This window comes from Amborella trichopoda, chromosome 3 (assembly GCF_054954075.1).
Source record: "Amborella trichopoda isolate Santa Cruz 75 chromosome 3, AtrichopodaSantaCruz75HAP2 v2.0, whole genome shotgun sequence".
Taxonomy (NCBI): Eukaryota; Viridiplantae; Streptophyta; class Magnoliopsida; order Amborellales; family Amborellaceae; genus Amborella; species Amborella trichopoda.
This window is the reverse complement of record NC_142338.1, coordinates 39,896,689-39,968,777: the sequence shown is the minus strand read 5'-3', so window position 1 is coordinate 39,968,777 and position 72,089 is coordinate 39,896,689. Positions and strand designations below refer to the sequence as shown.

The 72,089-nt window shown below is 35.9% G+C and overlaps 2 protein-coding genes and 1 long non-coding RNA gene across 6 annotated transcripts; 1 reads left to right on the top strand and 2 right to left on the bottom strand.

Moving 5' to 3' along the window:
* Positions 1 to 30,310: 30,310 nt before the first annotated feature.
* LOC148782878 (uncharacterized) lies at positions 30,311 to 32,017 on the bottom strand. The gene is made up of 2 exons (XR_016051075.1): positions 31,689 to 32,017; positions 30,311 to 30,670 (listed from the first exon to the last, which is right to left on the bottom strand). It is a non-coding gene; the product is annotated as an uncharacterized LOC148782878 (long non-coding RNA).
* Positions 32,018 to 39,741: 7,724 nt separating this feature from the next.
* LOC18422538 (replication factor C subunit 3) lies at positions 39,742 to 50,723 on the top strand. 4 transcript variants are annotated; one of them, XM_020667302.2, is made up of 12 exons: positions 39,742 to 41,549; positions 44,677 to 45,102; positions 45,894 to 46,004; positions 46,147 to 46,179; positions 46,563 to 46,743; positions 47,244 to 47,425; positions 48,781 to 48,896; positions 49,046 to 49,141; positions 49,468 to 49,537; positions 49,646 to 49,720; positions 50,249 to 50,294; positions 50,411 to 50,723. In XM_020667302.2, the coding sequence occupies exons 1-12, from the start codon at positions 40,737 to 40,739 to the stop codon at positions 50,470 to 50,472; spliced, it is 2,211 nt and encodes a 736-aa protein (XP_020522961.1). In that variant the 5' UTR covers positions 39,742 to 40,736; the 3' UTR covers positions 50,473 to 50,723. The 4 variants fall into 4 exon arrangements, with proteins under 4 accessions (XP_020522961.1, XP_011624269.1, XP_088716678.1 ...); XM_011625967.3 differs by having other exon boundaries at positions 48,760 to 48,896; XM_088860552.1 differs by lacking the exon at positions 39,742 to 41,549 and adding an exon at positions 44,328 to 44,571.
* A 2,039-nt stretch (positions 50,724 to 52,762) lies between these two features.
* LOC18422626 (protein RER1B) lies at positions 52,763 to 62,754 on the bottom strand. Its single transcript, XM_006878474.4, has 3 exons — positions 61,921 to 62,754; positions 53,265 to 53,445; positions 52,763 to 53,096 (listed from the first exon to the last, which is right to left on the bottom strand). Exons 1-3 carry the CDS (start codon positions 62,265 to 62,267, stop codon positions 53,043 to 53,045), a joined length of 582 nt encoding a protein of 193 aa, XP_006878536.1. The 5' UTR covers positions 62,268 to 62,754; the 3' UTR covers positions 52,763 to 53,042.
* Between the last annotated feature and the right edge of the window lie 9,335 nt (positions 62,755 to 72,089).

Here is a 72,089-nt window from a genome sequence, read left to right as displayed (position 1 = left end):
TTTTTTTCCTTTATTTTCATACAACAAGAGGTGGAGATGATCAATAGGGAAGTTTTCCAACTTAAGAACACTCTTTTCTAGTGGATTTTTGAGGTGCAACTTACTTCTATAGTAAAAGGCTGCAAGGTTATATAGACTTTTTCCTATTTTATATGAACTTAAGGGTATGCTTCTTCAAAGTTTGATCGGGTTTATATATGGCTTGTGTAATTAAATAAGTCAAGACACGCTTTATATGAGTTTGCTAATTCATATGTAGATCTATTTTTCAGATGGGCTTTGAACCCAATCTTTTACAAATATATAATTCCTAACATGGGAATCATTAATATGTAAAAAGCAATATTTTTTAAAGTGCAATTTTTTACCGTCAATGTTATTCTTTGGTGGGATTTGTACTTTTAACATGCATCTTTAAGATGGATGCTTGGTGCAATAGGGGGCGTTGATATTAAATTGCATCCCCCTATACACAATAAAACTTTTCCAATAAGCCAAGCCTACCCAAGCCCAATTGGCTTTGGCTCCGGCCTTCCCTAGCCATCCACTTGCCATCCCTACCTCCGAGCAAGCAGTTTTTGGCACAAGGGAGTGGGGTCATGCTCCTTTAAGTAAAATGGAGAGATACCTTTATTGTTCTCGATAAACAACTGTGTGGCATAGGAGGTAGCAATGTTTTAAAACCAGACGATTTCTGAATCGAATTATCGATCTGGATGGGAACCGGACGGGACTGAACTAGTTTAAGGATGATATTGCCCCAACCCAGTTCCCATAAAAAGCCCCACCTCTTTTTTTCGTTTTTTTCTCTTTTTTTAAGCTTGTCTAATTTTTTCTTATGTCCACTTAAATCCCTAACCCATAACCCCTATTGTTTTTTATTTTATTTTATCTATTTTTAATTTTTTTAATCACCTGTTTGAACCGATTTAAACTAATTCGGAGCGTTGATCTAGTGATCCAACATGGATTTTGTGAGTGAATGATCTGCCCTACTAATCTGGGTTTTAGGGCACTAGGAGGTAGGGTAGTAAATGCTTCATAAAAATCAAATAGACCGTTGAAATTCACTTAAACTGAATATGTTGGGGTCACCAACATAATCCTACTTTATTGAGCAAAATTGTAGACATGAGGGTGAATCCTTAGTGTGAGGGTACACCCAAGTAGACTACACCCATGCATGTTTGACTTTTGTTACTACATGAATAGAGGTGGGGAGAGGCTTCTCCTCTTCATGAGGGGATTGCCCTCCCATAAATAGCATGCACCATACACCTTAAGGGAACACATTTATGAGGAGGTTACTCCCACATGAATGAGATGATAATTTTTCTCATTATAAAAAGGGGAGAGGTAGAGGTCTCTACAAACTACAACACACATGAGAAAGTGTGAGAGTTAAACTCTTGAGAGAGAGAAAAAGAGTAAGAGAGAGAGAAAGAGTGCAATCCCTCTCCCACTTGAGATCTAAAGAGAGATTCAGTCCTGAGAGATAAAGAGTTGTCGAAAAAGTCGAGTTTGTACTGCTCTGAAACAGATTTTGGTAGCTCTAGTAGTTGTCGAACATGCTACGTGAGTTCGTCGTTTATCTCCACATTCGTTCATAAAATTGTTGTGCAAGCACTCAGGCATGAGACCTAGTTTTTTATTGTTTTATTTTACTTCCGCTTCGGCCGTTGGACCGTATTTTTTCAGCATTGGTATCAGAGCCATCGTGGAATCGGGTTCCAATTGTACACACATTATCATTCCCACCTTACTTGTGAAGGCTTGTTACAAAATGCACATGATGGTTATATTGAGACCATAGGCATATGCACTATATAATCTTATGTACTGACCACATAGTTGTATTGGCTTTATGCATGGGCTATGCCAGTTGAGGCATCCTAAACCATGAGTACCATGGCTAATTAATCTTGATAGGCCTCATATATTAAGCCGTACATGGTAGGCCCTACTCTCTTTTTTTAGCATTTTAAGGCTGCACAAAAGGGTATTTTTTTGTGGGAGTGCGTTTAGGAAGGTGCACCGCTTGCAAATTGTGAGCTATTTGAGATGTTAGATCTAAGAAAGAAACTTGGTATTGATTACAAGCAAGAGTTCAATGTGGCCACGCGAAGTTTTCATATCAAGATTTTTAAGGGTCAAGTTTTTTTTTCAAGTAGCTAGACAATTAACTTGCGTAAAAGTGATAATCTAAGTGCAATCATGAATGAAACAAACCATGAGACATCCATATTAATTAGTGCAATTTTGTTGTTTTGACTTAGAATGGCTTCTAAAAATGTGATTGCGGATCTCACTAAAGGTGAAATTGAGTGGGAGCAATTTTCCTAAATGGAATAGGAAAATACAATACCTTCTTAATGAGTAAAGTACACTTGAACAACGAACTACCATTAAGCAAAAACCTGAACAAGGCACTACTGAAGAACTTTTCCGTGAGTATGAGACATGGGACAATGCTGACCGTAGCACTCGATTTACTTTATAAAGTACTATGATTTATGACCTCATTCGTGAATTCGAGGGATTCACCACGGCGAAGACCATGTGGGATACGCTTTAGCAAAAGTATGCTTATCATGACCCCACTCCCTAACCCCCGCTGTCCCATAACAGAGCGTGAAAGAGCGCCCCATAACAGAGGGTGAAAGAGCACACGATCGCGAATACAGAGGTCGCATACATCACTCAGGTGGGAATGGCATCAACATGTAATAACAGTACGGAATCAAAACAAACCACGAAATAAAATAAAACTCATACTTCAAGCAACAAAAAACTGAATAAATTTAAACCATTAACTTCATTCATCATCAAAAAGTCTTTACATTGAAGTTCGAGGCTTACAAGCCTTACATTCATCTCAAAATATTACATTAAAAGAATAACACGTGGCAACACCACCAAGCACCTACAAAGTCAAGAAGAGAGTCCTGAACCGGCTTGAACTCCAAACATCTACTCTCACTGGTCCGCCACTTGCCACACGCGATCAGGTACTAGTTCTCTACACGGATGAAGTAAACGGAGTGAGCAATAAGCTCAATAAGTAGATCACTGCCCTTACATTCTGGACTATCAGTAAGTACATAATTACATGTCCATGATTTGTCAGAATTCACATTTGTTTCACAGAATGTGGTCACACGTCAGAGTATATATAAGTGTTGTACAGATACATTCAGATGTTCATATAGAATACAGAATTTGAATAAGCAGAACAGAAACAAGCTACTCCTAAAGTAGAAGCCCTATTCATTAGGCCAAGTAAATCTCATTACTTATGACTTCTACCATCACACAAAAGGGAAGACAATGACAAGCGAACATCACTTTATAATGTCTTCACACACACACAAACACACACACATACACACACACGGTCCCCAGGGCGTTTTGGGGTTTTTGATAGGCTGAGGCCTTGCAAGATACTGCCCGCTTAGTCTCTCACCACTAGAGGACGTTACACTACCAAAAGAGTCCCAATGGATAGTGCCTAGAAATCTTGAGGGGTGCGACCCTCCCAAGTACAATCAGAGCCTGACTCCCTTCCTATCATCGGGAGTCAGGGAAGGATGATGTGCTAAGTCCATGCTCACACATACAGAGTCTGACATAATATCACATATATATCATTATGCAACAAGTCCAAGCTCACATGTACATAATCAGAGTTCAGCTAATAAAATCAGAGTTCTTATAACAAAATCAAAGTTCTTATAACAGAATCAGAGTTCATATAATAGAATTAGAGTTCTTATAACAGAATCAAAGTTGTTATAATAGAATCAGAGTTCATATAACAGAATCAAAGTTCATATAACAGTAGTCAGAGTATCAATGTCACGCTTTCTAAAAATTCAGGCAGTGACATCCAAGTCAAAACAAGGCTATAACTTTCGTTCCATTTGGAATTTAATGATAGTTCCATAATCAATTTTATGTTAGACACAACTATCTTTCAATTAGATATGGTTTGAGCAAAATCGGACCTTATTTGTCCCCTCAAAAGAACCCAAGAACAAAGACACTTAGTCTGAAATCTGTTGTGCAGTGAAACAGTGATATATCTCTGAAATTCCGCCCATGTTTCGAAATCAAGAAGGTACCTTAAAAAGTGCTCAACATGTGAATTAAATATGACTCATAACCGGTTCCAATGGCAGGGTTTTGGGCTAAAATGGATACCTTTTAGTCAGTCAAATTCAGTGACATCAGAGGCATTAAATCTGTGCTTTTGCTACAACTGTTCACAGCGATATACCTTCATAAAATGAAGTGTAACTTTCAATATAAAGAGAATTTTGAAATACTTTCTACATGAAAGTTTTAACCTACTCAGATATCTTTCAAAAATATGTGGTTTGACAGAAAATGGATTTCGTTTGGTTAGTGAAAACTAGTAATCACAGCAGGATTGATGCAAAATCCAGAAAAACAGTCAAACAGTGACCTACCCATACATTTCGAAGCATATCTTCTTTTTTGCAAGGAATTTCGACAGGAGCCAAACACAAAAATTTTAATAGAATTGTATATATTTCCAATGGTGGTAATTTGATGCGAATCAGAGATCATTTGATTGATTAACCAGGAGTTACAAAAATATGAACAGTCTCTGGATTTTCACAGTCCAGCGATGGCATGCATCAACGGTCACTCTGGAACTTATAAATTATGCAAGATAACAATATGATACCAAAACCAGTATAAATTAGACTCACGAGAGCAATAACCCACCAATTTTCAGACTCAACTGATGTCACAGTAGTGCATAGCATGATACACAAAGAAGGACTTAATTCCTGGAAAAACAGAGCACAACAACACACATACAACTCTATTCCTCTAACACAATTCCTATGCAATCTTATGCTTGAAATCATGCTTCAATTCATTCACCATTTAACTTTATTCATGCCTCATACAACTTGATGCAAGGGGATAGAGATCTATTTACTTCACAAGAACTTCAAGTTAACCCTTCACCAAGCTCCTCCTCAAAGATCAAGCTCCCAAAGCTTGAGGCTCTAAGTCTTTTAGAGAGGGAGAGAGAGAAAAACGTGGGAGAGAGAGAGGGCCAAAGCTCTTGAGATGGATGGGAGGGTTCTATTAATGAAAGAGGAAAAAGGGCAGCATGGGACAAGTGCATTCATGCAAAACTAAAGGACATGCATGAGGAGAGAGAGAGAGAGAGAGAGAGAGAGAGCAAACATGGGGGACATCATCATGAGACGGGCTGGAGCATGCTTGTGCCACATTGAAAACACTCACAGCAGAAACACACCCGGCAGTAATACCTTGTACACGCACGATGAAACACAGCCGGCTCTAACCTTCCCAACCGGCGCTGAGCAACAGGCGCTGTGCTTTTCCTATTCACAGCCGACGCTGCACACTATCCAACCGACGCTGGGCAACTCAATCGGCACTGGTGCTCATTCTCCTTCACAGTCGGCGTTGGACAACCTAACCGGCGCTGGCGCTTCTTCTCCTTCACAGCCGGTGCTAGACAACCCAACCAGCTCTGGGCAACTCATCCGGCACTAGCACTACTTCTCCTTCACAGTCGGCGCTAGGCAACTCAACCAGCGCTGGCTTCTTCTCCTTCACAGCCAGCGCTGGACAACCCAACCAGCACTGGGCAACTCAACCGACGCTGGCACTACATCTCCTTCACGGCCGGTGCTGGAAAACCCAACCGGTATAGGGCAACTCAACCCACGCTGGTGCTTCTTCTCCTTCACAGCTAGCACTGGACAACCCAACCGGCGCTGACGCTTCTTCTCCTTTACAGCTGACGCTGAAGAACCCAACCGGCTCTGGCATACTTCCCTATCCCACCATGCCTTCTAACTGGCCGGGAAAAGTATGGGTCGTCACATCATCCCCCCTTAAAAAGATTTTGTCCTCAAAATCGTCAATCGCATAAATGGGGGATACTTCTCCCAGATTTCATCCTCTCATTCCCACGTTGATTCTTCCTTCGAATGATACTGTCATAAAACCCGGGCTAGGGGAATCTCTTTGTTGCATAAAACTTGTACCCTTCTATCTAGAACCTCAATTGGTTGTTCAACATAAGTTAAGTCTTCCCTTATCAGCATCGACTCATATTTTAAGACGTTGGACAGATCGGGCTGATATTTTCTTAATAATGAGACATGGAAAACATCATGAATATTGGCCAACTCGGGCGGTAAGGCAAATCCATATGCCGCGACTCCAATTTTCTCTAATATTTCAAAGGGTCCGATGAAGCGCGGACTTAGCTTCTCTTTCTTGCCGAACCTCATAATTCCCTTTATTGGAGACACTTTCAAAAAGACTCGATCACTTACTTAAATTCAAGGTCCCTTCGACGATTATCCACATAATTCTTCTGCCGATTCTGAGCTGTTCTAAGCCTTTCTCGAATTAGGGCGATCTTTTCTGATGTTACTTGAATAATTCCGGACCCTAACAGTCTCCTTTCACCGACTTCTTTCCAACACACTGGCTATCTATATTTCCTCCCAAAAGGTGCCATTTGACTATTGGCCTAGAAACTGGTGTTATATGTAAATTCTATCAGAGGTAAGTGATCATCCCAGTTTCTCTTAAAGTCTCTAATACAGGCTCTCAGCATATCTTCTAAGGTCTGAATGGTTCTTTCTGACTGTCCATCGGTCTTTGGGTGAAAAGCAATACTAAAAGTAAGTCTCGCCCCGAAGGCGGTTTGCAGACTATTCCAAAATCTTAAAGTAAATCTACAGTCCCTATCGGACACAATACTAACAGGTACCCCATGCTGCCTCACAATTTTCTTAACATATAGGTGAGTCAATTTATCCAAGGTATAGGTAGTGCGAACCTGTAAGAAATGTGCAGCCCTAGTTAATCGGTCCACAATAACCCAAACACTGTCATGACCCAATCCTAATCTTGGCAAACCGGACACAAAGTCCATAGTGATTGCTCCCACTTCCATTCCAGTATAGGCAGAGGTTGTAACAGCATGGCAGGTTTATGGTGCTCAGCCTTTACTTGCTGACAGGTCAGACATTTAGAAATAAATTGTGCCACATCCCTTTTTATGTTATTCCACCAGAAAGTCTTCATTGAATCCTGATACATTTTTATGCTTCCTGGGTGTATAGTACAACGAGAGTAGTGTGCCTTTTCTAAAATGACACCCTCTTGATATTCTCATCATTTGGGACACATACGCGTTCCTCGAGTCTTATTAGATCATCAATACCGACAGAAAAATCCTCCTTTTTATTCTGCTTTAATTCTTCCATGATTTTCACAAGCTGGAGGTCTGCCTTTTGGGCTACCCGAATTTATTAGAAGAGTTGAGGTTCCACTTTTATACCCGTAATTATTCTTGCCCCAGAACTGGAGGGTAAAGTCGGGTACCTCTCTACTGCATCTTCTATCAGTTTCATCTCTCGAGCCATCAGATGGGCTACTGATATCAAGGGTTTCCAACTTAAAGTATCGACCACCACATTTACTTTGCCAGGTTGGTAATTGATAGTGCAGTCATAGTCATTTAGTAGGTCCATCCACCTTCTTTGTCTCATATTCAGCTCCTTTTGAGAAAATAAATACTTGAGGCTCTTATGATCTGTGAATATCTTGAACTGTGTTCCATAGAGATAATGTCTCCAGACCTTTAAGGCAAAATACAACGGCCGCGAGCACTAAGTCATGAGTTGGGTAATTCTGCTCATGCGGCCTTAATTGTCTAGAGGCATAGACCATAACTTCCCCATGCTGCACTAACACACACCACAGTCCCTCATGGGAAGAATCAGTGTAGACCACAGAGCCTTTGTTTCCTTCGGACAAGGTCAGTATTGGGGGCAGTAGTCAATATTTTATTTAATTCTTGAAAACCCTTCTCACAGTCATCTGACCAAACAAATTTTACCTCCTTCTGGGTTAGGCGAGTCAAGGAAAGTGCTATACTAGAGAAACCTGCTACAAGGCACCTATAGTATCCTGCCAAACCCAGAAAACTACAAACTTTCGTCACATTTGTTGGCCTTCCCCACTTAATCACAGCTTCAATCTTACAAGGGTCAACTGTGACCCCTTCCTTAGAAAGAACACGTCTGAGAAAGGCCACGTTTGGAAGCCAAAATTTGTTTTTCCCCAACTTGACATATAACCTTTCTGTCTTCAGGGTCTGGAGAACCATCCTTAAATGTCGTTCATGCTCTTCTTGATATCTTGAGTATACAAAGATGTCACCTATAAAGACTATTACAACGTCATCCAGGAAGGGTCTAAAAAAAAACCATATTCATCAAATCCATAAAAACAGCCGGGGCATTAGTTAGTCCAAACGGCATTGCTAAAAATTCATAATGACCATAGCAAGTTCTGAATGCGGTCTTAGGAACATCTTCCTCCTTAAGTCATAGCTAATGATAACTTGACCGAAGGTCAATCTTGAAAAATACTTGGGCCCCTTGGAGTTGGTCGAAAAGATTATCAATTCTTGGCAAGGGGTACTTATTCTTCAAAGTAACCTGGTTCAGTTGCCGATAGTCTATACATACCCTCAAAGACCCATCTTTTTTTTTAACAAATAGAGCAGGTGCACCCCAAGGTGACACACTAAGTTGGATAAATCCCTTTTCCAACAACTCTTGTAAATGTTCTTTTAACTCCTTCAGTTCAGCTAGGGCCATCATATAAGGGGCTTTGGAGATGGGGGCAGTGTCAGGGACCACATCTATCTCAATTTCGATTTCTCTGACTAGGGGTAGAGAGGTTAACTATTCAAGAAAGACCTCTGGATATCCTCTCACAACCGGTATTTCTTCTAATTTAGACTGGTCAGCCCAATTCTCCACTATGTAAGCTAAATACCCAACACACTTTCTAGCTAATAAATGGGAACCCCGAATAGCTGAAATAAAATGCAGAGGGGAAACATCCTTGAAGCCAATAAAGTTTAACTTAGGCAGGTTTGGATGTCTAGGGGTTACAGTCTTATCATGATAATCTACAGTTGCATGGTTCGTGGATAGCCAATCCATGCCCAAAATACCATCAAAGTCTTGGATATCTAATCATATCAAATCTATATGCATAATACATCCTTCAATTAAGACTCCACAAGATTTTTACATAATAACAGTTTCTATAGATTTCCCCCATGGTGTGCATACTATCAGTGTCTAATCAAGAAGTGAGGGTCTAACATTTATATGGCATGCCAAGTGTGGTGCAACAAAAGAGTGAGAAGATCCGTGACCACTTAAAATTCTAGCTCCTGTACCACAAACAGAGAGCTTACCTTGGAGCTCTGAGGTAGACGCCTTAGTTCCTGGTTCCATGAGTGGAGTTTCCAGTCCTTGAGTCTCTGATTGATTTTTTAGCTCTATCATGGGGCATTTCTTGACCAGGTGGCCAGGCCTACCACATCGATAACATGCTTTCAACTTCTTACGGCACTCTGCCATAGAGTGGTTCGTCTTCCCACAGTATGTGCATGTCGGGCGTTGATTTTCCTTCACCTTGCCCTAGGGAGTCTTTTGGGTTTTTACGGCACCCTGTTGAGCCCTATGCTTAAAACCTCTCTGAGGGGGGGTCCAAACCTTCCTCCAAAAACGTCTAGATGCTGAGGGCCTTAGCCTACTTTCTATTCTCAGTCGAAATTCTTCGCAATCTTCCATAACTTGGTTCATAGTCCTGAGAATCCTAATGGTCTCTTCAAAGGCCTCAAGGTTCCCATTTCCTACGCTTGAATCACTGGCATGAGTTCTCGGCATCTTGTCCTAAGACAGAGACACCCATATAGTAGTTACTAATCTATCCAAACCATTCTAAAGATACTTCTAAGACTCTCTAAGCCAAGAATCCTATCATGGTTGCTCTGATACCATAACTGTTACGACCCCGCTCGTTGACCCCGCAGTCCCATATCATAGGGTGACAGAGCCAGGATCGTGAAAACAGAGGTCGTGTACATCACTCAGGTGGGAGTGGCATCAACAAGTATTAAAAGTACGGAATCAAAGCAAACCACAAAATAAGATAAAACTTATACATCAAGAACCAGAAAACTGAATAAATTTAAACCATTAACTTCATTCATCCCCAAAACGTCTTTACAATAAAGTTCATGGCTTACAAGCCTTACATTCATCTCAAAATATTACATTAAAAGAACAACACACGGCAACACCACCATGCACCTACAAAGTCAACAAGAGAGTCCTGAACCGGCTTGAGCTCCAAACACCTGCTAACACCGGTCTGCCACTCGCCACACGTGATCAGTTACTAGTTCTCTACATGGATGAAGTAAGCAGAGTGAGTAATAAGCTCCGTAAGTAGATCACTGCCCTTACATTTCGGACTATCAGTATTACATGTCCATGATTTGTCAGAATTCACATTTGTTTCATAGAATGTGGTCACACGTTAGAGTATATATAAGTGTTGTACAGATATATTCAGATGTTCGTATAGAATACAGAATTCGAATAAGCAGAACAGAAACAAGCTACTCCTGAAGTAGAAGCCCTATTCATTAGGCCAAGCAAATGCCAATTCTTAGGACTTCTACCATCACTCAAAAGGGAAGACAATGACAAGCGAACATCACTTTGTAATGTCTTCACACACAGTCCCCAGCGCTTTGGGGTTTCTGATAGGTTGAGGCCTTGCAAGACACCACCCTCTTAGTCTCTCACCACTAGAGGACGTTACACTACCAAAAGAGTCCCAATGGATAGGGCCTAAAAATCTTGAGGGGTGCGGTGCGACCCTCCCAAGTACAATCAGAGCCTAACTCCCTTGCTTTCATCGGGAGTCAGGGAAGGATCATGTGGCAAGTCCATGCTCACATGTCAAGGTGTGGCAAGTCCATGCTCACACATACAGAGTCTGATAGAATATCACATATATATCATTGTGCGGCAAGTCCATGCTCACATGTACAGAATCAAAGTTCAGAAAATAGAATCAGAGTTCTTATAGCAGAATCATACTTCATATAACATAATCAGAGTTCATATAACAGAATCAGAGTTCATATAACATAACCAAAGTTCACACAAAATCAGAGTTTATATAACAGAATCAGAGTTTTTATAACAAAATCAGAGTTCATATAATAGAATCAGAGTTCAAATAACAGAATCGGAGTCCATATAATAGAATCAGAGTTCATATAACTGACTCAGAGTTTATATAATAGTAGTCAGAATATCAATGTCACGCTTTCTAAAAATTCAGGCAGTGACATCCAAGTCAAAACAAGGCTATAACTTTCGTTCCATTTGGAATTTAATGATAGTTCCATAATCAATTTTTTGTTAGACACAACTATCTTTCAATTAGAGATGGTTTGAGCAAAATCGGACCTTATTTGGCCCCTCAAAAGAACCCAATAACAGAGACACTTAGTGTGAAATCTGTTGTGCTGTGAAAACAGTGACATATCTTTGAAATTCCGCCCATGTTTCGAAATCAAGGAGGAATCTCGAAAAGTGCTCAACATGTGAATTAAAGATGACTCATAACTGGTTCCAATGGCCTTGGGCTAAAATGGATACTTTTAGTCAGTCAAATTCAATAACATTAGAGGCTTTAAATATGTACTTTGCTAAAACTGTCCACAGTAACATACCTTCATAAAACGAAGCATAACTTTCAATCTAAAGAGACTTTTGAAATACTGTCGACATGAAAGTTTTAATCTATTCATATATCTTTCAAAAGGTTGTGGTTTGACAAAAAATGGATTTCGTTTGGTTGGTGAAAACAAGTAATCACAACAGAATTGATGCAAAATCCAGAAAAACAGTCAAACAGTGACCTACCCATACATTTCGAAACAAATCTTCTTTTTTGCAAGGAATTTTGATAAGGGCCAAACAAAAATATTTTACTAGACTTGTATATTTTTCCAATGGTGGTGATTTGAGGGGATTATGAGATCATTTGGTGGGTCAACAAGTGTTACAAAAATATGAACAGTCTCTGGATTTTCACTGTCCAGCCATGGCATGCATCAAGGATCACTCTGCAACTTATAAATAATGCAAGATAACAACATGAAAGTAAAACCAGTCTAAATTAGACTCACAAGAGTAACAACCCACCAGTTTTCGGACTCAACTGATAGCACAACAGTGAATAGCATGATACACAAAGAAGGACTAAATTCCAGGAAAACAAAGCACAACAACACACATACAACTCTATTCCTCTAACACATTCGTATGCAATCTTATGCCAAAAATCATGGTTGAAATCATGCTTCAATTCATTCACCATTTAACTTTATTCATGCCTCATACAACTTGGTGCAAGGGGATAGAGATCTACTTACTTCACAAGAACTCCAAGTTTACCCTCCACCAAGCTCCTCCTCAAAGGTCAAGCTCCCAAAGCTTGAGGCTCTAAGTCTTTTAGAGAGGGAGAGAGAGAAAAAAGTGGGATAGAGAGAGGGCCAAAGCTCTTGAGATGGATGTGAAGGGTTCTATTAATAAAAGAGGAAAAAGGGTAGCATGGGACAAGTGCATTCATGCAAAACTGAAGGTCATGCATCAGGAGAGAGAGAGAGAGAGAGAGAGGGAGAGCAAATATTGGGGACATCACCATGAGATGGGCTGGAGCGTCCTTGTACCACATGGAAAACACTCACAGCAGAAACACACCCGACGATAACACCTTGTACGATCACAGTGAAACACAACTGGGGTTACGTTGCTGACGCTACACGGCTAGTGCTAACCTTCCCAACCGGCGTTGGACAACCAACGCTGAACAACAGGCGCTGGGCTTTTCCTCTTCACAGTCAGCGCTGCACACTATCCAACTGGTGCTGGGCAACTCAACCGGCATTGGCACTCCTTCAAAGTCGGTGCTAGACAACCCAACCGGCGCTGGGCAACTCAACCGGCGTTAACGCTTCTTCTCCTTCACAACCGGCGTTGGACAACCAACCAGCGCTGGGCACCTCAACCTACGCTGACGCTACTTCTCCTTCATAGTCGGTGCTGGACAACCCAACCAGCGCTAGGCAACTAAACAGCGTTGGCGCTTCTTCTCCTTCACAACCGGCGCTGGATAACCCAACCGGCAGTGGACAAGTCAACTGACACTGGGCAACTCAATTGGCATTGGTGCTTCTCATTCACAACAGGCGCTGGACAACCCAACTGGTGTTGGGAAACTCAACCGGCGATGACGCTTCTTGTCCTTCACAGCCGACGCTAGACAACCCAACCGGCGCTGACACATTCCCCTATCCCACCATGCATTCTAACTGCCCGGGAAAAGTTTGGGTTGTCACAATGCTGACACTTCCACTGCTCGGTTACGAGCCTTATCTATGGCTTTTGAGATATACAAAATGCCTCCAAATGTGTCGATGGCCGGTCATGTCCAAAAAATGTCTCAAATGATACGTGACTTAAAGGTAGCTGAATAAAAACTCAGTTACGAGCATCAAATGCTCGGATTGCTTAGGTCTCTTCCAGAATCTTGAGAAAACATAAAGTCATTGATGTTGGATAATGAAGTTGTAACAACTTTTTCCCAACTTTCTCATCACCTTGAGAGAGAGGCTGAGTTCTGCCCATCTTCTGAAGCTGGAACTGCTATAGTTGCCCAATCAAGTATGCATCAAGGCCGTAAACCTCGAGGTAAGTTTAAGAATTAGGCACCTCAAAGGAAGGAGCAACCTAAACAAGAGGTTGAGGAAAAGAAAAAGGCTAGGCTTAGAGGCGGGAGACGCACAAGGGACAAATCTGAAATAACTTGATACAATTGTGAGAAGAATGGCCACTATGTATGCGAATGTCCTGAACTTAGAAAGGTACGAACTGATTTTTTTAGCTATACAAATGTTTGCACTCAGGTGCTTGTTGCTCATTTATAATTTACTGGGTGGATTGTGGATTCAAGAGAGACAAGGCATATAGCAAGGGATCGAGAAGGGTTCATTGAGCTTCAAACTTTTCCGATTGAAAGTTAGAAGATCTTCATGAGGAATTACACATTAAAAGATGTGTTAGGGGTTGAAACTTACCAACTCCGATTCCAAAGTGGACGGACCCTTCTTCTCTATGACATCCTCTATGCTCTCGGAATGAGAAAAAGTTTGCTTTCAATTCTATGTCTAGCTAGAGATAGTTGTTTTATCAGTTTCATGCTTAATTATGTTACTTTCACATTTCCAGATGGTTTTCATTATTATGGCCAAATTTTTAATGACTTTTTTATTTTGGATAATGATGATATTAATTTTTCCCTTCTTTCTGCCTATATGACATCGTCATCCTTTTCCACCTCTTATAATACACACAACTCCATAATGTGGCATGTTAGGCTTGCTCATATAGAAAAAGATAAGGTGATCTAATTAGCCAAAGAAGGAATGTTGCCTTTATCCAAAATAGACATGCCTATCTGTGAACCATGTATAGCTAGAAAATCAACTAGAAAGTCATTCCTAAAGCAAAGAGAGTAACTGATCTTCTAGATATAATACATTCTGACATTTGTGGTCCATTTAATGAGATGGCCCATAACGGTTCTCATTATTTTATCACATTTATCGATGATTATTCTCACTCTGGGTATGTATAACTAATCTCGCATAAATAGCAAGCAATATTGTTTTCGCTGTTTTATGCTAGAGTTGAGAATCAGTTGAACAAAAGAATTAAGGTTCTTCACATTGATCAAGAGCAAGAATTTTTATCTGATCAATTTAAGGAGCTTTGTGAGAATAAGGGAATTCGAAAACACGAGACGATGTCCTACACTCCACAATAAAATGGTGTTGCATAATACTTAGAAATTTATTACAAATTTAAATCCCTCGCTCTAAGAGACACATCTTCCATGGATTTCCAAAGCTATAAGGACAATTTTTGTTGTGCAAGGATGAGAGAGAGAGAGAGAGAGAGATCATTTAAATCCGGACATTTCATTCAAATCCTAATCAACAATGGAAGAAAGAAACTTATAATTCAGAATGCAACTTAGAGTTGAATCACCCCAAATGACCCTTATCAACAACTTTAAGGGCTCTAATTTTCAAAAGGTTCCGCGTTTGACACACTCTTTTTATGAAAACTTTCAAAAAGTTAACTTTCAACAAAGTTCCCAATCTCTTTATTAAAATTAGAAACGTTAAGTTCCTTTGGGGGGGAGGGGGGGGGGGGGGGGGGGGGGGGGGGTTGTTAAGGAAAACAATTTTAAGCCCGTGAGACTCCTGACTATCCATCCCGTCTCTCCCAGCTACTCCATCCCGTCTCTCCCAACCAGAGCTTCTCTCCACCATTTGTAAAACCAGCAAGCGAGTGCTTTTCTCAATCATCTCCACCATCTCTCAACCAGGCATCAACAGGTAACAATCTCTATCTATTCTCTCTTTTCCTTTCGTTTCTTTTCTCTTCTCTATCATCTTATCTCTATGTTTTGTAAAAAAACTTCTTTTTCTCTCTCTCTATAGAACCTGATAAAAGCATTTCCCTGACGTCAAAACCCTAGTGGTCTTTCTCTCTCTAGCTAAAAACCCACGTCACTGTAAAACACCCTAGGTCTTCCCATTTCCTCTTTCTCTTCTAAAGCCCTAGGGTTTCAGTCGATCTCTACCCAAGTTCTGCAACATCTCTTCCCATTCATTTAGTTTTTGTATAGGTCTTTCCATTTCCTCTTTTTTTTCTAAAATCCTAAGGTTTCACTCGATCTCTATGCCACTACTGGTTTATTGAGTACTTTTTTTTTTTTGGTTTTATTTGTGGTTTTTTTTTTTTTAGTTCTGTATTTTTTTCTTTTGTTCAAGTTTTTTTTTTTTGTCCCAATCTATCTCTTCCCCATTGCTTCAACTTCGTGATATATTGTTTTGTTCTCTTTTTTATTTGTCAAGATTTTTTTTTATCTCAGATTTATAGAATATAGATTACTTTTCACTGTTGTTTGATTTTCCCTAAATTTAGGTCATTTCGCCCACAACCAGTATCTCTTGAAATGTTATCTTTGCTGAGATAGCAGCATTTTGATAGATGGACTTGGTACTATTGAAGGTGAGGAGGTTAATATTTGTTGTATGGTTCAAAGGGAACTACTCAATTTGCTAAGAGACTTGGCAGAATATCTAAGAAACCAATGAACTACTTTTGAGATTTTCCGTATTATCGATAAATCTATGTCCCTAGGCAGGAAAATAAGATGGTAAACAGCTAGGTTAGTATGGTGTAATTCACCTCAAAAAATGTCAGTATAGTGTAAACAACAATTGTTGAGAATTATTTTTACGCAGTTTTGTTTGTCTACTCTCAAACAACATAGCTATAAATTTTATATCCATTTTAGTCTCTCTGTAAATTTTCCTCTTGAATTGGGATATTTGGGTCCTTGTGTGGACTTTTGTACAAGGCTCCCTTTTATTAAAGGTAGCCTTCTTAGTGGTTTTCTAGATTGTTTGTAACTCTTACAATTAATAAAATACACTTAACATTGTCAAAAAAAAAAAAAGAGGTCTCCAAACCCTCAATTGGCTTATAAAATGCTCAAGTATGAATCAATAAATTTCCATTAAAAGGGTTAACCTAAGCATATTAACTTCAAATAGCATTTGGTTGCATATCTCATACAATTTGAGTGACATCATTGATAAGGGACTATAATTGTCAATTAAACATAGAAGCATACAATATGTAGAAACAATAAGATAGCATAAAACAACTGATGTTATTTAACGACCCACCAATTCTATATATTAGATAGCCTATTTTGTCTTATGACCCACAATTATATTCATAGAAGTACATTTATATAGAACAAAATAGCCTATTTATGCACATTATATACATAGAGGTATGTAATATGATAACCCGCCATTTACATACATAGGACTTATTGGCACATTTACATGCTAGAGTTTATGCTTATGGGGATCACAACATGCATATGTACTGAAGCCAATAGACCAACTAATAAAAATACACAGTTATATGCTGAAGATTATCTTGGGATCACATAAATCACCAATGCTAGAATTAAACCACTAATCTTTTGCATTAAAGGCAATAACACCCCAAAAGGAGTTGGAATAGAAGTCTCCAAAGAAAAGGCATTACATTGAAATACTTTATTCCAATTCTCAACAAAAAACTGTGTAAAATACTTTTCTGCTTACATATCCTTCGAATGTGTAAAGTTGTAAGTTTGATAGAGTTTCTCCTGCTGATCTTGTATGCCAAAAAGATAGTAGGAAATTACAGAAAATAGAAGGTTACATATATAAATAACATGACCTCTCTCTCTCTCTCTCTCTCTCTCTCTCTCTCTCTCTCTCTCTCTCTCTCTCTCTCTCTCTCTCTCTCTCTCTCTCTCTCTCTCTCTCTCTCTCTCTCTCTCTCTGTGTGTTTTTATTTTTTATATGCATTTTATTTTATCCCTATATGTTGGCCTTAATAAATGTTTACATTCTCTTCAATATATCAAGCGTGTTTCCTTTGTGCTGGATGTTTGTTGACTTCATTTTTCATGCTTTTACAAATACGAAGTTAATCTTTTTTTATAGGAAAAGTATTTGTTGAGTTGGCCAACTGATGTGTCCATCATATTATCAAAATTTTCAAAGGATTTATTACCCAAAACACATTCCAAATCGCCATAATGCCATTTTTCCCTCAGGTTCATGAATATAAAGCCCCAAAAATAGTGCAACTCTTATGATTTAAGAAGTTTTATTTATTTATGCTATTTTGTATTCATGACTGTGGTTGTCAATTGATGGACCAGCAAAATTGTGATTCAAAATCCATATGCAATATGGATTGAGAGAGTAGACTTACTATGGTTGATAGGATTTAAGTTACAGAATTCTTATTAATGAGGACATAAATAGAAAAAACTTATATTGCAGTAGAGCTAAGGCTTTTATCAGTTTGTTTATTATTATTAAGGTTTGTTCATATTTAAAGGTATGAAGCCAAATTCCTCTTGTGCAAGTGCTAGTGTTAACAGCAGTATCATATCAGCTAATAAGGGAAAAGGTATTAGAAAATTCCACAGTACAACCCCGAGGCAGAGTCTCACTTCATTAAGCTCTTAGTACCAAAGGTCATGAAAGGTGGGGCCTTAAGGAAGGATGTATGGTCCTGAATGTCAGAGGCGATGAAAAAGTAGTTTGATGACTTGTATGATGTAAATAGACTCAAAAGTAAGAAGAAATTGTTCTTGGAGTGTTACGAGGAAGTAAATAAACTTCTTGATCAATCAGGTTGGAGTTATGACAAGAGTACCATAATGGTGCAAGTGGAACCTGAGTTATGGCCCCAATTTATAGCGGCAAGAAAAGTCAAGTGCCATTGTTTTCGAATGTATTTGTCTATGCATGTGTATGTTAATGCAATGGCATACCAACATGAATATTTACAATCTATTTACAGGCTAATGATTGGGCAAAGAAGTACTGTAAGAAGGTTGTGCTCGAATACTGCCACAATCTGGAGAAAATATTTGGCGAAGGCACAGCTAATGCCATGTTTTCCGGAGTGGTAGGTGGCCTTACTTCAAAAAGAGGTGGCCTCAAAGAGCACCCCCAAGGGACTGACATGGATGGTGCTGGCACACGTCCAACTGATGCCACCACATCAGTGTCATAAGAAGTGATGGATGTTGAGGACTCTGGCTCATCCTCTTCCGATGTTGTCTGGGTCAAAGACGCATCGCTCTCAAAATCCAACGGCCATGTGGAAAAGAAAAAAGTGACCTACAACCAATGAGATTATGGTAGAAGCCATGTCCACGGTGGTATCTACCTTGAAGGATTGGACGACTAGCAAGACCAAGGAGGATCCTCAATTGTTGCTGATGATGGTAGAATGAAGCGAAAGGAGGAATGCACGCAGATGGCTAAAACCATTTACAAGCGTGGTGATATTATTGTTCAAGTCTTATTAAAGTCAAAGCAAGTATTTCGAGATGTCGAGAATATCGATTTTTTCTTGGGCATCAAAGACCCAGAACTCCACAAGACCTTTTTGGAGTATGAGACATGATCCTTACTATGAACTTACACTATAATGTCTTATAGTTCAAAACAATTTCCTTTTTTTTGTTTATGGATGGTGCATGTGTGGTGGAAAAATAATATCCTTGTTTTGTTTATGGATGGAGCTTTATGGTGGCAAAGCAATATCTTTTTTTTTTTTTATGGATGCTATTTTATGGTGGCAAAACAATATCCTTTTTTCGTTTATGGATGGTACCTTATGGTGGCAGAACAATATCCCTTTTTTGTTGGAAGAACAATTTCCTCACAATTTTGTTGAGCTTTTATAGATAGTTGATGGATGATAACTACTTTCTTTATGGATGCTCTATAGATGAGAATTACTTTGATTGCTTTATTGATGGTTTATGGACAACAATTGCTTTAAGTACTTTGTGGGTGGTTTATGTAAATTCTTTGTTTGGTTTTGGATGGTTGCATCATGTATGATAACAGTTTCTTTATGACCATAAAGAAATGATCTCTCAATTTTGGAAGTACATTTGTTTCATTATTTCACTTGCTATTAGAATAATATTGAACAAAAAATAGCACTATATCATGTAGCTATAGACCCATAAGACGAGGAGTACTATGTTATATTTACTACCCTATTTGTAATGTGGGGTGCGACATATTGGTATACAAATAACCAAGTGATACAACAGCCGGTACATACCTCAATCCTAATGGGGGCTAAGTATGTCGAGTACTTATGGGGCATCCTCGAAAGTGCTTCGACAAGTCTCGGATGGACAAGGTTGCCTTTATTGATCTATGTAATATTCTAAAGCAGAGAACGCTTATTACAAACACTTAATACTTTTCGGTTGAGGAGCAAGTAGCAATATTTTTTAAGCATCCTAACACATGATCAGCGAAATAGGTTGGTCCAAGAACACTTACAATACTCTGATCAAACTATAAGTTTCTATTTCCACAGAGTATTATTGATGATCAAATAATTGGAATCCATGTTCCTACAACCTGCGAGCAATGAAACACCTACGCACATTGCAAATGACAGGGAGATATTTTATCCATATTTCAAGGTAATCTAATGTTGAGTCATTTATAAGTAAATACAAATACACATAATGCTTCTTATAAATGCTACTTGTCATTGGATTTCTAACAAGATTGTGTAGGAGCTATTGACGTGATGTATATCCCGACGCGAATTAGGTGTTTCTTGCATAAACACTTTTGAAATATGAAATATTTCATTAACCAAATGTTATGGTTGCAATTGGGTTTGACATGTGGTTCCAGTGCATACTTGTTGGATGGGAAGGTTCTGTGTCAGATTCTAAATTCTTGTATAATGCGATTAATAGGCAAGATGGTCAGTTGGCCCTTCCTGAAGGTAATAATGCTATGTTTATTGCTCGTTGAAACTATGTTATTCTCTTTCCACATTATCTTACTCATTTCCCAAATATGGAACAGGAAAATATTACCTCGTGGATGGGGGCTACTCTACAATACGTGGTTTCTTGGGACCCTATCAGAGAGTCTATTATCATTTGAGTGAATTCACTAGGCGCCCCCAATCTCCTCAAAATAAGAATGAGTTATTCAACAAATAACACTCGACTCTAAGGAATGTGGTGGAAAGGACATTTGGGTTGTGGAAGGCGAGATTTCCAATTTTGAAGAATCAAATACAATACCCGTTTAACACACAAGTCAACATTGTTATCATGACATCGATTTTGCATAACTACATCATGTTGTCACGATGATCTAATGCTAGACGTGAAATGAGATTCTGACAGAGGATTGAAAGAATGCACGCAAAGGGGGCGGAAGATGGGTATACACAAGCAACTCAAAGACAAAATGATCATGATGACGACATTGAACTTTGAGATGCAATTGCATCTCAGTTGTGGCAAGCATATGCCAATTGCTAGATTTCTTTGTTTCTATAGCATATGTGAATCGCTAGGTTTACCGAAATGTAGTTATTTGACCATGTATGTTCTATAGTCTTGGAATTCAATTATTTGACCATATTTGTTCTTTTTTTATATGAATTGTATGTTGTGGCAGCTTTCCCACTTCAAAACCATCTCTATTCACTTTATGTGCATGTTGCCACTAAGTATATGTGGTTTTTGGATGGGTTTATGCTTCTTTCAAATGCTTTAATGTTTTAATATCAATAGGCAATATCATGCAATTCAAGTATGTGTAGTTTCATATTTAGTTTGCCATTCTGGTCAATTCTTCTATCTAAGAAATGGGCCACAAAAATTACTACGTCATCTTTAAGGACAATCAGTCACGGGTCTATGACTTGGGCCGAGTGCAAGCTCAGGCTAACTAGTTCAGAAACTCAGAGTTCAAGCGTTACGGAACAAGGGAGGAAGCGGAAGCAGTATATAATAATATGCCACAAAGATCAAGCACATGTGATTGCATCACCCCGCAACATTTCCATGGCCACGAGAGGGATCAATTTGGGCCAAGCGCCAATGTAGTAGTTAATCATGATAACTATTGCATGTGTAAAATCTTTACTTTTATTATAGTGGTAATTGTTGTCTTTTTTCTTTCAAGAAAGGCGCATAGAACCATATAGTAGAGTACATGGCAAGCAATTATGGAAACTTTTATCACTTAGGACGACTGAAGAGTAAGTTCAAGAGGTATGCTTCAATGTACATGGAAGTAGCAGAACTTATGAGACGACCAGGTTTTGGCTGGGATGAGGCTAGTCGAATGTTAACTGCCGAACCAGCCCTATGGGCTCAGTGTACAGCAGTGAGTTGAAAAGTGTTGTTGTCTATTTCTTTGTGGATTCTCAAGTTTCAGTGCGATGTTCACACAAATTCAATACATACGTGTGCTCTATTTACAGGAGTTTAGTTTTGCGAAAAAATACAAAAGCAAGTCTTTACATATATACTTCAACAAATTGGGGAAGATATTTGGCATTGAAGCAAGGGATGGTTCAGATTGAAGCCAAGTGGAAGGGGGAAGAAATAGGCATTGATATCTTCTTAAAGGCATCTCGTCATTTCAAGACTATCTTCCTAGGCATCCAGTCTTTACTTTCATTATAGTTCTAATTGTTGTCTTTTTTCTTTTTAATGTTAGGAACAATATGGGACAAGCACCAACGCATGAGTGGTGAATGTATTGCATTAAGTTGTGTTCAATCTATTACAAGTTTTTGTTGAATGGGCTGGTTTTCTATATGGTTGTATATGGGCGCATGAATTGTGAATGTGTATTTGTTTGTTTTGCTGAAGCTATTATATATTATTGTTGAAATTTGTTTTTGAGGTTGGGATATGGATGCATGAGTGGTGAATGTATGTCACTAAGTTGCGTTCAAGCTATTACAGGTTATTGTTGAATGAGCTGGTTTTCTATATGGTTGTATATGGATGCATGAACTGTGAATGTGTGTTTCTATGTACAATATCAAGCTATTACAAGTTATTGTTGAATGGGATTTTTTTTTTGAGGTTGGGATATGGATGCATGAGTGATGAATGTATGTCACTAAGTTGCTTTCATTCTGTTGTATTTTCAATTTTGTATATTTAAGCTATTACAGGTTATTGCTGAATGGGCTGGTTTCTTATTGGTTGTATATGGATGTATGAGTGGTGAATGTATATCACTGAGTTGTGTTCATTCTATTGCATTTTCAATTTTGTATGTTTAAGCTATTACATATTATTGTTGAATGGGTTGGTTTTGCATATAGTTGTATATGGATGCATGAATTGTGAATGTGTGGTTGTATGTTTCGTTCAAGTTATTACATGTTATTGTTGAATGAGATATTTTTTTTAGAAGTTAGGATATGGATGCATGAGTGGTGAATGTATGTCACTACGTTGTGTACAAATTAATTGATGGTTTATTGGTTTGACATACCCAAGTAATTTCGTGGTGATTAGTTCTTTTACTAGTAATTGGTGGTTGGTTCTATACTACTATTTGACAAATTATTAGGCTTCTGCAAAAAATTGCCAAATTATTGGGAGAACAATTGCACATTCCAATGGATTACAGGAAACCATATCCATACTTGCCATGACCGACAAAAGATATGAGTGTGCATGTGTGTGTGTGTGTGTGTGTGTGTGAGAGAGAGAGAGAGAGAGAGAGAGTTTCTATTCGGTTTAGGAAGAAAGGTATCGACTACCTAATTATGAGATTTAAACACATATTCCACTTCATAATTGTAAAAAAGATTCAACAAATTGTAAACCCACAATAGTCAAGAAAACATAATGATTTCAATTTTAAGTTGGTGGATTAGGAAACTAGTGACTGGGTTTTCAATTACAAGTTTTGAGGCATATTATTAAGAAACAATATTAACTCTTTTGTTATGGTGATATATCAAAATATGAAATAAAGTTGATAATAATAGTAATAATAATAATATTAATTTTAGGATGTAATTAAGAGATTAAGAATGTCATAAATTTCCTTCTTAAATCTTTCCCATACCACTTAAAAAATGAATAAGCAGTTCAAACTGGGGGTTGACATGTCTCCAGTTCAAAAGTTCTAGGGTGAATCAAACATAGCTACTCAGAACTTCTTCAACATTTCAGCAGATAATCAAACATAGCACCCAGAACTTTCTTAACAGTTCAGCATGATATCAAATATTATACCCAGAACTTATTTAAACCTTCCATAAGAAAACATTCAACTTTTCAGAAGATTTAAAAGCATTCAACTTTCCAGAAGATATCTTTCAGAAAAACAAACGCGCCCTAAAGGACTATTATCAACCAAGGCCTAAAATCACCCCAAATGACCCTTATTAAAATCCGATTAAGTTTTTTTTCAAAAATATTGTATATTAATAAATATCTATCTTTAAAAGGTTTTTTAGAGAGAGAACCATTTTTTCAATAGATTTGAATGAAACCACTCTAAAATTAAATGTAGAGCAATAATACAAAAACTGCAACTGAATTTCCATGGATTGACATCTTCTAGGTAATCCAAACAGTGGTCAGGACGGTCCATGTTTGTTATCAGGTGCATACAAATAGCAGACAACCCTATCCTAGGGACAGACCAATTCCAGGAGAAACCAATTCCAGTATAAGCAAATCCCAGGGATAGTCCATTCCCGGTGCCCAAACAAGCCCTTATAGAATAGAAAATTCTTCTTCTATACTAGAGTCCCAAAGATGGGGTTGTTAATGCCCAGCCCAAAAAAACTAGAGACTAGTCTAAAAAATGTGGCCTGAGGGTCGGGCCAAGCTGGTCCGGCCGCAACAGAGCAAGCCCAACACTTTTTTCTCTTACTCTTTCTATTCTTTTCTCTATGTCTACTAGGCCCATCCCAACCAAGGACAGGCCAGAGGAAGGGCATCTTCAACCCAGGCAGGATGCGGGACAACCCTATCAGATCTATGACTAAGTTGGCCTGGCCCAGGCCCGGCTCTTTCCCAGTCCTATCTCAATATATAAAGTCTAGTATATCTTTCTTTTTTCTTTCTTTTTCTTTATAAGTCTTCACTTATAATAAGGTTTCCTTACATCTATGAGATTATTAAGATAAGTTTTAAAATACTTGGATTTTTTGTGAGTTTTTTTTAAATGAATTCATATTGCATTTTTTGTCGTCTTTTATTTTTTTACCAAGAATTTTCTTTGTTTAACATTGCTTTGCCATTTTGGAATTTAAGAGTTTATAATTAGAGATGAAAATGGATTATTGGGCGATCCTAAAAATGTTTTACACCGATATTACATCTTATGATAAAATTTCAAGGTGCACCTTACTTTTATTGCTTAAGGTTACAACCAGTGGTTTAAAAAACGGATCGACACCCTGGACCGGGCACCCCAAAAATCTATCCGGATAGGTGAATCAGTGATCCGGATCGGGAATCGGCCAAATCGGTCCGATTAAGCCTTAAAAAATCCAAAAACATTATTAAAATTCATTATAAATGTTGCTATTTAAGAATCCAATAAAAATTGCGGGTATTACATTATTAATTTTCCTTTTATTTTATCAATTTGTGAATATTGAGATGTTTTTTCTCGGTATGAACAATGTTAACCATTAAATTTGCATCACATAAAACAAAAAACATAGACTTGTCATGTATAAAGTATATAATCATACATAGACTATAATAAATAATGGATTAAATTGATGAAAAAATGGCCACTAAAATCTCGAATTGGAGGAAAACTCTAATCCGCTAAAAAAAAAACCAAATTATTAAAACCTAACTAACTATAATCCAAAATTATTACAACCTAAATAACTACAATATTATATATTGAAATGAAAATTGTTGGTTTACATTTTATTATATAAAAAATAACAATTTCAAAATATCTTATAATATCATTTAATTTAAATGTATTATTGACAGCTGTAAGAAAAATAGTACATTACAAGATTTATAATGCAAATAAATAAATAAATAATAAAATACTTGGTTATCAATATAGAAATTTTTAGAATGCACATCAATTTTCAAAGTAACACTTCAATTTTTCAAAAATATAATTTTTTAGATTTTTGCAATAAATTTAGTGGAAGAGATTATTAGAAGCGGAGAGATATTTCAACCTTGTATTAATCCTATCTTAAAATTAATATTCCTAAATTTATTTTAAAGATTGCCATATTATAAAAATAAAAATTATAAGTAGATCAGTTATTCCGAGTTTATATTAAAAAATATTTGTTGTATTAAGACATACCTTTTATTGACAAGAAATACTTGTTGTATTACATTCTTTTTTTTTGACGAGAAAATATGATACTAATTGTAATACCTTTTTTTTTTTGACAAGAAAAAAAAGAAGATGTTATATTACCTTTTTTTTTGCTTGTTGTATTACTTTTAGGTTTTTACAAGAAAATAAGAGAATGATGCTACCAGTACCTTTTATTTTTTATAACTTTTATTTTGTTTTTTTGACAAAAAATACTTGTTTTATTACCTTTTTTTGGGAAAAATATCATATTATCTCCTATTTTTAACTTCTATATCTCATCAGACCCAAGAATTGAAAATATTACTTTTAAGCAAAAGGGCTTCATCTTTTCTATCTTCCAACCCCCTAAACCATTTTGACCGCTTATTATTGACATCAACAACTTATGAAATGACTCTATCTCTCTCTTTCTAAACCTCCATCTCTTCTCTCACATCAACGTCTCTCTCTCTCAAAACTCTATTTCTCTTTAAAACCCAAACTCCATCTCTCTCTCACACAAAACTCCATGTCTCTCCCTAAAACTCACATTTCATCTCTCTCTCTCTAAAACTCTATCTCTCTCTAAAACCTAAACTTCATCTCTCTCGTTCTAAAACTTGATCTCTCTGACACACATAAGAAGGTGTGCTCGTGTTCGAGCTCAAGCTAAACCCCTTGGCTGGTAAACTCACCGCGAAGCGAAGAGAGATAGATGGAGTTTGAATAAGGTGTCATTTTAGTATTTGTTTGGGTCAAAAATTTATGGTCAAAGAGGTCCAGGGGATTGTAAGATAGAAAGGAATGAGATCTTTTGCTTACAAGTAATATTTTCAATTCTTAGGTCTTATGAGATATGGAAGTTAAAAATAGGAGATAAGGAGATATTTTTCCTTTTTTTTTTTACAAGAAAAAAAGAAGATGTATTGTCTTTTTTGTTTTTTAGCAAGAAATGTCAGTTGTATTACTTTTTTATTTTTTTTTATGATATTATTTTCTTCTTCTTTTTTTATTTTTTGGAAGACAAAAGTAAAAACCTATCTTCTTTTTATTTGTCTTTTTTTTTTTTATGGTATTATTTTTTTTTTAAGACAAAAGTAAAACCTATCCTCTTTTTATTTGGCTTTTTTTACGATATTATTTTCTTTTTTTTCTTTTTTTTATGATATTTTCTTTTGTATTTCTTTTGGAGACAAAAATAAAACTGCACAATAGCATCCCAAAGCTCGAATAGCTCGAATTTGAGCTTTGGACGTCCCAAGAAGAAACCTAGTTGATAACCACCGCAACCCATCACACATTGAACACTTTTCTACAATAATTATTTATATTGAATAACTTTTCAACATTAAATCACTCGGTGCAAATCCCACATCGAAGAATCAAAGAAAGCTTAAGCGTTGTACAATAGCACCATTGTTAGCACGATCGAGAGAAGGGGGAATCAAAGAAAGCTTAAGCGTTGTACAATAGCACCAATGTTAGCACGATCGAGAGAAGGGGTATACCTGCGGTCTTACCTTTTAAACGAAATTACCAAAATATCATCAGTTAGTGACTCTCCGACCTTGTAACGTCACAAGCCGTTTGGAATCGCAACTTTATGACGTCATATGAACGATTTACGATTTAAAGTCGTCGATTATCCTCTAGGATCGGGCGATTTCCAATTTTACAAAAGAATCGACACGGGGTGCTTTTAAATAAAATTACCAAAATATCCTCAGTTAGTGACTTGCTGACCTTGTGACGTCACAAGCCATTTGGAATCGCAACTTTATGACGTCATCTGAACGATTCACGATTTAAAATCTCCGATTCTCCTCTAGGATCGGGCGATTCTCGGTTTTAGAAAAAAATCGAGATGGGGTGATTGATTTCTGTCGACTCAGATGAGTTGCGACTCGCCGATTTTTAAAACCCTAGTTATAACCTTATACAAACAAAGCCCTTTCAAAAATAAGTTATCCTTACACAATAGAGTCAAAATCAGTAAGATTTCTATAAAATATACTTAATTCTCAAATTATATAACACTTTCGATTTTTACTTTCCAGTAAAATTGAAGAATATAGCACTTTTTTATTTTTGATTTAATATTATACAATTTTTGCTTTGAAATAATTTCTTTTAAATTAAAGAGATCTAAAACATATTTATTCAATTAGTTGCGCATGCGCAGTGGTACTCGATTAACCGCTTACATCGAACGTATTGGTTGTTCCAAGCAAGGATGGCAACGACCGGACTAAGTTTTGCTTGTAACCAGACCCGATGTGGGGTCCAAGCCATTTGGACCCCGGCTCGGATTGGGTTCAAGTTATTTGGGCATCGACAAGGTTCTAGAAATACCGGGTTGGGTCAACTCTGACTTGGATTCAGATTCAGATCCAACCTATGTCGGGTCAGTTAGATTTAGACCCAACCCACCGGATCCAACACATATACCCAAATGGAGGATCCATCATGGACACGTGGCTATCAGGTCTACTCCATTGCCACCTCCAGTTCCAAGGTGGCAAATAATTAATGGTAAAGCAAGGAATCAGTCATCCACATGAACCTCCCTTCGCATGAGAATGAATGTAGGAAACTAGAAAAATTTTGTGGAAAAGCAAAACCCCCTCCTTTTTTCTATTTTTGAATGTTCTAACAAACATCATTGACTAACTGTAGGCCTCACACTCTCCATTGCCATCCAACTCAACAAACATCATTGACTAATTGTAGGTCTCACACTCTCCATTGCCATCCAACTCAAGATTTGAGGGTGTTAACCCTCGAGTCCATAGGTATCCCTGTGAACATATGAATCACACTCAAATTTTAGTCAACAGTCTTCAAGGTTGATGTTATGGCTAATCTCAGTAGTCTTTTTCTTCTCGAGTGTGTTAGAAGTAGACCACGAAGTTTTTTGACTGCACCTTCTAATATAAGCTTGAAGCTTAACTTTGATGGTAGTTCCTTAGATAACCCGGGTGTAGCTGGGATTGGTAGTGTGTTGAGAGGCTGTTTGGATAACATTCTCTTTTCCTATGCTGGTTTGATAGGGATTAAAACTGTAAATTTTGTTGAACTGAGTGCTCTACTAAGTAGGGTGAAACTTATGGTTGATCGGAATCTTGGTACAAATTGTTGGATTGAAGGGGACTCTTTGAATGCCATTAGATGGTGCAAAAAGGAGTAGAAAGTTCTTTGGGAGCTTCGTTCCCTATGGTTGCAGGTCATAGATTTGGTGGAACATCTGATAGTCTCCTTCTTCCATGCTTATCGTAAAGCTAATTCTTTGGTTGATTCTTTGGCTAAGGGGGGGTGCTTCCCTGCCTTCTCTTGTTATCTCGTCTAATGTAATTCCTTTTTCTTCGTCAATTAATAAAAGCTAATAATAAAAGCTAGGAATATTTGTCAAAAACAGTCTAAAAAATAATTTTTTTTGAAACTGTTAACAATATTTCATTGAGAAAATGAAAGTGGTACAAGAAGTTGACCATAAAGGCCAAATAAAGAAAAGTAAAAGTAAAACAAAAATTACATGCCCATAACAGCTTTAGAGTGCATCTACAAGGGAATTTCTTTCTCTATTCACAAGGGAATAGACAACTCAAGAAGGGGGTATCTCTCTCTACTGCTGTAGTTTTTTATTCTAGACTGCCAAATTTCATTTATTGATCTTTACTTCATGATTTGGTTCCATTGACCTATAATAGGGCTGTAAAACTATGATTTGCATTTTCTTTATTTTTATTTAATGAAAAGCGTTTAGGTTCCCCTTGATTTACCCAAAAAAAAGGAAAAATTACCCAAAAAAAAAAAAACAACCTCTTAAGACTACACTTTCAATGCAACTTATCCCCAACCTAACTTTTTCTCGTACTTTTTCCCCAAAACAAACTTCTATGCAAATACCTCTCTAGAAAAACAGCTCATGTTTTTTAGATGGAAATGTCATTATTGTGCACAAAAATCATTTTGGACAGATTTGGCATTGACTTTTTGACCTCAGTAACACATTGCCGGAGCGCATCATCACATTACCGGAGTGCACAAGCGCCGGACCACCCTTTGCAACTACCGGACCGCCGTTTGCAAATGTCGGACCGCCCTTTACAACTGCAGGAGCGTTCTTTTCAATTGCCGAATCACACTTTACACAGTGCCAAAGCTCTACTGCCGGACTGCATTTTACACAGTGCCAGAGCCTTACTGCCCAACCGAACTTTACACAGTGTCGGAGGCTTACTGCGCAACCGAACTTTACACAGTGTCGGAGCGCTACTACCGGACCGCACTTGCAAGGTGTAGGAGCCACCTATTTTGGTGGGTTAGAGGAGAGAGAGGCGTGGGTAAGGTAAAAATAAGGGAGGGTAGTTTGGGTTTTTTTTTTTTTATATATTTGATTGGGTTTTGCATAGAAAGTATATTTTGGACAAAGACTCGTAAATTTAAAGGTGAACCCATTTGCTTTCGTATGAATTGAACCCTAAAAATCAAGGTAAAACAGAAGCAACAATGATGAAAGTAAGAAAGAGACCAAAAATAAAAACCAGGAGCAAAAGCCAAGGGAAGAAAGCGTCATCATATGTTTCTTCTTTCACCGTAACTAAAACTATGGTTTTACACAGAGATCGCCCCCAAGTAAATGGACCATGTTCACCTGTGGGATGGGTCTTTTGGCTTTGTATGTGAAGGCCTGTAGCGTAATTGGCATTAACAAAAAATAAAAATAAAAGAATAGAAGGACTTAACCAAATCCATTTTCCTTCATTGGAAATTGAGAAATAATTTGTGTTCTTCCTGTAGATGATATTAATTGAGGCTGTGGTGCTAGTGCTGGGGTCGGTGCAGGTGCCTCAGGTGATAAATGTGATCTCTCTCTAATTCCCATCATTTTCCTGCTGTTCACTTGCCCTCTTTCTTCACCTGTAAGACAACATTGTTTATTGTAATCCATTACTGCAAAGTCCAATAAAATTAGAAGAAGTATTTGATTGATGTGACTTCCAAAATCCAAACCCATTCTAGGTTTCTTTTCTTTTTTTTTCTTTTTCTGAAAAAAAGATAAGTAATGCTTTATTTGTAAATTGTAATCCCATTACAGCCTCATCAAATTTATTCCTCATGACCTTCGTTTCTTTACGCTATAGATTCGCCATGTACTTAGTGTTGATTGATGACTTTTTTTTTCGAATTTCTCATTCCTTTTATTTCTAGAATGGGTTAGGAGTTTTAGAGTTGGAAACCGCGACTCGGGACTGGAACTCGGTCATGGGCTTAGCCGGCCCGAGTAGCCCGGATAACATGGCCAAGTTCCTAGTTATTCACCCCGAATTGGGTAAGGTCTGACCAGGCCAAAAAAGTGTAAAAAAATATAAATTTTCCAAAAAATAAAGAATTTAATGCACCCCTATAAAATAAAAATAAAGAAACAACTTATACAATCACCAAAATAAGCCAAGTTCATTGAAAAGTGTGAAAGATAAAATTGTAAAAATCCAAAAAATGAATATATACCAAAGATGCCAAGATAAACAGTTAGAAGATCAAAAAAAAAAAAAAAAAAAAAAAAAATCTAAGGCTAAACAACAAGGGCAAAAAAAATACTTAAAGATTTAAAACTCAAGAAAAGTATACAATGAGACCGTTTATTTTGGGTACAAGGTGGTCACAATTAATCTTGACCATTAAATGTGAAGTTGGATGGCTTCATTTATTCCAATGACCAGAGCTAGATTTCATTTCGAATGGTTATAAGTAATTGTGACATTTTTATACTAAAGATAATGGTATTATTGTATACAATCCCTAAAAATAAAAACAAAGTAGAAACTCAAACTATAGAAGCCATCAAACCCCCAAAGTCACAAGAAACAAAGAGAAAGAAAATAAAAACAACAAATATTTGGGAAAATCCATAAAAACTTAAAATTGTGATAAGTACCTGGGGAATCCAAAGTGGGTTTTGCTGAAGCTGAGAGGTAGATGAGAGTAGGAGTTAGTAGGGTGAGAAGAGCCCAAAAGAGGACAATCACAACAAATGCTCTGTGAGGCATCTCCAAAGAGCTTTTTGAAGAGTCCCACAAACCAATGGAATTCAAATAGGGGTCCATTGAAAAAGTATGGGTATATAAGCCTTAAATCCTAGCTGGCCCTGAGTTGAATTACGGATATAAAATTGGTGTTATGGCAAACTCACGATGCAAAAATTAATAAACTAAGGAGTTGCTAATAAGTGGTTGCAGGGTTGTTATAATGAGCATTATTGATCGTGTACATCAACTATGTTTCGGTTTATTTATGCCCTAGAGGATGTTGAATTTGTCAATGAATGGAAAGGCAATTCATTTTGTTTTATTTTATTTTATTTTTTCTCATTGATGTGTCGATTTATTTTCTTCGTGGTTTTGATTAACCTCATTGATCTTTAGAGAGAGAGGATTTGCACCATAGAATCTTTTACTAATTTACATAATATAATAATGTCAATTCTATCATGCTCTTTGGATGTTTAGAAACTAAAATCGGCCAAGGGACTCGGCTCTTGGACTCATACTCGCCTGAGTCAGACTTGGACTTAGCCTGTACGGCCCAAAAAAGGCAAAAAAGAATATAAAAATAAAATTTTAAAAAAAATTAAAATAAAGAAAAAAACATAGAAGTGGTAATAGAAATCATTAGAGGCCTAATGAGATTGGAAAAAGTCTATAAAAGATGGACTATTAAAAAAATTATTTAGATTTTGAATATTTCTAAAAGTTTTAAAAAAATAAAAAAAATATGAAAGTTCCCAAATCACCTTAAAAATTATCTAAATCATCCTAAAAAAACTAATTGTAGGTAATATGATGGTATTTTCCAATTCTTTTATTTTTTGAATAGTTTTTCCTTCTTAAATAGGGCGACTTCCAGTAACCTGAGTCCAAGTGGACTGGGGCAAGTCACAGAACAGTGTATAGAAGAAAATATACGAATAATAGTTTTAAGTTTGGAAAATGGTAATTTAAGGCCTCAACCTTATACTGTGGAAGTATGGCTCACCTGAAAACTCATTGGAAAATGTTGTTCTGGCATTTAAAAACCCTCTCATGGATCATCTCGACCTCAACATGTATGAATAGAAATAAATAAATAGAAGAAATTCCAAGTCTGAATTTTCTAATGTTTTTTCCTGACTATCCATTTTCATGATTTTCAAGTATTCATAGATGTCCTCGATTTACTCTACTTTTTAAGCTTTAAATTTCATAATTAGAGATAAAAATATATTTTTTTTGGCCATCATAAGGATTTGTCACTGCAACAATATCTTTCAACACTATTTGAAAATGGTGCGGTTTTTATGGAGTTGAGGCTCTAAACAATCAAAGAAAAGCGCACCTTCAAATAGTATTGAGAAATGTGGTTTCAATACTGGAAATCTTTAAGATAGCCTTAAAATATATTTTCATCTCTAAGTATAACATTTAAAACTTCAAAAATAGTGTAGATTGAGCAGATCTATGAAAACTTGAAAATCTTGAAAATTGACTGTCCAAAAATGCATTACAAGATGCACTATTTCCAAAACCTGAAATACATTTTTTTCTCATGTCCATGCATCTTGAGATCGAGATGATCAATTTAAGGATATTTGTACTTCAAAACAACCCCTCTTAATGAATTTTTGAGGTGCGCTCTAAATTGATTGTCTAGAACCTCGGCTTTATATAAACTTTCTCCATTTGAAAATGTGCCTTTGATGATTTAAGACGCCGACCCTTTTAAGTTTGAATTTTGTTAGCATACGGATGCATCTGTAGCTTTAGAGGTAAAGTGCACCTTCAAACTTTATCATGGTATATAATTTTGATGTTAAAATATTCTTAGGATTATCTCAAAATCTATTTTTATATCTAATTATAAAATTTTAAATTTTAAAAATGGTTAAAATCAAGTTGATCTATAAACATATGAAAATCTTGAAAATGGACGGCATAGATAATATATTGTAAAATGCACTATTTCTGAGACTTAAACTCTGTTTATTTTTCATGGTCATACATCTCGATGTCAGGATGATCAATCAAAGGGTTTTTCAACATTAAAACTACCTTTTCTGATGGATTTTTTAGGTGCACTCGTAGCTCTACATTATAAGGTTGCATCCTTATATAAACTTTTTCCTTTAAGTTTTGGTGTGGTTTCTATAAGGTTGCAATCTTAAACAATCCAATTAAGATGCACCTCCAAATTTTATCATGTAATTATGGTGTAAGAAATTCTTAGAATTATCTTAAAATATATTTTCATCTCTAATTATATAATTTTAAACTCCAAAAATGGTTAAAAATCAAGTAGATCTATAAGCATATAAAAATCTTGAGAATGGATGGTCTAGATAGTGTGTTGTAAGATGTACTATTTATGAGACTCAAAATTTGTTTTTGTTTTTTTTTTTTTATTTTCTACATACATCTTTTTGTCGAGATGATCAATTAGAGGGTTTTTCAACATTAAAACAACCTTGTGCGATGGATTTTTGAGGTGCATCTTTAGTTCTACATTTTAAGGTTGCAACCTTATATAACCTTTTTCCTTTAAGTTTAGGGAAAGGTTTCTATTCTTCCATGACAGCATAGAAGATCTATACTTCCCCCACCATCCAGCCATCCAATTTTGATCAAGAGATTTACTCACCGTTTGATCTTAGATCCGATGTTTCAAAGTATTTAATTTTTAGTTTTTTTTATACAAATTGTATGACAGCATAGAAGATCTATGCTTCTCCTACCATCCAGCCATCCAATTTTGATCAAGAGAGTTGCCCACCGTTTGATCTTAGATCCAATGTCTCAAAGTATTTTATTTTTAGTTTTTTTTATACAAATTGTATGAATATGAAATTTGGTAAGTGTCATCTTCTCATTGGGGTGCACTTATAAAAAAAAATGTTAAAAATAAATTTTCAATAAAATATAATGACCAAAATATCCTTTAAATCTTTCAGGGGTATTTTGATCATTTATTTTATTGAAAATATTGTTTTTATATTTTTCGCTAGTAGGAGTTTAATAGAGATTGGACGTCCAAAATTTGGTGTCAAAATAGTTTACAGAAAAAAAAATTAAAAATAAAAATAATGCTGAGTCGTGGAGAATGCATTTCTAGAAATAGACATGCTTTTTAATCAAATAATAATGATGAAGAGATGATAGAATGCACTCTCTTCCAACAATTCATAGGAATCTCAATCTCTTCTATAACGTTATTTTCTTTCATCGTGTTTTGTGCCCAACATACTTGTTCTTTTTCTGAATGTTGTTTTTCCCCCTTACATTTCTATTCGTTGTTTTTCTTTTGGTGCCTATTACGTGGTCTACCCCCTAAAACATAGGTCTTTTTGTCCTTTTCTTTAAAATTAATAACATAGTCATCCTAATGTATAAGAAAAAGGGTGTGGTTTCTATAAGGTCGAGGGTCTAAACCATCAAAGTAAGGCGCGCTTTCAAATAGCGTCGAAAAATGTTGTTTTAATATTGAGAGTCTTTGCGATGGCCGGAAAATTTATTTTTACATCTAATTAAAATTTTAAAGTTTAAAAATTAATGTAGATCAAGCAGATCTAAAAACATTTGAAAATCTTGAAAATTGACGGTCCAAAAATACATTACAAGATTCACTATTTCCAAGACTTGAAATCCATTTTTTTGTAATGTCCGGGCATCTTGAGGTTGAGATGATCAATTCGAGGAAATTTGAGCATTGAAACACCTTCTTCTAATGAATTTTTGAGGTGTACTTAATTAAAAAAAAAATTCTAAGAATTTTTTAGGTGCACTATTTAGAGCTTCGCACTTAAATAAGAATTTTTTTCTAAGAAAAAATACGATTTGGAGCAGAAAAATACATCAATTCCCCCTCTAAAAGAACTCAACCGTTTTAGAGACAATTGATCTAGATTTTATAGAACATGAAGAGTTCTTCTTCTTTTTTTGACATTGTTTACAAAATGAATTTATATGAGATTTTCGAGATGGTCCAAAAAATAAAAATAAAAACCACATATGTGTCTTGGGGCAAAAGGCCACCTAAGGATAGTTGGGAGTAGGCCATAAAATCTTATGGAAAATGACATATAAGCGGTTAAAAGATCTGTATTACAAACGAGTCAACTATAGCTGCTTTCACAATTTTACTCCTCATTCAGGTCTCTTTGAAAAAATTTCTTAAAAATTTTAAGGAGAGAGATGATTGTGGCGGAGAGAGGGCATAGGATTTGTAGGGGAGAGAGATGATTGGGTGAATGAGATTCGTTTTCAGAGAATAAATTTTTTACGGAAAAATATAGAATAAGATCATTTATCTTTTATACAAGCTTGTCACAATTAATCTTGACCTTTGGATGTGAAATTGGGTTGATATATTTATTCCATTGACCAAGCACAAAGTTCAAAAGAATTTCTCTCTAACTTTGTGACATACTCAAGCTATTAAATTTCACATCGGATTGTTATAAGCAATTATGACCTCCTCGTACAATACGTAAATGGTCGTATGTAATTCCATATTTTACATATTTAGTTAAAAGATTGTTTTTCTTCCCCCCAAATGAAGTAAGAAGGAGAATAAATGAAGATTTCTCCCCTCATTTAAAAGCCTAAGATATTATCTTAGATGCCTTATTTTCAGGAAGAATATACTGAAATTCGATTTTGAAGGACCCATGTGGTCCTTAGTTTGTTAATGACAAGCGAAAGCGAAATAGTGGTGGCATATATTTTATCAAAATATTCCTTTTCATTCCTTGTATACATTTTTATTTATTATTTTTCAATAAAATATATTAGAGAAAAATTGACAATAATATAAGGGTGAGGTTTGTACAAAGTTGCCTCCTTATAGTGTAGAATTATATAAGGTTGCGACCTTAAAATGTAGAATTACAAATGCACCTCAAAAATCTATTGAACAAGATTGTTTTAATGTTGAAAAACCCTCTATTTGATCATCTCAACATCGAGATGTATAAATATGAAAGAAAAAATATTTTAAGTCCCAAAAATAGAGCATCTTGCAACACATTATCTAGACCGTCCATTTTCAAGATTTTCATGTGTTTATAGATCTACTTGATTTTAACTATTTTTTGGAGTTTAAAATTTTATAATTAGATATGAAAATAGATTTTGAAATATTCGTAAGAATTTTTTACACCGAAATTATATGGTATAATAAAATTTAAAGGTACACCTTATTTGGATTGTTAAAGGTTGCTACCTTATAGAAACCACACCTATATATATAAAAGACTTCTTGTTAGAAAGATGAATAACATGTTTCCTCATTGCTGCTGTTTCTTGAGGATCCACTCTCAAACTAAGGCAAGACATATATTAAGGGTTTACCCTTTCTAAGGGGCTCTTAAAAGGGGTCTCATAATCATCAAAAACTTGTATACCAAGGGCATGTTTAGATTATAATAATCAGTTTTATCTTGAATCAACTACCTTAGCTGAAATTAACATAACTCAAGACACTATTTTATGAAAGAGGTTTATATAAGGTTGAGGAACTACACAATTAAATTAAGTTGCACCTCAAAAATTCACTATAAGAGGTTGTTTGATGTTGAAGAAACCTCAAATTGATCATCTCAACCTTAAGATGTATAGTCATGAAAAAAAAATTGATTTCGAGTTTAGGAAATAGTGCATCTTGTGTAATGCATTATCTAGGGCCGTCAATTTTAAATATTTTCAAGTATTTATAGATCAAGTCGATCTACACTATTTCTAAAGCTTTAAATTTTATAAATAAATAAGCAAATACCTTTTCAGGCAATCGTAATATTTGTTATTGAAAAATCATATTTCGACACTATTTAGAAGTGCACCTTACTGTGATCGTTTAGGGCCTCAGCCTTATACAAACCACTCCCTTATTTTATTAGCTATTCAGTAGATATATCATATCATAAAGGGTGTGGTTTGTATAGAGCCTAGGCTCTAAACAATCAAATTAGAGCCTACTTTCAAATAGTATCAAGAAATGTGGTTTCAACACTAGAAATCATTGTGATAGTTTTAAAATATGTTTTCCTCGTTATTTATAAAGTTTAAAGCTTCAAAAATAATGTAGATTGCCAGATCTATGAAAACTTGAAAATCTTGAAATTGACGGTCAAAAAATACATTATAAAATACACTATTTCAAAAACTTGAAATCCATTTTTTTCTCATGTCCATGCATCTTGATGTCAAGATGATTAATTTGAGGATATTTGGGCATCAAAACAATCTATTCTAGTGAAATTTTTGATGTATGCTCTAATTTGATTGTTTAGAGCATCGACTCTATATAAACTTTTCCCTCTTATAAATAACATGATTTTATTATTTAACTGTTTGGTGATTGTTTGTTATTATGAGCTAGTTCTGGCAAAAAAACATGTAGTTTCCAACAAATTACCTTAAAGAAAGCTAAACCAACTTTTCAAAAAGATAAACTTACATGTAAAATTGTTTATAAGTTTATCTCAAATAACTTTATAATGTATAGAACCAAACAATATATAATTCATTATCAAGTTTAACTTTATTAAAACAATGAATTATCAATGATAATGAGTATATCCAAGCATGTCCTTGCCTCTAATTTTTCATAGTTTTGTGTTTTTTTAGCCTCGAATATTATTTTTCCCAGGGTTTTAAAAACCATCTATACTGATGATAATTTCATCCTTATTATTAATTTTCTTTGGTAAAAAATATTTGAAAATAAAATATAAAGTTTAAAAATCGATAAAATGGGATATGTAGAGAATAGTTAATCCAAATCGATGATTCAACAGACCAAACTGCTAGTTCTCGAATCTAATCCAAAGAATTGGGGATTCAAATTGTCGGGTTGATCCGTCAGCTTCAGATCCAAAAGTATGGACCCGAGAGTCGGGCCGGTTTGGGTTCTGCGTATTATCCTAGACTTAATCAGGTTGGATCAGGCCCTACACGACTGATTATTTTCTATATACAAATAGATATTTTGTTATATATATATATATATATATATATATATATATATATATATATATATATATATATATATATATATATATATATATATATATATATATATATATATATATATATATATATATATATATATATATATATATATGTGTGTGTGTGTGTGTGTGTGTGTGTGTGTGTGTGTGTGTGTATGTGTGTGTGTTTTATTTTTTGACTGGGATGCAACCTAAGCTGGCAAATCATGTCTAGGGTCCGATCGACTTGGACCCAATTGGGTCCTTATTTGGTCTGACCTTGGATTAGTTGAGCTAGTCCAGGCTTGACCTGTTTATGCCCTAGATTCGTAACGTTTTTGAACCCTAAACTATTCAAGGGAAAGTCTCATGCCCTTATCATGTGAACCGTAGAAGGGTGCACAAGCATCTTTTCAATGGCTCAAGTTAAACATGGCCGCATCCAATGTCCTGGAAAGACTTTTGGATTTTTTATTTAAAAATAATATTTAAGTAGAATTGGGGTTATAGATGCACTTTCATATGGTATATCAAATAAAAATAATTTGAACAAGTTGATTAAAATACTCTTAAATTATTTAGAAGTATTTTGATCAACATTTTTGTTCAAAATATTTTTTATTTTTTATTATTTTATTGGTCATATAAAAATACACCAATATCTAAAATTTTAAATAAAATACAAAATAAAATACAAAAACGTTTTTGGACCATTGGATAATAATGGGTTCAATTTGTGTTATTAAAGGGCACTTGTGCACCTTCAGGCGCCCACATCACACGGTCGTTGCACCAACCCCTGTTACAAAGTTTAAAAAGATGCATCGACAACTTGGATCGCCCGTCTAGATTTCCAATCCAATTTGGTGGATTAGCAATTTCGATCAATGATCTGGTTTACCGAATAAATTATTTAAAAAAAAAAAAAAAAGTTGAGCTTAATGTGACGAGTTGAATCAGCCAGTTCTTTCAAAGTACCAACCAAAACTGTATAAACCACAAAGAGAACCCACCAGTTCCCGATAGTTTTCAGGAACCGAATAGTTGTCAAAGATTCCCTGAACCGATTCCAATCCCTATGAGCGTTTTATCAAGCATTGACACGATACCTTATGTCATCAAATCAAATGCTGTTACGGTGAGAATCGATGGGACCCACTCTCAGCTTATGGCGGTTTAGCTGTTGATTCCCTGGACCGATTCCAATCCCTATGAGCGTTTTATCAAGGATTGACACGATACCTTATGTCATCAAATCAAATGTTGTTACGGTGAGAATCGATGGGACCCACTCTCAGCTTCTGGCGGTTTAGCTGTTGATTCCCTGGACCGATTCCAATCCCTATGAGCGTTTTATCAAGCATTGACACGATACCTTATGTCATCAAATCAAATGTTGTTACGGTGAGAATCGATGGGACCCACTCTCAGCTTCTGGCGGTTTAGCTGTTGATTCCCTGGTATGGACGTCTTAGCTTTGATTCCGTGCATATGGACGGCTCTGATCCCACCATTCCAAGCCTCCGAATATTCCCAGGGGAATTGTCCCGCACCGAGAAGACAAAACATGCCTCTCGACTTAATCTATCCAACTCCACATACAAAACACAAGGCCTAAGTAATATAAACTAGAAAGCACATTACTGGACGGACCCGATCTCCCCATTGCTCGCACGTATCTGTAATCCTGTCCGTCCATGATTTCTCTGTCGCAAATATGGGCCCCCATTTGGAACTTAGAAGCAGTCGCTCCCTCGAAACCATCTTAGCTGGGCAACGGTGTTTCCTATGATTATAATGGACCAAAAAGCCCTTCAACAATTTCACTCATTCCCAAGGGAGATTAAAGAGATGGTGACGATTAATTCAGGGACATTATAGTCATTTCTCCCCATTTCACAGTCTCCATATACAGAGCGAGGAGGCGGAGGAGGAGGCGAGAGTGTTTTTGAGGGTGGGTTGGTCGTCATGGATAGGCAGACCAGGTCATCCTCCTCTATCAAGCAAAGGTACAGGCGAACCAGCGGATACGAGCCGTCCGATACAGAATCCGAGTGGCAAGATGGCCCTTGGATCCATCCCAAGAGAAAAGACCCCATCCGCAAATCCACGGCCGGAGATCCACCCAGATCAACGGCCAGAAATACCAGCCCATACGGCCGAATTCAGAAACACTCCTCCCCTGATAAAACACGCAAAGACGACGACACGGAAGTGTATAAACCTCGTAGAGATGATCGTGCCGCCAAAAGCAAGTCACCATATAAAACACGTATGGACGACGCCGCAGAAAAGAATGGCGCCGGTGTAAAGTCACCGTATAAGAAACGAGGTGATAAAAAAAATGGAGAAAAGACGTATAAAATACGTAGAGAGAAGTCCCCGTATAAAATACACAAAGAAGAAAGCTTAGTGGAAGAAAACAATCACAAGGCTTCAATGAGTCGTACATCTCCCTATAAAATACGTATAGAAGAAAAGGAAGTAGAGTTCAAAGCAACAAGGCGCAGTAAATCACCGTATCCGCGAATGGATACGAGCCCTTCCAGGGTTTCGGGATCTAATCCGGACCGTCGATCTGTTTCGGTCCAGAAACATGGTTCGGCTCGGCAGAAGGTACCGACGGCCGGGAGTGATGGGAACGCTAAGATGGAGAAATCCAAGCCGTTGGTTGTTGCCATGGTGGAGAATAATAGCAATGACTCGATCGTGCCTGGGGACCTCTTCTTCTCACACGTGGCCAAACCTGCGGCTGCGAAGAAAAGCGCCTTTCCTGCCAAGGTTGATATTCCAATTTTTCGTTCTACTTTTCGGATAATGAAAACTAAATTTCGGGCATTGCATCCTTTGTAGATATCTTTGACTTTCTATAAGGACCATAGATAGAATGAGAAGGGTAAGTGTTAAGTGTACTGTGATCCACATGATCATGGATATCAGTGTGGTCATTGCCATCTGATAAATTGGTTGGACGATGTTGAAGGAGGCTAACAACTTGTGGGATGTGCCCCCGTCCATCACCGTCCAACTTAATGATGGGAGGCAATGACCCCATGGTAATGGACTACAAAAGCTTTGCATAGAACCGTTGGGGTACGTGATAATCCATTACGGGGAGATATAGCTAATCTTCAACGTTTAGGTACGCAAAATATACACTTGAAATGAAACGAATTACAGTGAAACGAAATAAATTACGGTGAAAATCATGAAATCCATTTTCCGGATGAGAATGGGGAGTGACGGGTAATCCATCCCCGTAGGACCCGTATGCCTCTATTATTACCATTGAAAGTCATTTGAAGTCCGTTTGAAAGGTGTTCTATCCTTACAAGGAAGGTCCATTCTTGCAAATGGTCCGTTTTTACATATTCCAAGATATTACATTTTTTATTTTCTTTCTTACAAGTTATTTGAAGCCTTATTTCTTTCAAATGCATTATTGCATATTTTTTATATATTAAATGAAAATTTAATGGAAGCTAATATCTTTAATGTTTTTACCTTTTTTCTCTTGGTAGTAGTGTTGTCAAATTCGCTTCGCTTCGGCTTCGGATTTTAGGCCTAGACCGAAGCAAAGTGAAGCCTGATGTTGCCGTTTTGGTCAGATTCATACTGCTTTGCTTAGATTCGGGTCTGCTTAGAAATATCTATATAGATTTTTTTTTAAAAAAAATTGTTTATTTTTAATTTTTTTCTATTATTTTATATATAAATGTCTAATTTATTTATATTCAATTAAAAATAAAGCATGAAGTCTTCCTCCAAATTGGCCAAGCCACCGAATTGTTTCGTTTTTCTCACCAAACCGAAGAATACTCCAAAGCGATTCTGATAGTTGGTTTTGATAATTATAATAATGAATAATTTATGAATCATTATGCCAAATTGATATCTTCTAAGCCTGAGAAATTTAAATTGAGTCGTCAAATCAATATTCAAACAATAAAAATAAAAAGACAGTAATGTACTTCTCAAATTTCTTCCGGATGTAGCCAAACAATAGCATTGTATTTCCCAGATTGCATCCAGATTCTACCCAAACAATAACAATCTATTTTCAAGTAATATACTATGCCGATAATATATTACTATAGTAATGTATTTCACAGGCATTACATTTCCATGTACCCAAACGGTCCCTAGATCCATACAATCATGGTAAGTGTATGCTATTGTATTCCATGAGACCATTTATCTTTGATATAAGGAGGTCATATAAGTATTTACACCCTTTCGATACGAAATTTGATAGCTTAGGTGTCTCATAAAGTTCGAGAAAATTCCTTTTGAAGTTTGAGCTTGGTAAAAAATAAATACAGTCATCTAATTTTACATCCACTGGTCAAGATTAATTGTGACCACCTTATACCAAAGATAAATGGTCTCCTTATATACTTTTTTAAAACTTATATAAAGAAACCATTTATTTTTAATACAAAGAGATCACAATCACTTTTTTCTGTCAAATTTCAATTGGATAGTTGTGAGTTTGTCGTTAACTATACTCAAAGTTCTAAAACAAATTCTTCAAACTTTGAGTCATATCTTAAACCATCCAATTTGACATGTGGTTAATAGCAATTGTGACCTCCTTGTAACAATAATAAATGTAATAATGACACTAGTGTTATAAGATACATATCGTAGGAAATGGGAAGATTCATGGAAAAGTGAAATACCTTCACGGGTGCTTATAAGGTGAGTATGCACAAAACGCAATAATGGTGACTTTCTTTGTAAAATACAACAAATACTTCCAACCTTGAAAAGAAAAATTTACACCCGTAAGAGCATTGAAATTATAATTATATGGAGGTCTAAAATTTATCAAGATTTACAAAGAGGTATACTGGTCTGATCTTCCAACATCGGCTCCTACTTCTTTTTTCTTTTTTTCACTTGTATTTATTTTTTTCTAATTTTGCCCTTCGTTTTAATGTTCCAAAAATTGGACAATTTGTTTTACTTTATTATTTAAAATTTTTTGAAGTGTAAGGTCCGATATGAGGTTCTAGACCTCGGACCACTTGCTTCCACATGCAGTCCAAGTCGCAGTATGAGGTCTAGAACCTCAGATCCCATGGCTTGCACAACGTTCAAGTAAACTAAGTGGTTTGAGGTTTGGCACCCCAGACCTATCCCTGGATTGAAATTCACAGTTCCAGGACCAGTCGCACCACTTGGCATTCACAATGTTCAAAGCCAAGTGCTCTGAGGATCTAGACCTCAAATCGGCCTGGCACTTCAAAAAACATAAAAAATAAAAACACACCCCCCATGTTTAGAACACTGGACAAAGGAAAAAAAAAAACTCGTGGTAAAATTTAAAAAAATTTGAAATTCTCCATAATTCCCTACGTACACACATAACTTTTTCTTCTAAAAAACAGAACATTCATTCACCGATCACTTTTTCCTTTTTTTCTTTTTTTAGGTAATTCAGTGGGGAACACAGACCCTACTCATTTATTTTTCAAATAATTTAGGATTTAGTTTTTTAAAATTATTAGTAGAATGGTGCCAGTGGAAATAAAACCACAACGTGGTGTTTAGCTTGTCGCGGGTGTTGTGCTTAGCTTGTCGTGGGTGTTGTGCTGCCACCACGACCCTAGCCCCTTTCGAAAAAGTATGTTGATGGGCCACCACTCACTCACTGAGCCTATTCGTTCTCTTTGAGCCAGCTTGGGGGTTTCTTTTACAGAAGCATTAAAAAGTTTAAAAAACACTAGGAAGTAGGAACTGGGCCAAAACCAAGGGGGTCTTCCACAAGGACGGGTACCCCACTAGTTCAGTGTGTATGGTATAGTTTTTTCTTATTCTTGGGCAGTATCTTAAGATATGTTCTTCTTATTCTTGGGCATAAAATGCTTTTGATTATCTCTAATGATGGTTTTCTCCCTCGCAGAAAAAGACTGAAGCTCTCAAAGACATATTTTCCCCATCACAGGAAAAGATTGAAGCTCCCAAAGCTATAGTTGCACTGAAGAATTTACGATCAGAAAGTAGTGGGATATTATCAAGAACAAACTCAACAGCTTCAGCCTCTGCTATGAGCAAAAGCAGCCATCTTGGAAGCAGCAGGAGTTTTGGCAACATGTTTGTTGCAGAGAGACTGAAAGACACGACATGGTTTTCGTGTGTGAAGAGAGGAGGGGTTTGTAGGACTGGTTCGAAGAAGTCCCCTGATAAGAGAGACCTTGATGAGGCTTCTTTCATTGAGAAGGCTTTTGTGGTTGAGAGATTAAGGGAGTTTTGGGCAGATAAGCATAGCCCACCTACACTTGCTGAGTTCACTTGCCAAAAAGAACAAGCCCAACGTCTCAAACAGCTAGTAATGCATAAGTTTTCATGTTCTTTTTTCTAGGAAAATTTACACATGGACCAGAAACAATTTGTGGTATTACTACATGGTCCAATTTTTTATCATTTTATGCGGGCATCTTTTACTTTTTGGTTCTCTTTTATCCTAGTTTTGTCCCAATTACATATTAGCAACATTGAACCAACCATATTTTTTCGTTTTTTCAAAATTTGGTAATCTCTAGGGTGGTATAAGGCTACTTCAATCAAACCACCCAATTTATGGGGCGGTTCGAGTTTATAAACTTCGAACCACCCATTTGTAAATATACATCAAATATGGAGTGGTTTGAAGGCAACAGTTTCGAACCGCTCCATACTTGAAAGAATTTGAGTGATTGGACGCTCATTTGAATTCTCTAAACTTGAAATTTTTTAGCAGTTTGAAGTTGTATGGAGTGATTGGACGCTCATTTGAATCCTCCATACTTAAAAAATTTCCAGCAGTTTGAAGCTACTGATTTTTTTTTTTTTTTTTTGGGTAGTTCAATATGGATGGCAAGCCCCTACCCATTTTCTAAATTGTTAGTGATTTTTAAAACATTAGGTAAGAATAGAAGCCTAGATCTTAGTTAGTTGGGGCACAAGTAGTGCTATCACCACGACCCCAACCCCTTTCTCAAAATCTCTGATTTCACACTTTAGAAATATGTAGTTCGAGATTCGCACCTTCAAGCCGCTCCACACTTAGAATACCTGATTATTAACCGTTTTTTGCTTTATTTTCTGTCCTAATCTTTCTTGTGTTTTAATTAAATGCAGATTTCCCAAAATAATTGTCCCAATGTTATGTTCAAGGGACCTTCTGGTTCAGGGAAGAAAGCACTAACCAAAGCCTTTTTACGTGAAATCTTTGGAGATTCAGCTGCAAATGTATGTATACCTTAGTTTTCCAGTCTTTATGAAAGGAAACAAAAAACCACTTTACCCTTGCATGTATATTTTCTTCCTTCTTTTTCTTACCAAGATTAAGAAAAACAACAAGCTAAATTCTCGTCCTTTTATCTTTTTGCAGGTTTCTTCTGCTTTAAGGACCTTCTATTTCGAGGTATTGTCAATGTTTTAGTGCTATTAAGACCACATGATATAAAACTGGATTTTATTTTTCATAGACTTAAGTGCACATTTGGCATACATGAAAATACTTATGTGAATGTATTTTCACATAAAAGAACTCCCTGATGTGATTAGGAGTTGGAGTTATCTTACACCAAATGACTGCCAATTGGTGTGAAAGAATATGATAGAATCAATTGGTGTAAAAAAACTCTGGTGTAAAAAAACTCTTACATTTAGTCACATGGGAAAGTTCTTTCATGTGAAAATACTCTCATAAAATTATTTGACAGGTACCAAATGTGACCTAAAAGGCAATTGTTAAAAACAATAGATTATACTCTAATGCAAGCATTTCAACGAAACACATGATAGGAACTAAAATCAGGCCACGTGATTCATGCTGTGACTTCTAGCCTTCATCATTTGGAGCTCAATTTAAACAAGGAGCCAAAGAATGGTAGATATATTCTTATGTCTCTAATCAAAGAGTTGATCAACACTGATGCACCTCCCCCTGAAGACAGTGATATAAGCTTGAGACCAGATTTTAAAGGTATAATAAAGCCTTCAAAATAACATGCTATATATTGCACTTTATGACTTGCAAAAAGGTCCCAAACACCCCAAGTCATCAAATGTAAAATGGGATGCTGAGGTGTTTCATCTCTCCATATGAAGTTTGAAGAAATTATCCCAAGACTTTGGGCTCAGTCAATGGTACACCCAAAGCCACTAAATTTCACATCCGACAATCAGGGTGATTTTAACTTTTTGTTAAAAAAAATTTATGTTTTTTTTATTTTGATATGTTAACGGTGGGAATGGAGCGCAGAACGTTATGTTCAGGCATCTACCCCCCTAACCACATATGCAAAAATAAATTGTCTTCTTGTGTGCTTTGTACCATGATTATCATTTTTTATTCACCCAAAAAAAAAAAAAAAGAGACCATGGTTTTAAATTTGGACAAACCTACCTCTTCTTTTCCATAGTAGACACAAGTTCCAGTTGAATTTCCACCAAATGTGATACAGATTTCTTTGTCTATAACAGTGATTGTCTTGTATGAGGTTGAGAAGCTAGGAGAAGAAGTTCAACATTTGATAAAGTGGGTCATGGATTGCTATACTGATACATGCAAAATCGTACTCTCATGTGAAGATGACACCCAAATTCTAGAATCTGTCAAGAGCCGCTGCCAAGTGATTAAGTTGGATGCCCCTGTTACCCATGAAGTGAGCCTTTACATAAAATTTACTAGCCTATATCTCTCTCTCTCTCTGTATTTATAATCACTAATAATGCCATCATTTTGCTAGTTTTATGTGTTGGGAAAGGTTTATGTGTGACCCCAACCACGTATAAATTATGTTTGATCCCACTTCTCAGTTGTTCGATCTACATCGATGTTTTAAATCGCTCATGTCACAATGTCATACCAAATACTATTTTATTTTTTATTTTTTTTACAAAACCTGTTTGGTTGAAATTTGGGACGTCCCATCTTTTTATTGGGACCAAGCAAAAATAGAAAAAATATTTGTCATGAAAAGAAATGACCAAAATGCCCTAAAAGATTCGAGGGTATTTTGCTAATTTTTATCATTAAATTTGTTTATTATTATTTTTATCATGTGCATCCTAGATAGATGTATGCATACCCCCAATTTGGCTGCAAAACAATTTATAGAATAAAAATTAAATAAAACATTATGAGCCCAAGAGTAAGATTGTGACATTGTGACTCAAGTTATTTCAACCATCTACTCATATCTGACAACTGAGATCAAGGGCCGCATATACTATGTATATGTGTGGGTGGGTCACATGGAAAGCTTTCCTTGGATGTATTTTTAGCCATCTTTATTTCGCGTCCGACTAAATGTCATTCACATTTATCACTGTTTTGGATGCGATATGACGATGATCCGCATTACCACATGTCTTCCCAATGAATAGCTTCACTTGGATGCTCCGCTCTGTCTATCACCGTCCATCCTATTGATGGCCCAGTGATGACCCACATGACCACATCTCACGTGCGGTTTCGTGGATCATGGTAGACTTTCACCTAAAATGACTATCTCGTAGTTGCATGTTAATAGTTCATCCTGAACTACATTACATGTAGTGGACAGATGCCACTTATTAATTAGGACTGAATGTTATTTAGAAAAACTAGTCTTTTAAAATTCATCAATTTCCGATTTTTACGGTTGATCTTGATGAAAATTGGTCGGGATTAACTGGTTCGGAGATGGTATGGATCATGGCTCCCTTCTCCCTTAAAACACAGCTTATATTTTTTTTATTTTCTTTTTTTGAACTTTTTCTAAAGTTTTTTTTAAGTCCTCTTAAATCCCCACGTAAACCCGTATGTTTATTTTTATTTTATTTTATTCATGCTTTAATTTTTTTCGATCACCTATTTGGATCGCTTCAAACTCAATTCAGATTGTCGATCTATTCTAGCCATCTGACACAGATTTGTGGGTGAATGATGTGACCCACCGATCCAATTTTTAAAACATTGAAAAAAAACATTGCTTTTGATTTTCTTTTACATCAGATAATGGAGGTGCTCCTTCAGATCGCGCGGAAGGAGAATATCGATCTTCCCATGAGTTTAGCGGCTAAAATCGCTACAAAATCCAAGCAGAATTTGAGAAGAGCGGTAATGGCTCTTGAAGCATGCAGAGCACACAAGTACCCCCCTCTCTCTCTCTCGGTTATGAGTTTATGAATTCATTTCTCTCTCTCTCTCTCACTCTCTCTCTCTCTCTCTGTTATGAGTTTATGGATTCATTTAATTTAATCGGTAATTATTTTCTGGTTTCTTTGAAATATTTGAGCAGCTATCCCTTCATTGATGAGCAGCCAATTCCACTTGGGTGGGAGGACCTTGTAGTTGAAATTTCCACAGAACTTCTAGCCGACCCCTCTCCCAAAAGGTATGTGCTGCATGAGAGAGAGAGAGAGAGAGCTTGCTGTTTGTGTGCATAATGCGGGAATATGCTATGGGATCGTATACAACGATATTATTTACCTTTGTTATGAGGAGGTCACAGTTACTTGTAACCATTTGATGTGAAATTTAATAGCTTGGATGCATCAGAAAGTTCGAAAAAAATCCTCTTGAATATTGAGTTTGGTCCATGAAATAAATGCAGCCACCCAATTTCACATCCAATAGTCAAGATTAACTGTGGTCACCTAGTATTCATTCTATACTTCTCTGGATTTAACTCAACTCTATGTGTACATTTGCAAAGTGCAGACATTTTTACACACGTGTGAAGATTCAGAAACTCCTTGTGGATTTTGTCCATCCGAAGCTCATACTTCTGGTATTTTCAAATCTAGATAGAGAAAGAAAAGAAAGAGAGAGAGAGAGAGAGAGAGAGATATGGAGGGAGGGAGGTTCTAATTGATATGGTGGTTGGGTGATTTTGCAGAAACTTGTGGAGCAGTTTCTTAGGGGAGTTGACAGTGGGATAAAGAGAGAGCTCTACTATTGGCATGCCTACTATGTAAGCCTCACGAGTTACCCCTTTATTTTGGCATATTTCTCATTTATTTGAAGAGTGCTATTATAATCAGACTAGAAAACATTTTGAGGGCTTAGTGTTAAACATGGAGCACGTATGCCATGCTTCCTCAGAAACATACTTTACTTCTACTCCCTTTTGTCAGATGACATGCTTAGGAAGATTTTTTCAATCTGAAATTTTGGTAGGCACTTTAGAATCACTAGATGATTATTCTAAAACAAAGAAAACAAATTGAAATTTGAGTTTTCTAACACTGAGATGTCATCCTTTAAAGATTGAATGGTTTCTATTCAATCTTAAGACATTTTTTTTTTTTCTAGGTGCTTAGAGACTGCAATTATAAAAAGTATTTCTCTGTGTTAAAAAGGTTATATCCCCAATGGGGTCTTAAATTAATGCTAGTGGGGTTTCTCCCGAGGGATTAAACAAACAATATACTCCCAAAGGAGTACAATATCTTTTGGTTTAAAATTGATATATACCCATACACACTTTGGATTTTGACAGGACAAGAGGATGCCTGAGGGCACCAGTGCACTCCTTAAACTTGAAGGTAAATGTAACTACCATGATAGCTCAGTTATACACTGTTTGAAAAGTACGATGCAATATTTTTTAAAATAAAGTTTGTCCATTTTAATTTTCCTTTTCTTTCTATTCCTACTGCAGAATTTGTGGCGAAGTTCATGAGCATTTACAGGAGGAGCTTCCGACCCCGTCCACTCCCATAGAATCTTATATGAAGCCCATCACATATACCCTAGATGTTGATCAATTAGGTGGAAGCCAAACTTTGTATCTAAAGAGAAAAGAATAAGGAGAAGTGTAAATAAATAAATACATGCGTTGCAATCAGTGTTTGCAATTTTGGAAAACGAAATAAGGTTCGTCTTTCAATGTTATAATGTATGAGCAAAAATATTGAATCTTCTTTGGGCATGTAACTACTCTTTCAGCAGAGGGTGGTAGTATTTATCCTCAATATTTGATTTGCATAGCAATTATTTTATAAAAGAGAAAGTATATAAAAAAGACCATTTACTTTTAATACGAGAAGATTACAATCACTTGTTTCTCATATTTCTACGAGTGTGTCATTAAATAGATTCAAAGTCCAAAAAAAAAAATTATCAAACTTTACAAATTTGACATCTAATAGCTAGTAGCAATTGTGACATCTTTGTAACAGAAATAAGTGATCTCATAGTAAACCGGTGCAGTTGACATACGGATGCATATGTAGCTGTAGAGGTAAGGTGCACCTTCAAATTTTATCATGGTATATAATTTTGATGTTAAATGTTCTTAGGATTATCTCATAGTCTATTTTTATATCTAATTATAAAATTTTAAATTTCAAAAATGGTTAAAATCAAGTAGATTTATAAACATATGAAAATATTGAAAATAAACGGTGTAGATAATATGTTGTAAAATGCACTATTTCTAAGATTTAAAATTTTTTTATTTTTCATGGTCATACATCTCGATATCGCGATGATCAATCAAAGGGTTTTTCAACATTAAAATTACCTTTTCCAATAGATTTTTGAAGTGCATCCGTAGTTCTACATTGTAAGGTTGCATCCTTATATAAACTTTTCTTTAATATATATAAAAACTATTTACTTTTGATATAAAGAGATCACAAACACTTGTCCATCAAATTTCACATCAGGCGATTGTAAAAGTGTAATTGGCTAGATTCAAAATTCAAAGTAAAAGTTTTCGAACTTTATGACACTCCAAACCGTCTAATTTAGACGGGAGCGATTTTTGTATACAATAGCATATTATATTCGTGTCAAGTGCGCGTAACGTACATTTGTATTGGACGGTGACTTAAAAAGGCTCAAGATCTCAGTATGAAGTATAAACATCAGACAGAAAACATCTAAGACAGTGATAGAGGACCATCAAAGAAAAAACAAGATTGGAAAGGAGCTGTAGGATACATAAACCGGAAGACTCGAGAACAAAAACACCTATAAGAGTAATTTCTCAAGGGCTCCAGGAAGGCATAAATGGTAAAACGATGTGCATTGTCAAGTTTTTCGATGCTAATAACAATATTCCTGGTCACGTCACAAACCCCACTACCAAACCCCAATTCGTCTAACAGGTCCCGGAAGCATTTGTGGTCGTGTCCAAGGAATAATTGCAACTTTTAGTTGCTTAAGATGGGCAAAAACAGGGGAAAAAAGCCCGACTTAATTAGTTAATGCTTGACGAATTGCAACGCTATGTCCTAAGCTCAATTCCTACCAAAGGTAAATGACCTCTCCCCACTGACTCACCCAAAAAAGTTGCATCGCGAATTACACCATGCTCCAAACTGGTGCTCCTCATGTTACAAGAGGATGGTCACCACACGTTTCCCTGCTAAACCCATGTCAAATATATAACAACGGCACTAACGGATTTTATATTTCATAGGTCATTTTAAATCAGTTAGTGTTTAAAAGCCAAAATCAGGCATTGGATTGGCCGTCCAGTTAACCCTCCCAGATCATCCAGATCTGGGAAAAAAATTTAAAAGATAAAATAGGTCACCATCAGGCAATTCCCTGGGCCACAGACCTGAATTGCACACTCACCGATCCCAGGTGGAACCTAAACCGCATGACCCAAAGTTTTTTAAATAACAAGAGATGCACTAGCCATGGTCAGAATATTCTCAAAAGATGTGATCAACTAGCGAATATGGTAGCCTCAGCATGAAATAGTGCATTCGTCTAAACCGGCTAACAGGATTAGCGAAGCACTCAAGGGGCGAGGATCCACTTCCCATTAGAACCTAGGGATCAGTAACCTAGTGAGCCACCGTGCTGCATCAACACGAGTCTAAAAAGCAAGTTTTGACCTGAATATTTACTACTAAATGAATCATAAAAGCAGATTGAAAAGCATTAAATGCCAAACTAGAAAAAACAACTCATGGCACCAAGGTAGTAGGCCGCAACTCTGTGCCGAGAGAGAGAGAGAGAGAGAGAGAGAGAGAGAGAGATCTTAAACTACGCATTGGCAGCAAGTCACAGGATCAAATATCTTCAAACAAAAACAACTCAAGTGTCAACAAGAAGACACTAGAAAAGAATCATTATATGCACATATAGCCAACAATCTAATAATTTTTCTGAAGTAATGATTTTCGGTTTTCTTCAGCAATAAAACCCCCTAACATAAAGGGCAATGGCCAAATATTTCATCAAACAGAAACAAGACATATCCATCAGAGAAGTACAAGCCTGATACTTTGGTCTCTTGTCCATTTCCAACTAAAGAAGCATATGAAAGGATATCAGTCCCTTGAAGAACTTGGGCTACTCCCTGACGATCTTCTCCCCGTGTACTTCTGCAAGACAAATAAAAGAAGTAATTTATGGCCATTTCAGTATTTATTGAGAAGGTGAAAGAACATAACCAATTGAGAACCTATAGCATTTATTAGATAGGGAACTGAAAGCAAGCACTTTTCTTTTATAATTAGGAAAATGGAATGGAATGATTTGATGCCTTTTACCTGCTTGCCAATGCTGAATGGGACATACTTGTATTTGATCATGTGTAGAATCTGGCGCTTCATCGTAAGAACAAACAGAACAATCCAGTAACACAGTAAAATTGGCCAGAATACAGGAACATCAAAGAAAGAAAAGAAGGTCATGACAAAGGCCACCAAAAATGCCTTGGTTATGGAATACCTGAAAAGGAGAGAAGAACTTTAATAGATAGTTCAATTCACAGATTATTTCATATAGTATATGTCCATGAGAAAAGTTATCTCTGCACCACAATCATCTATCTCTCCACCATGAGTTCATAACATTTAATTCTTGAAGTAAAAACTTTTAGGGTTTTTAAAGGAAAGAACATATCAGATGCTTTTTTCTAGATTTTGGAAATTTTAAGTTTGGGTTTTGAACTTTTAGCCTTCTCCCCTTCACATGGGGGCAAATGACCAATTTGGCCCTCTTTCTGTGAAAAGAATTAGAGCCTCTTCCTCTCCCTTCATGTTTTTTTTTCCCCAAACCCACTGCTATCGTCATTTGATCCACAAATCTTGCAAGGTTGGTCCCTCTTTTACCTTGGTAATGAAATTTTTTACCATGATAATGAAATCAAACCAATAATGGAGGTCCAAGGTGAGATTGAGGTGAAAATTGAGTATCCTAATGCTGTGAGCCAGTTCCAGAATACATCCGAGATGCTTGATGATGGAGGTGGATGAAGTTGGTGAGACTGAGATTAGGGTCTCCAATGAGCTTGACATTAAGGCTTCTGATAAGCCTGAAGTCAGGGTCTTGAGGAGCTTGAAATTAGACCTCCAAACCCTGAAGTTAGGGCTTGAGATACAGTTCCTAAACATGAATTGTCACCTTGTTGCAGCTACATAAGAGGAAAGGTCTGAGCCTTACTCGTTCGGATGCCTCACTCGTGGCTCAGGGACATAGATACCTTTATAAATGAGCTACAAGACCTTTAAAGCTACCTATGTAGGGCCTCTAAGCTAGGAACTCATAAAAAAGGAGCCGCTAGAAGCCATAGAATACCTTACTGCTATCCTATTACTGATACAGGAACAGAAGAAGGCCCTAGAAGAACAAGCGCTTGAAATTAGGGTTCGGGTGCCTGTCATAAGTGTCTTTGAGCCAAGAATTGAGACCCGGGTCCATGAGATTAGAGCTTGGGACCCTGAGATTGGAGCTCCCATTAGATTAGGGCTAGGAAGAATGAACTTATGGTTAAGGTTCCTAAGGAGGTGCTCCCATTTGATGAATATGAATTGGATTTGAAACCCAAGAAAGCTCAGATTCTCAGCCTACAATTTCAGGCACAAAAATATGGTGGTAAAAAAGAGAGGAGCACACCATGGGAGCTTCACTTTCTGGCAAGAAGATACAGAAATAGTGTCTAACAGGCAGGCACTCAAAAAGTACAGTACAAGCAAGAGAGAAGGAACTTTTTCCTTTCTTATTTAGGAGGGGCAAATTCGTCATTTGCCCCACTAAGAAATCCCACATGGCGGGGGAAGGCCAAAGTCAAAAATCAAAGATCTAAAATCTGAAAAAATATCATTTCATATGTTTTTTCTCCTTAAAAGGCCTTAAAATTTAGTAGCAAAAGCCAAAAAAGAGAAAACGAAAAGGTACGGTACAGGATACTGTGGCTTAAATTCCAACAATCGAGTCACTGCTAAATTGAAAATGATATTTCATATTATTCCTCATTCTCTATAGACAAGGGATTTCTCTTGAAAGTTTCCCATAAGTACCTGGGTTGAGGAGTATTAAAATTACTTAATACGAATTTATCATCTTAAATACTATCGGCTGCCACCCCCAACACCCCGCCTCAACGCTTACATAATATTTGTGCCATAAGGACTCCCTGAAGCATTTTGGCCTCAGAACACTCATACAAGCATCTGAAGAAGTTGAGGTTCAATGTACCAGCTACTGATGAGTTGAATTATTCCTACTCTTTCCCAAAAGTTAGCACTCATTACCAATTGTCAACTGGTCCATCATACACTCTTAAGCTACCAAGGTATTATGCACCCAAATGATGAAATTGATCCTGACCGTCAAAGTCATTAGTTAGGTGAGCATTCTAAAGCTACCAAATAGACCCCGGGAAGTATCAATTTACTATTACAAGATTCTCTAAACTTTTAAGGCATGTAGAGGTCAGCTAAGGCCGAGATGTGATACTATCAAACAAGTCCCCAGAGCTATACTAATACCAGATTTTCTGAACTTGAAGGCGTCTACTGAATATCACGTGACTATTACATTTAAAGAACATTGGAACAATCACCACACTATCCTCATAGACCATATCATAGTATGTTTTCCATTATAAACTGCAATCCCTCCATGCATTATCCCTAGAATGAAAGTCAGCCTTCTTATGTTCCCACACATGTCTAACTATTTTTACATGATAACTTCCAACGAAGTTATTCCAGTGAAAAATACATATGTGCCTCAAATGGTGACAAAGTAGCTGATGAGTGCATCAAGTTATCGTCACAACAGCCAATTTAAGATAATCAATTAATCAGCATAGCCTTGAGGCCATTATTGACAATAACACCTATATAAATGAGAGTGTTGAGTTTATGAGCTTAGTTTATTCTTTCCAATTACCAAATGAACTGTCCTGGCACCCTTTACTTGGCACTTGACATCCCTGGCAACTAGTTGAAAAACACAATAAACAAGTTAAGTGCCACAACCATTAATAATGCTCCTAAATACTAATTAACTTTTAATGCACATGTTAAACTATTAGAACACACAAGGGCATAGACATTTCCCATTATTTTTAGTACGGTGCAGATGGCTGTGTGCATACACAGACATGCAAACATGCTTTTTACTTCACGAACATTTGGAGAAAGCTTAATAAGTAACAAACCTTTATTTAAATAAACCTAATGAGCCTAACATGTGAAGAATAGGAGTATAATCTTGTAGCTAGTCCAAGATCTGTGTGGGCTAGTCCAAGATCTGTGTGGGCCGTGGGTGCTAGGTGAATCCTCTAAGTCTCGAATACGGGGTGAATCCCCATAGCCAAATGGTTTGGTGCAGCTAGTCTCACTCACACCATAGAACGCTAACTCCAAGCTTACCGAATCAAAAAATAACCATTAAAGAATATGAACTAATGTACATATCAAGTGCAAATTATAACAAAAATATAGTGAAGCAACCATATATAATATGTCTACTCCGCAAGAATAACATACATGATGTTTATCTTCCTTAACTCTGTGATCATAATTGCATATATCATCTCAAAATATAATACGCAATGATCTGGCTACATTATTAGAAGCTATGCCATCTTATAGAATCATGATGAGACCATTAACTCCATTGAACATGGAGTTTATTCTCCAACAATTTATATCCCCACAATTTAGCAATCTAATAACATTGGATAAGTCTCCACAATCTATATTAGCCATGAAAAGAACAAGAAACCAAAGATCTGTTCCTAATTACATGTAACAAAGACTTTTGGCCCATCTCATAAAGAAACCACAAATCAATAGATCTACCCCACCACTATAATCTTTATAGCACCATCCACTTCCATTGGACAAGGAAGTTCCAAAGTCCCAAATGAAAAGACAACAGCCTGTCACATCCTTCAACACTTCACTGATGATCACAAAGAGCTCTCAATTATATCTAAGAACTAAAAATTATGCTCAGGCATTATTCTTCCAAGGACCATAAAGAAATAAAAGGTTCCATAGAACGAAATATATGATAGGGAGGAGCTTGAGAATAAGAAACAACAGCACTCAAACAAAACTATTTTTGGAAAATGCATGTCACCCCAAAAATATACCAAACAACCACAATCCACTAAACAACCACAATCCACTAAACAAAAGCATAAAAATCATATAGTTTTATTCTCTCTCTAACATAAGATGCACATATAATGGACCTGGAAGGAGTTATCCAGGTATAAGCTAATCACACTTATCATCACCTTGCACACCCATGCATAAGATTGCCAAATGCACAAATTAAATATATTTCATCAGGGCAGACTTAAGATTTGGAAACAACAAACACTCCAACGTCAATGTGAGTCTGTAACCCCCAAAAAGTTACCAACATAAAATTTAAGACAGCTGGCAAAAGCACAATGAGCCATATCTATAGCCCCATCGATGCTCTTACAAAAGATGCATATATGACAGAGCTGCAAGGAGTTATTGAAACATAATGTAAACATACAAAAAATATTTGCAGTCACACCTATAAACAAGAGTGCCAAAAGCAAAAAACTGACTTGTCACTCTTCAGCATTTTTGTTTTTTGTATCAAATACACCATGTTTGTCCTTCTTCAACAAGGTAAAGAACACCCTGTATTCCTTATCCACGAACAAAGATGACTCTAAAAAGCTAACATTTTAAGTCCAAATGCTTTAATCACCCATTTATCATCTATAGCATCTATAGATGCACCAATAAAAAGATTGATCCAACAGTGTGAGAAGGCAACAAAAATATGAATTTACCTTCTTGTGGTCCCAACAACCTTTCATGTCCCCTTTCATAGCCATGTCAAATGTTTGTAAAAGAAAAACACATTAACGTTCACAGTGAATAAAATCAGTACAATAGCAAATGACCACTAAATATACATGTAACAAAGGCATAACATAACCAGGAGACCCAATCCGAAACAACATATTAAGCTTCCCACATGCTATGATGAGATCTCTTGGGAGCTCTCCAAGATTTCCTCCATAAGAGATTTAATCCTCCAAGGTCAGAGGACAATCATAAGCTTCCCACATGCTATGATGAGATCTCTTGGGAGCTCTCCAAGATTTCCTCCATAAGAGATTTAATCCTCCAAGGTCAGAGGACAACAGTCTCATCGATTCTATCACATTAAAAGAATTTTCCAACACAAGAAGACATCCTTCCTCCCTGTCTTATTGTCAATTCAGTTCTTGGCTTTTGGCTTTCTGCTTTTGTTTTGCTAGACACTATCTGCTCTCCCTATCTTTTTTGTACTCTGAACACAAATCTTGTGGGATGCCAACTACTACTACTCTGAAATGTCTTTTTTGTACTCTGAACACAAATCTTGTGGGATGCCAACTACTACTACTCTGAAATGTTTTGCTAGACACTATCTGCTCTCCCTATCTTTTTTGTACTCTGAACACAAATCTTGTGGGATGCCAACTACTACTACTCTGAACACAAATACAACTACTACTACTCTGAACACAAATACTACTACTACTACTATGAACACAAATACTACTACTACTACTACTACTACTACTACTACTACTATTTATTATTATTATTATTATTATTATTATTATTATTATTATTATTATCATATAAAGTTAACCTTTTCTCAAGAAATCAAGGGCCAGGTAATGAGGCTTCAATGATCTACAAACCACGAGGAAGAATCACTGTTCTGAAGTTTTAAAAATGTAGCAAAAGATGTCTTTGACCAGCTAGGAATTCTGTTAAAAAATATGCAATTTGAACATATAAAGGTGACTCAGCAAGGAAGAAAAATTGCACCAAGTTTCAATGTTACACAAGCGATGGAACAAGCCAGTCCAGGGTGACAACATCATTGATATTAATACTTCTGCTTCAGAAAATTAGGAGTCATGTCATGTACCTCATTTTCCTTTCCATCAGGGTTCATGACCAACTTTCTAAATCGGTGATTTGGAGGCATAGACCACATACAGGGTTCTCAACTAAATTCATGCCGTCTCAATTCAGATTTAAGTGGAAAAACCATTCTTTTAGAGGATAGGAGAGTTTAGATTTTAGGCATCTCCTGATGACTTTCACAGTCTTATAACATCTACAACTGCAATCCACTCTAATAAAAATTTCTTGCCCTCACAATCACATATATCAACATTAAACAAATCTCCATCCCCCAACAGTCCTTACGTAGATTGTCATCAAATTTCAGCTTCAACACCCACCCCGGAGAAAAGTACCATATCTCACTCGATTCTACATAAACATCTTCACTGCAAGTCATGGATATACATCTTAGACGATTGCTCCACACAAACACCTAGGGTAACACCCATTGTCCTGGTCAGTGTTTTAAAATGCGGCCGCATCATGCGGGATGCGCTCGCATCCGCATAAAAAACAGGCGCATATGCGCTTTTGGCAGATGCGGCCGCATATGCACAGCATCAGGTCCAATTGTAGCCACATCCCGCAAAGGCCGCATCGCACCGCATCCCACTGCTACAGTGCCAGCCGATACTTTTTCTGTTTTGCCCCTCAGGGAGAGGTAAAATGGTCTTTTTGACCATCTACATGTTAGGGAAACTGTTTGGGGGGGTATTAGGGGCCCTAAACGAAGATTTTCAGCCACTTTTGTGGCTTTTTTTGCATCAAATCGAGGTAAAAAAAAATTTTGGAATCTTCGATTTAGCAGTTGTTTGGTACTTGGATGTTCATTGGATGCCTTTGATTGTTGATTTGGAGGTGTTAGGGTGAATTTGTGATAAAAAATCAGGGGTTTCAGAGGTTGTGAAGAAATCGAGCAGTGCTTCACAGAGTCGGTAAATTTTTTTTCCTTCTTGTACAATATTACTATTATACATATTTTTGGGACAATGTCTTCTTCCCGATCTTCTAGTAATAAGGATCTGGCTTGGAAATATGCTAAACTAAAAAATCCCAAAGATAGAAATTGTGTGATATGCTTGCTCTGTGGAAATACTTATATGGGTGGATAACTGGATACAAAATCTCCGACAGCTAATAGTTTTGAAGTTAATCATTAAACTAAAATACCTACAATCACATATATCACCTTCATATTTTTTTCTATGCATTAACTTATTTTTTAGATTTTTAAAAACATTTTTACATTTATTGACCGCATCATCGCCATGCACCCGCATCGAGCAGCATCAGCCCCCCACCACATCAGAGCCGCATCTCGCATTTTAAAACACTGGTCCTGGTCCATCCATATTTGTCAACTACCCTACAACCAGTGAACGAGTCTAAGCGTCGAACCCTACAAACATGCATATAACTAGATAGACTTGATAGATAGATAGATAGATATATACATAGATAGATAGATAACTAGATAGGCCTGATAGATAGAATGATAGAACAGTCCATCAGGCTAAGTCCAAATGCACATGCTAAAGAGTATGCAAACATTTAACAATAAGGCCAACATTTTTTACCTAATTACAGGGCTTACATGCTTGTCCCCCCATCCCATTTGTGCTATCTACTTACGAGAGAATTCTTCTCCTTATTGCTGCAATCCAGTATCTTGCAACAAAATCCTCTGAGCCCCCATGTACAGAGCATCTGAACTCATTCCACTTCCACAAAACCCCAAAGATATTCATAAGATAAATAGAATATCAAGCACCCAGCACAAGGAGGAACCACATCTATAAAAAGTCCTGGAAATTACTACACACCCTTGCGGAGAGGAAGTGAGCTCTTCCCTTACCCAAACTTCTTCCAAGTCTAACATTTTGAAGAGTCAAAATCACGGTCAGCTGCCGTTTCACGGACATTTGCACTGATTCAAATCCAAATTCACATGGTAATCTAGGAGAGCAAAAGTAGTTCGGAGGGCATTATTCTATTGAGTTATTCATAACAAGTCAGCAAAAACATTTCAAATCAGAAGGGAGAAAATGAAGCCAGTAAGGCTTTGGTCTGCTTCAAAGAGCAAACTAAGGCGATTCAAATACTGCAAAACTTAGACTAAGGCTATTTCACATTCTGCAAAACTTAGTTCATTCAGCTCAAATTTGATTTCTAAAGGGAAAAAAGCTCGGACTCTAATCATCAGACACAGGATAGACTTTTAACGGTGTCAATCCCAGGATAGACTTTTAAAGGTATGTAGAAATCTGCAGGCTAGGCCTTGGGACCATAAATAAACCAGTTAGCATACAGGTCAAAGAGAATCAAGGAGAGAGGTTGAATATTTTGATGGCTACTTAATGATTTCAAATGATGCCTCGTATAGTTGACAATATGAGCTCTGATTGAGAGGATCTTTGGATATGGTATCAAATGTTTTTTGGGCATTGTGCAACTGCAATCTTTTTTGGTTTTTCTCTTTCTCTCACTGCCCATAACTGCTACCAGCTTTTGAGTCACTTCATGAGTAATGAAACATATTATCAGTTAATGGAACCTAAGATAAACAATATTTATGTGATAAAATGCCGAATTGAAAAAAGCATCCAGAAACAGTATATGCATTTTCTGATCCTACAAAATTTAAGTTATGTAAGAAAACAAAAATTTCAGAGGAGCATATACCATCCCTGACACAACAGCTTCCATAAAGAGATTCACAAACCATCAAACATACTACCCAAGGTATAGAGAGAGAGATGTAATGAAATGTACTACTATGATCTAGATTCACCTCCACAAACTTCATCACGAAAACATAAAGAGCATGAAAATGAAAACACAGATACAATTGAAATTTAAACATCACAGATCCTATCACCCAATGACGGAGATAAAAAATTGGAGTAACAAAACAAATGGCATCATAACACAAAGAAAATCATAACCACCAACACAATACAAAGCAAATAAAAAAACCTAAACAGAAAAAGAGAGAGGAGAGAAGATATACCAGAACTTGAATTCAGGGAGTCGGCGAATGAAGGGCTTGAACTCATCCGAACCCTTCATGGGAAGAGAGGCACCATCCATAACCTCGAGCTCTGGATCAACCTTAGGAGATAGAAACCCAATCAAAAGGTTCAGAACATAGATCCCAAGTCCATAAGACACAATGTAAAATCCCTGAACATAGTAAACCCTCAACACATATATCGCTGCAACTGCTAAGGTTCCAAGCCATCTCCCAACTGGATGAGGAGTGGATCTATCAAGATAGTACTGAAAAGCCCTCGAAAAATCACTTTTCCACTTGGCAAAAGGCAGCTGTTGTGTTGTTTCAGCTGAACCGCCCTCCATTCAAGCTGCAAATTTCCCGAAAGAAGAATGGAAGTACTCAAATCTAATGGAAGGACAGGTGTCCGAGTAAATCAACAGAGTTTCTCCTTATCTACAACTCCCTCCATGAAACTTAGGGTTTCTGACACTAAAGAGCAGATCTGGATTGAAGGAAGCGAAATCACCAACTAGAATTCCTAAGCTGAAAAACCCTCCATGAAATAAGGGTTTTCCACCACTGGAAAACGGATCCAATCTGAGACAAAATCAAGTAACCGGAAATTAGGGTTGCCTCAACCAGCAAATCTCTCCATAGAGATTAGGGTTCCTAAGATGAGAAGCTCTCCACGGAAAGTTTAGGGTTTTGGAAATTAGGGTCACGAAACGGGAGACGAGGCTCAAATGAGGGGGATCTGAAGGATAGTAGAGAGGTGATGCTTTGATTCCTTCCTTGTACCTGCCCCTTCGAAGGAAGAAACAAAGCGCCGATAATTTACGACGAAAAACTAGGCACAATAAGTCAAATGAGGGTGTCATATTATCCATTTTGCTTACATTCCGAACGGAGAGAGTATGGTAATTTTGTATGACGTATTTCCACCTGTGTTCGTAAAATCTAACCGGATTTAACCGGAGATTGGCCCCAGCAGTTTAACCGGTCTAATCGGTGGATTCAACCGTTTTAGTTGGGTAAGTTATATGTTGCCAAAAAAATTTTAAAAATAATTTTAAAAAAATCTACTCAACTATGAAAAACATATAAAGAATAATTAAACAAAACACATTCAAATAAAGTTGAAAATTAAAGGAAAAAATAGATTTTAACCTATTTTATATTCTTCAATAACTATTTTTAAAATTTTCTAAAAAAAATGGAAAAATATAAAAAATTAGTATTAATGACCAAAACATTTTTTAATCTTTACCATAATATAAAGAATATTTAAAAATACATTACAAATCAAATTCTTTATTTTTGAGAATTTATATATATTGTTTTGTTTTAAAAAAAAATACTAATTGATCACCTTAACTACCCAAAACTCTGACCGCCCAAAAATACTGGCCGGTTCCGATCTAACCGGGCGGTTAGCGATTAGATCGGGCGATTTTGCAAACAATGATTTCCACTCATATTGTCTTCGATAAACTATTGAAAACATGGGTGTGGGCTGGGGTGGCAATTGGGTGGGGTTGTTTGGATCACCCGATGAGTTGATTCGATATATGTCTAGGTCTAGACTTGGATTTGGTTCCAAATGATCTATACCCAACTTCGTTCGTGTCTAGGTTATATATATATATATATATATATATATATGGATGGATAATCTAAACTTTAGAACCATTCAAACCCGAGATAGTTGTGAATGTTGGATTTACTAATTTTATAGTTTTAAGGGCAATTTTGTTAATATTATTACAAGGCAATTGGTAATTTTGTTATCTCTGTAAAAGGTAAAGTTAAAATTTTTACTAAAAGACAATGGCACTTTACAAATAAAATCCCAAAACACTAACTTCCAAAATGCTTTAAATTTATCCTGACTTAATGATTAAATTACCTCTTAAAATAATTTTTTTAAACAAAAGGTAGTGATCTTTTTTATAAATACACCCATCACAACTCTGTCTAACTTTAACCTTTGTATTTTGAAGGGTTGTTAAATCTAAACAAACCTATATATATCTGGATATGGATAATGTTATTGTTAGCCCAAGGGCTAACAGAAAAATATGAGCCGAACGGCCCAGATTGAATATGAGCCGATCTGATGATCATAGATGCCCGATAGTGTTTGAATTTTAATTTTCTTTTTCAACAAATCAAAATCACTTGAAATTTTAGGTGTGTGTTTATCAAAAATAGATAAATCTTCGAAAAATATCAAAAAAATATTTTACATAAAAATATTGACCAAAATACCCCTATAAAGTTTCAAGGGTATTTTGATCATTTTTTTGCTTATTATTTTTTTATATTTTTATTAGGTGCTGCTTGGTGAGAAGAATACACACTTAAAATTTCAAATGATTTGGATTTATAGAAAAAAAAATTAAAATTCAAACACGAAATAACGTCATGACCGTCAGATCGGCCCAGATTCAATCTGGGTCGTTGGGCTCATGTCTTTCTGTTAGCACTTGGGCTAACAAGAAGATTTTCCTATATCTATATATACGTGTGTGAGTGTATGTGTGTGTGTGTATGTATGTATGTGTGTGTATGTGTGTGAAAATATGAGATTAGCCCACTAATTCATATGAACATACGAGCCCAACGTCCCAGATTGAATCTGGGCCGATCTGACGATCACGAATGTCTGATAGTGTTTGAATTTTAGTTTTTTTCGACGAATACTAATCACTTGAATGTTTACACGTATATTCATAAAAAATAGGTGAATCTTATAAAAATATCAAAAAAATATTTACATGATATAAATTGACCAAAATACTCCCTAAATGTTTCGGGAGGTATTTTGATCATTTTGTTTTTCACAGATAATTTTTTCATATATTTTTATTAGGTGCACATTGATGAGAAGAACACACATCTAAAATTTCAAGTGATTTAAATTTATAAAAAATAAATAAAATTCAAGTACTATCGGACATCTGTGATCGTCAAATCAGCCCATATTCAATCTGAGCCATTGGACTCATATGTTCATATGAGCTAGTGGGCTAATCATGTAGTGTTCGAATTTTTAATTTTTTTTTACAAATTGGAATGATATAAAATTTGGAATGTGTGCACATAAAAAATAGGTGAATCTTTGAAAAATATAAAAAAAATATTTTACATGAAAAACATTGATCAAAATACCCATGTAAAGTTTGGGGGTTTTTTGGTCAATGTTGTTTTGCTGATTTTTTTTATATATATGTTTATTAGGTGCATCTTGATGAGAAGAACATACACCTAAAAATTCAAGCAATTTCAATTTATAGAAAAAAATTAAAATTTAAACACAAAAAGATGTCGTGATCATCAGATTGACCCAGTTTCAATCTGGGCCATTGGCGTTTACTATAGCGATCAGCTAGTGGGCATACTGAATCCACTCCTATATATATATATATATATATATATATATATATATATATATATATATATATATATATATATATATATATATATATATATATATATATATATATATATATATAACACCAAGATCTTTTCGTTTAATAATTTGTTGTTCATCAAGTTGTCGTTTAAGTTTTAGGTCAGTACATAAGACTAATCCTTCAACACATATTTCTGTTGATAATTCTTCTAATGTATAAGCAGAATAAATAATTACGCCATTATGTTTCTTTCTTAGTCTTTCTTTAACCTTTTCAACAAATAAGTAGGGAAGACCAGCAATAAACTTTTCTTTCCAATGGTCAAGCTGGCAGTCTTCTCTTATCAATAATCTTGAAAAGAATACATCTTTATACCACTTATAGTGGGATAATGTAGGACATCTTAAGTTTGACAGCAAATCTTCTGATCTTGCTACTAATAAAGATGTACTTCCTACAAAATGTAGGGTGATAGTATAAATTAAGGTGTTTACAGCATCACTTTCTATATAAATTATTTCTTGATTATGTTCATTTCTGGTTGTCCATTGTCTGGTGTTGGTTAGGATTTTATTTTTGGTTTCATCATCCACATAGAAATCCCACCAGCCTCTTAGCCAGCCTGTGAATCCATTTACTATTGGTTTGGCAACCTCTTGATCAGGGTTGCCGGCCATCTTATTGGCTGAGGCAAACATAATCATATGTCTCATGACATCTAATATTTGAAATCAGATAAGCCATCAATAGTCCAATTTACAATTGATCTGCCGGAATATGATATTGCATGTTGTATAACATCTTCTTTTAGTTGGACATCAACAAGTGTAGGTCTTTTATAATATGGTAAGGCTGTAATTGGTTTCCATGATTTACCATATGCTATTCTATTGAGATCATTGGTTGAGGTATCCATAAAGGCTAATTCTCTATTATGTAAATTATCTTCTATGATTGGTTCTTTTTCTTGAAGCATTAAATTCTCATATTCAGGAGGTTCATGGAGCACTAAGGTTTCATGCTCAGGAGTCTTTTGTTTACCTTTATCGGATGATTATGGGAGACTAGGTATAGGTACAGGAAGATTTATCGTTGGAGAGGGAATTCCTTTGATATCTAATTGAGCTAACTTTGAAATTAACTGATCCATTAATGTTTTATTATCTTCTCCAATATGAAATTTAGTTTTATTGAGTTCTGGAGGTGGTTTAAATAAAACAGTTTTAGGAGGAGGAGGAATTACTATTTTTGGTTGAGGTGTAATTAATCTTTTTATTCGTTCTGCTTGTCTTCCTAAGGATTGCATGTACAAATTTGTATAATTATTTTGTTCTACTATATAATGTATTAATTCTTGTTTTTTACCCATTTCCTTGGGCATAACCTTATAAGGTGTAGCAATAATTTCATATAAGGGTTGTGGTAGTTCTCCTTTCAAATGTGGAGTTTTTACACCTTTGAGTACTATACTTTTCTCAGGAGGATGGACACTTGCAGTACTAGTTCTATCTGTGCTTATATAAGTTTTTTCTTCTATTGTTTGTATATCAAATTGCGGAATTTAGATATTATATTGAGCACAGATTTCTTGTAACCAGATAAAAAATCCTTTAGTTTATTTTTCTTTTTTGAGGAATTTATTGTATTTTTTATGAAATAATTATACTAATCTGGGTTGAAAAGCTTTGAGATACCCTTCTCTAATACCTTGGTTTTCTTGTGACAAATAATCCTTTTTTAAGTATTCAATATCTACTTTTTTCTTTTTTGATGCTAAGAGGTATTTATCTATTTCCATATCTTATGTTTGGAGAGTTAATATCTGAAATTCAGTTATATCCGGTTCAGATGTATAAGTAGGTATAACTACATGATCCGTTGTTCTCTTTATTCCTTGTAATTGTAAATCTGAGGATCCTATAGGTATTGAAGGTGGAGGAAGAATGATTATTTCTAGAGTTGCATGACAAGATTTTCTTGCTGGGAGTATTGGTTTTTTTAATCTTTTTCTATTTATTCCTAAGTCATCTTGTACTAATGGTTTATTATTTTGAAATTTTATTTCTATATTACCATCTTGATGTTCAATTATTTGATTAGGGATATTATTCATTAGTACTTCTTTTGGTTGGTTTTTATTTTTGAATTGACCATGATTGGGGTAGAATAATATCTGACCACGCAATAGTTTTTGGAATAATAGTATTTGATTTTGCTATATTAGTTTGAAATAATATAATTTGTTCTTTTGTATCTGTTTGCATAATGTTAGGACAAAGAGTATTCATGACTTTGTAATATATGCGACATACGATAGCTAGGTTTTGAGATCCAAGGGTCATACTAAATCCATGGGTTTTAAGATTTATTGTTAATATATCTAGGATATTAGGGTCTGTTAATGAAACAGAAAAATTTGAAAAATAATTAAAGTAAATAGGTCCACTACAAAGGCTGGATTCAACCATGTTTAAGAGTGAATCTGAAAACTTATTGTGTCTTGTATTTCTTAGGCATACAAGCACGGAGTTGTTTAAACCCAACCGGGTTAAAGGTTTTATTGCAATTTGTATTAATCCAATATGTAGATATTTATAGTTTTTTTCTCTATGTTTTTCTATTATTTTTCTAGATAACAGTTGGAAGTCTTCTTGATTTTGTGTTACTGATAAACTTTCTTCCACTGTCTTTATTGCATATCCTAGTTTTAATTTGAATGTTCCCTTTTGGTAATATCTGAGATAGGCACCTTGGGAATATTCCAATTTTGTATATGTTTTTCAATATCATTTATTATTATTTCTTCTTTATTTTTTACTCTTAAAGTTTGACCAGTTTGAGTTACTGTTTTACCTGTTAGATTCCTAATTAAATTTACCATATGTAGGTTGCGGATAATGACAATCTGGACGATCAAGGGTCTAGCGTTTTCCCCTAAACGGCTCTCCTGGCCTTGGCGGGTATTTTGCCTAGACGTCTTTCGTCTCTTGCCTTAACTCTCAGACCAACTTTCTTAGATGGAAATTTAGTTAGGTTTCTACGATATTACTGTGACTTTCACTGATTGGCTCTGATACCAAAACGCACCAAGATCTTCACTGTTCTTTCATGAGTTAGTAATACTTGTATTTTATAATAGGTAAGCAAAGATCATATTATTATATTTAATTAATTCTTGTAAAATACGATAATAATTTAAGCAAAATAGGATTATTACAATAAAAGGTATAACAGAAATATCGATTATGATAGTACATCCTCTTCCGATACAAATTCCAATGAATCTTTAATAGGAAATGTACAAGAAGATGATTTGGAATGGACAGAGTCTTCAGATTCTTCTTCAGATGAAGATTCATCCAATTCTATGTAAGAACCAAATTGTGCTTGTCCTATGCAAACACATAATCTTCATACCCTAACACAAGAAGATAATCTGATATTAGACCTCATAGAAAAAATAGTAGATCCAGTAGAAAAAAGAGTTGTTATTACTACATTTATTAATCTAACAAAAACAAAACCAAAACCACTTCCTATAGTTAAAACACCAGATGAATATAATTTTGCAGCTATTATGAAAAGAGTCCGTCAACAACATCTATCCAAAAAAAACCTTCTATTTCAGAATTTAAACAAGAGATAAATGAAGTAAAGAATGAAGTACAACAATTGAAAACTAGAATAAAAATATTAGAATTACAAAATTTATCCACTCATAATTCGGATACAGACGAATTAGAATTCAACCATCTAGTTACAACATATGCTCATTCCTCTCCTAGTCAAGAAATAACCAAGGATACTTCAGAATCTTCAGTAGTGAAACCAGTTCTAATAAATGAGAGTCCTACTTCTGTCAATCTCATTGATAGAGTTATTACTCAAAAATGGTATGTACTAGTAACCATTATAGTAGCAAAAGATTATAAGTTTCAAACATCAGCATTAATAGACTCAGGTGCTGATTTAAATTGTATAAATGAAGGACTTGTACCAACCAAGTATCTTGACAAAACAACTCAAATACTAAATACTGCTGATGGCAGTAAGCTTTTTATCAATTATAAATTATCTAATGCTTCTGTTTATAATAACCAACAGTGTATCCAAACACCTTTTATTATGGTCAAAGGTCTTAGTCAGACAGTTATTCTAGGTGTACCATTCTTTACTTTATTATATCCTATTTCCATAGACCATACAGGGATAACATCTACTTATCAAAATGTCCCTCTAAAATTTGAATTTATAAATAAACCAAAAATAAAGGAAATAAATAATGTTAAAAGCCAATTGAAAAATAAAGAAAATTTTCTCTGCATGTTAAAACAAGAAATTAAATATAAGTATGTAGAAGAACAATTACAAGACCCATTGATTATAAAAAGAATTCAAGAACTCCAACAAAAGCAAGACCTACTCAAATGAATACTATACTATTAGACATGTGTAGAAAAGAAATTGTTGAACTCCAAAATAAAAAACTAATCAAACCAAGTCTGTCACCATGGAGTTGCGCAGCTTTTTATGTCAATAAAAATGCTGAAAAGGAACATGGAGTTCTTAGACTTGTGATAAATTATAGACCATTAAATAAAGTATTACAATGGATACGGTATCTCATTCTTAATAAAAAAGATTTATTAGATCGGGTAGCTAATGCTTGTATATTCTCTAAATTTGATATGAAGTTAGGATACTGGCAAATCCAAATTAAGGAAGAAGATAAATACAAAACAGCATTAAATAAAGTATTAAAAAATGCTCCATCAGAATTCCAGAAAATAATGAATGATGTCTTTAATGCTTACTATAAATTTATGATTGTTTATATTGATGATGTCCTTATCTTTTCAAAATCCATAGAAGAACATTTTAAACATATTAAAGCTTTTATACATGCAGTAAAGCATGCATGATTAGTAGTATCGGCTAAAAAGATTAATTTGTTCAAACTACCATTAGATTTTTAGGACATAATATTCATCATAGTACGATTATTCCCATAAATCGCTCGATTCAATTTGCTGATAAAGTTCCAGATAAAATTTTAGATAAAAAAGAACTTTAATGGTTTTTAAGATGTTTAAATTATGTTATTGATTTCTATCAAGATCTTGCTATTGACGCCAAACCATTACATGATCGTTTAAAGAAAAATCCTCCACCTTAGACAAATATTCATACCAAGGCAGTACAAATAATTAAACAAAAGGTAAAATCTTTACCTTGTCTTTCTCTTCCTAACCCTACTACTTTTAAAATAATTGAATGTGATGCTTCAGAGTTGGGTTTAGGAGGAATCCTAAAAGAACAAGTTGATAATCATGAACAACTCCTCAGGTATACTTCTAGGACCTGGAATTCCACTCTACAAAACTATTCTACCGTCAAAAAGGAACTCCTTGCCATTGTTCATTGTGTCACAAAATTTCAAAGCGATATTCTCAATCAACGATTTCTTATTCGTACTGACTGCAAAGCAGCCAAAGATATTCTGCAAAAAGATGTTCAAAATCTTGTTTTCAAACACATCTTTGCTCGCTGGCAAGCGATTCTCTCTGCTTTTGATTTCACTATTGAACATCTACACTGTTCTTCCAATTCCTTGCTTGATTTTCTTACCCGTGAATTTTTGCAGGGGGCCACACTGACGCCAATGACGACACACCTTTATCACTTGCACTACAGCTTTTTGAAGCTAATAAAAATAATACTCCCCCTGATTTATCCACTATAATGGGCACTCGTAGCAATTCTCTTAACGATAAACGCCCTCTTGATATAATACCAGCACTCTTTGAGAGTCCACCTTTGGCCACTCTCTCACCATCCATTTCACCTATACATCAAATCACCTACCCAAAACATAATACATCAACCCCAGCTTTTACACCGGCTCAATCTAGGCCATCCCAAAGGCCTAATCCAAATACTCCTCGTTCCATATTCACAGAAACAGCTTTTCTCATGGATATAACCATCGAGGACCACCATGTCATTTGGATCCTACTAAACTTGCTCCTCTTTATTTGATCAACCATCTCAATCCCACAAACGAGGTAAAGACCCGAGAATACTATGAAGCCATATTAATGGAAACATGGTCCATCTCTGTGGTACATTATTATCAACAAAATACAAGAGTTATTGCATACTCTAAAATGCGAATAAAAAAGCTTTTATCCTATGAAGAGTGGGGTTGCAATCCCATTCAAGGAAAAAAATTAAATAATCCAGATTTTTCTTATAAATACTTTAAGTATGCAGAGTATATTGAGGCATGACACAAAATATTTTTATATCAAAATCCAAATAATTCTCATAGTTGGTACATCCAATTTCGAATGCCTCTTTATGAACGTTTTCCTAGTTGGTTCAAAAACTGGTTTCTTATATCGGGCTCTAAAAGTGATATTTTACCTTCTACTTTTAAGAAAGCACAGGAGCAATTTGAAATATTCAATAATTCACACTTATATTTTGTCACCTTATATCAACTCCCATGGATTATGAAGTGGGAATACTCTGTGACTTCTAATAATACAGCCGATTATACCTATATCCCTCGCTTGGGAAAAACCATCTTTGTAAAATGGTGGGATATTTTCAACATGGATCCCAATACAATTTTACCTAAAAGAATACCACCAGAGAAACCGATTTATAATCCCAATCCTTCTGCTTATAGTACTGCCAATGCCAATACCTCATTTGACTTCCCTACATACCTCAGAAATATGCTCCAAACCAACCCAAATGCCA

Excerpts from the sequence above, each read along its gene's own strand:
- LOC18422538 (XM_011625967.3), top strand. The coding sequence starts at position 40,737 with ATGGATAGGCAGACCAGGTCATCCTCCTCTATCAAGCAAAGGTACAGG. Across the intron at positions 47,426-48,759 it reads ATGCCCCTGTTACCCATGAA|ATAATGGAGGTGCTCCTTCA; the intron begins GTGAGCCTTTAC and ends CTTTTACATCAG. Across the intron at positions 48,897-49,045 it reads GAAGCATGCAGAGCACACAA|CTATCCCTTCATTGATGAGC; the intron begins GTACCCCCCTCT and ends ATATTTGAGCAG.
- LOC18422626 (XM_006878474.4), bottom strand. The coding sequence starts at position 62,267 with ATGGAGGGCGGTTCAGCTGAAACAACACAACAGCTGCCTTTTGCCAAG. Across the intron at positions 53,446-61,920 it reads CTCCCTGAATTCAAGTTCTG|GTATTCCATAACCAAGGCAT; the intron begins GTATATCTTCTC and ends TCTCCTTTTCAG. Across the intron at positions 53,097-53,264 it reads CATTCAGCATTGGCAAGCAG|AAGTACACGGGGAGAAGATC; the intron begins GTAAAAGGCATC and ends TTTGTCTTGCAG.